We start from the raw sequence: 71235 nt of genomic DNA, 5'->3' as shown, positions 1-71235 counted from the left end.
CGGTTTTTTGGCCATTCTGTGACCAAAAATTGACGGATTGCCTCAAAATTTTGTATGAGCATAGTGAATACTGGTCTCCATAACATAGGGTAAGGTGCCTAATTAGCGACCCTTTCCTATTTGCGACCTACCTCCCTACAGACAAACTGGCAAGAGAAATTGGGGTAAAAACATTGTCAAAAGGTCTGCCATACTTTGGTTATCAAACTTAATTCTTTTCCGGTGGTCGGTGTTTCTGGTGGGACATTTTAGAAGAGTTTAAATAAAAAATGGCCAGTTTCTTATCCAAAACGTGTGTATTTGGGCCCCGTATGATGAAAAGTGATGCACATTATGATGATGCACCTTTTTTGTTCTGAATCGACAATCCTTTTTTCAAATGGTTGCCGCTTTCCCGGACGATAGGCGTTATCACAAGTGTATTCGCGGCCATTGGGGCGACGTAAGAAAAGAAGAAAACAACTGGCCCCAAGAACTTTAAATTATCAGTTAGCATGCACCTTTTCCTTGATGTGTAGATAATTTACCATTAATTGTTAGAGAAAATTGCATTTAAAATTTTCCAATTATGCTTTTTTCATCGTTTGCACAATATGTTCTTTTACTAAGCTAGAAACACTAATTAGAAATAGTTCCCGCATCATCGTCAAGAACAAAAGGGAATGCTTGAAGTTAATACAATAATCTAAACGGTTTTGTAATCTATGTGGAGACACTTCTAAAATTGCCAGTAGAAATATTGAAGGCAAAAGTTCAACTTTTTCACAAGACTGATGTCTATAAACCTATTCAACGTGTGACAACTCAGCCGGTATTTCGTCGCCTACAGCCCAGCTTTCCCTAGTGACCGATAGAGGCGCTGCTATCGATGTCCGCCCGTGCCGCCAAACGAGTGAATCGCTGAACTGTGCACTGCATGGTGATTAAAAACGTGTCGCAACCCATATTTCCTATTTGCGCCCGACATGGTCGCAAATAGCTCAAGAAGGGAAAGAAATGGGAAAAGAGGGAAATGAAAATGAGCTATTGAGTATTGCTGAAGCTTGCGATGTGTACTGGGGGATGCCAAATGTCGACTGTCGTCACCGACTGCAGGGGTGCTGAATCCAGCGCGGGCCTCGAATATCATTCGAGATAGCCCACAAAATTTGAGTTTTCGCCTTATTTTCGCCTTTGGTGCATCACGTGCTCGGTTGTCACCTACATAAATGTAGTGGATAAACGTTCCTGTTCCAGTGATTGAGTGCTTTACGTATAGGGTACCTTTTTGGGATCATATTTCATCTTTTCAGGCGTCGCATTTTATGCCATTTTTATTATGGGAAAACCCATAGACTTATTAGCGACCCTCTGTCGCTAATCGGGACGAGTTCCCTATTAGCGTTTTTTTTTGCAATGGTTTGCCAAAATGCTCACTACAAATAAACCAGTATAACGCCTTTTGGGGCGACTAACGGAGCGAGCGAGAGGGTGGGCCTTGCACGTGCGAAATTGCGAGGGGGTACCTCCAACTGACTTGTGCACGGCACCCTACTAATTGGTCTCTAGCGATGTGCCAAATTTGGGCACAATCGGCCCAGCCGTTCTCGAGATCTGGAAACGACCCCTGCACGTGCGCACGTGCAGCAGCGCCCCAACTCTGGCACATGTATATGCAGTGCCTAGTGGGTGCCTACCTACATGCCAACTTTCAGCGCAATCGGCCAAGTAGTTACCGAGATATTGCAACAATTACAAAAGTGACACCTCTTCGTTTTGCACGTGGCACGTGCATAAGGGGTCACCCACATGCATCGGGAATAGTCCAATACTTGGTAGAAGGAATGAAGCTACCCTACAAAAATTACCGCGTGTAAATCGGTCAAGTGGTTGCTGAGATATAAGCCTCGCAAAAGCGTGACCACGGCCGGCCGGCCGCTCATACTCAGAAATTTCCGTTAATCTAAGGAAAGACTACGCTCGCTTCGCTCGCTCCGTAATTAGTAGATATTGGGGCAGAAAATGAATAGATTTTAATAGAAAAATGAACGATCTCTTCGAAAATCAAGCCGGTAACACAGTGGCACCCATAGTGTGTGAGCAATGACGGTTCAAATCAGGGCTGCGGAGTCGGAGTCGGAGTCGGAGTCGGAGTCGGTCGGAGTCGACAGTTGTGACCGGAGTCGGAGTCGGAGTCGGAGTCGATTTTAGAAATCCGAGCCGGAGTCGGAGTCGGAGTCACCGAAAATCTGTCGACTCCGCAGCCCTGCTAGGTCTGCGGAGTCGGAGTCGGGAGTTGGAGTCGGTCGGAGTCGACAATTCTTCCCGGAGTCGGAGTCGGAGTCGGAGCTGGTTTTTGAAAGCCGGAGTCGGAGTCGGAGTCGGAGTCGCCGAAAATCCATCGACTCCGCAGCCCTGGTTCAAATTAAGAGGGTCACTAATTAGGCACCTTACCTATATTCCGGTTTTTTTTTAAATTCAAAAAACTTTTTGGTTTTTTATAGTTTTTTTCTAAAAAACAGTTTCTTTGAAAATTTTGGAGTCAAAAACTCAAAATTTTGAAAATCTAAGATAGCCATTTTGTAGCGCGCTTTATTTAACATACTTGTTTTTTCGGGCGGTTTGCTTTAAAAATGTAATTTTGGTGAATTTATAAACATTTAGACAATTTTGACCAAAAATGGCATGTAGTGACGTCACAAAAACACCATTTTTAGTCAAACATTTCTAAAGGGATTTCAATGAAACTTGCTCAGTCGATGTCAAATTGATGTAGGATAAGGTACCCCAAAATTTGTGGCGATATCTGCAACGGTTTTGGAGTTATCACGAAAATCCAGGGGGCAGAATCTACCCCCCCCCCCCCCAGTGGGGCGCGGGATAATTTTTTGGAGGTGGGAGCCGGAGGGTCCCTTTAAAAGGTGAAATATTTCAACTCTTCAGAGTTCAGCGCGTGATTTGGCGCCGAACAGCCGCTGAATAATCAGCTGACTGCACTTCATCGCGCATTAGGCGCTGAACCGCAGTCGGCGCGCAGCCCATAGACTAGATGTTAACCCGCGCCCCGTAGGGGGGGGGGGCGGCCCCTCCCTGTCCTTTTTCGTAGATATCTCCTAAACGACTGCAGATGTCGTCACCAAGCTTTCAGGACCCCTCCGGGCATCAATTTTACACATTGTCACCAAAAACTTTTACACAGGCTATGATAGGTTAGCCGCAAATGACGTCAGAATGACGTCATGTTCTGCCATTTTCGACCAAAAAAAAGGTTTCGCGGGAAGCGCTGTCAGGCCTACAGCTTTGAAAATAGAGAAAAATATTCAAGACATAAAAGGTGTAAAATTAACAGGATTATAAAACATTTATCTCGGATTTTTGAAATTTTTTGATTTTGACCCCCAAAAATCAAAAAAGTAATTTTTTGGATATAATAGCCAAAAAATCCAAAAAGTTGTTCGAATAAAAAAAACGGAATATATCTGATAAACCCTACCACCATCAATCCACATAGCAAATTTGGGATTCATAACTTTTTTTGGCTAGGTTATAGCGAAAACACCGTTCAAAATTGATGACGTCAAATTTTCAAACTCAATTTTTAGCAATTTTAGACCACGTAGCGCAAAACAAAAACAACCATTAGACTCCCCGTGACGAACTGCATCGAATCGATGCCCATTTTATGCAAAAGTATTAACTTTGAAATTTGTCCTAATTTGACCTGACCTTGACCTGACCTTCACCAGAACATAACCTTAACTGTTCCCAAAGATTGCCTGATCCACATAATCGCATTTGTCATGTAAAATGGACCATAAAACATGTATCACACGACACTTTCGTATTGTGACCCTCAGTGACCTTCACCTGATCTCTGTGACCTGACCTATCAATCAATGACCTGACCTATCGATAGGCGCTATCACAAGTGTATTCGCGGCCATTGGGGCGACGTAAGAAAAGAAGAAAACATCTGGCCCCAAGAGCTTTGAATTATCAGTTAGCATGCAACTTTTCCTTTATGTGTAAAGAAACTACCATTAATTGTTAGATGAAATTGCATTTAAAATCTTAGTTTTATGTTTTTCCATCGTTTGCACAATATATTATTTTACTAAGCTAGAAACACTAATTAAAAATAGTTCCAGCATCATCGTCAAGAACAATAAGGAAGGCTTGAAGTGAATACAATAATCTAAACGGTTTTGCAAGATGTGAAGATCACTCCTAAAATTGCCTGTAGAAATATTGAAGGCAAAAGTTCAACTTTTTCACAAGACAGATGTCTATAAACCTATTCAACGTGTGACAACTCAGCCGGTATTTCATCGCCTACAGCCCAGCTTTCGCTAGTGACCGCGCTATCGATGTCCACCCGTGCCGCCTAACGTCAAGCAATCAATGGTATCAATGACTTCAAATAGCAAAATATGTGTTTTTTTCGGATATTCCCCTATCGATGATTTTCAATAACGAGCCTTCTACTCGATTTTACAGCTCATTTCTTGAACTGCCTCTAAACGGTAAAAATTTGACCTTTGACCTGACCTGTGACAACATCGGTTGAACCGAGGTCAACGAAATTGGGTCACAAGGTAGTTCCGTTGTAGGCCTATTCAACGCTGTTTGAATTTTGAAAATCAGCCGGTAACTTTCCGAGATCTTAGGGGGGCGAAAGCCCCCCCCCCCCCCTACGGGTGGTAGGGTCCGCCGATAGTCCTACGTACGGGGCGCGGGTTAAAGGGACCCTCCCACCTTCAAAAAAGCTAATGAATTTGCATGAAAGCGATGTCGCTTGGTTCAGAAAGAGCAAAAACGAATATCTACCAAATTTCACCGAAAAATATTCACCGGTTTTCAAGATATTAGACTTTTACTTTTGTTTACTTTTTGGGGATCTCCGCTATTCCTAGCGACTTCATTTTGGAAGTGCGGCGTTTGCGGCAGATGTTGCGCGCAAATAGCATATACCACCACTGCTTCACAAAGATGTTAGTACAAGGTTTTAAAGTCGTTAGATCACCGCTGACGTCACAAATTCTAAGGGGGCATCTCAATGCATTAGCCCCTTAGAATCCGAAAACTGCAAGTTTGAAATTCCATATTTCCGAATTAAAGCATTTTTCGATGTTGTGAGTGCCCAAACCGGTATTTGCAGGCCATGGCCACCAATTTGGCTATCTCAACTCAAAACTAATGTTAAGGTGGGATGGTGGTCACTTTAAATTCAGCGCGTAAATGTGCGCGCTTATTTAGTGGACGGCGGCCCTTAGCGTAAAACAAAGACCACACTGGATTTCCTGGGACGAGCTGAATCGAATAGAACCTTTTATGCACAAATATCAATTTTATAATTTGACCTTTTTGACCTGACCTTGACCTGCCCTTCACCAGAAAGTAACCTAAACTGTCTCTGTCTCTTAAGATTTTAAGATTGAGGTCAACTTTCGGGTCAAGGCCAGGTCAGAGGTCAAATTCCTGGGTTTTGCATGATGAGGCTTACGGACAGCGGAATCGATAGCTCCTGCTCGAAACTCACCAAAAATGACCTCAAAGGCTATTGAAGGTACCATGTGCGTATAGGGGTCATACTAAGCACGGGTCAAGATCAGGTCAGGTCACGAAAATTCACGGCTTTCACTTTCTGCTACATGGGCATGCGACACATGTTTTATGGCTTATTTTTCACGCCGAACCCCATGGTCATGGTTATATGTGACCCAAAGTCACTGTCCTAGTCATCAGCAAGCAGAAAAAATCGTTTATACTATACATTAGCCGTTTTCACGACGGGCTATCCGGCGAGTGCACCTGATTTGATCAAATCTGCACCTAATCTCTTTTACAGCAAATATCTTCATTTTATGAATTCATTTCAGTATTTTAATCGATGATGCTCTCTGATAATACGACAAAGCAGGCATATAAGGCGCAATTAGTGTAACCCTAGCTGATAGCTACTAAGAGACACACTGAACCTGATTTGACCAAATCTGCACCTGATCTGCACCAGATGTGCACCAAATGTGTACCAGATGGCCGTCGTGAAAACGGCTATTACCAAGTGAGAACTAAGAAAAAAGTCAGTTTTTTAACTTTTTATTTTTTACATAAAAATGCATTTTTCTAGACGAGGTTTGCCCCAGGAATCTAATGCTGCCATTTGTTTTCACATGCGATGTTCAGAAGTGCCTAAACTCACGAAAATGCTTATGACGTCACCATGCCCTAGGTATACATGTTGGAGCTATTTTTTACAATTTAGGGGTCAAAAATCAATATAGAAAGTTGAAATTTGCGACATCTTATGTTTTAATAGAGCTTTATAACATATATTCCGTTTTTTTGAAAATTTTGAAATTTTTTGATTTTATGAGCTGTTTTCCAAAAATATAGATTTTTGAATTTTTGTGGGTCAAAAACGCATTTTGAATATCGTAGAAGAATAACCTTATGCTCACTATCTTTACACAATCCAAAAATTAGCCTAAAATCAATGAATATATTTCGGAAACGTTCCTTCTTCAGTTCAAAAAGTTAACTATACAAGCCACAGAAATGTACAAATAATTGAACGTCACAAAAGCGCCGAATTCACTGATCCCACCAACGAATATTAGTCACATTCTCGTGCCATATAAGTAGAACGGCCTCTTTTAATCAACGCAAGACTAAAATAACAGGTATACATAAGGTAGCGTAACCAAATACAACTGTATGAGATCACTTGTGACCCAACGAATAATTATGCTAGTCATCTTAGAAACACACAATATAATTACAACTAACATGCAAGGTGTACACAACCAACTACTCAATAGATCGATTGTCTAGCCAACAAACTAGCCATTCATCCAATTGTTCAATCAACTAGTTACACCCATTACATTCTGGTACTGTAAAGATGTACCAACAAACAGACCATCAAGAACCAGCTGGTGCGCTCCGCCCTGAAACCACCTCCGTGTCCTGGTGGCTCACGCTGCCACTCGTGTGCTGCAGGACTACAGGGCCGGTGCCACAGTTCCGGAGTGGTATACCAACTTACCTGCACGCTGTGCAACCGGAGCTACATCGGCGAAACCGGACGTCACATACGACTTCGCTACAATGAACATCTACGGGACGCGAAGAACCACCGTATGGACTCACCGTGGGGCGACCACTTCAGAGATGACCACCCTCGATGTCGCCCAGAGCCCCAACACATCGCGGCCAAGATCCTACAGACATGCAACACCAGCAGAGACAGAAAAATAGCAGAGTCGCTATGGATAAGGACATACCGACCAGCCCTAAACACCAACATCGCATCTTGGGCAGTTCTGTGATTAGTGTGAACTGTCAGACTGAGACGTGATAGATGTTGGGACAGCCTCATGACTGTTAGATCTTTTGGCTTTTGAGGTGCTTAGTTAGATGTTTTACCAAATGCCGATGTTTGAATGAATCATTGAATGGTTGATTATATGTATGATTAAATGGAATATTGAATGGTTGATTGATAGATGATTGAATGGACGACTGTGGGTCTGATTGATTTAATGGTTGAAGGGTTGCTTGATTGGATGATAAAATCGTTGTTTGTTTGATTGAATGACTGCTTGATTGTATGATGAAACGTTTGATTGAATGATTTGGAATGGATATTTGAATGGTTTGTCGACTCCATGACTGAATGTAATGGGTGTAACTAGTTGATTGAACAATTGGATGAATGGCTAGTTTGTTGGCTAGACAATCGATCTATTGAGTAGTTGGTTGTGTACACCTTGCATGTTAGTTGTAATTATATTGTGTGTTTCTAAGATGACTAGCATAATTATTCGTTGGGTCACAAGTGATCTCATACAGTTGTATTTGGTTACGCTACCTTATGTATACCTGTTATTTTAGTCTTGCGTTGATTAAAAGAGGCCGTTCTACTTATATGGCACGAGAATGTGACTAATATTCGTTGGTGGGATCAGTGAATTCGGCGCTTTTGTGACGTTCAATTATTTGTACATTTCTGTGGCTTGTATAGTTAACTTTTTGAACTGAAGAAGGAACGTTTCCGAAATATATTCATTGATTTTAGGCTAATTTTTGGATTGTGTAAAGATAGTGAGCATAAGGTTATTCTTCTACGATATTCAATAATGCTGCTCATTTTAGTACTTCGCCATCTTATTACACTTAAAAACGCATTTTATGGGAAAAGCGAGATATTTATTTTTTTAACCAATTGAGCTGCGTCTATTCATGTGTTTACTTTGCAATTTGCTTAAACCCTTGATTTTTGGCGATTTTAACATTTACCTTTTTGGACGAAAAAAGCCATGTAGCTACATCAATAAAATCGATATATCTCAAGGAGTTTTTGAAAAATGTGCATAAAAATTTGACAAAAGACTTCAAATTGATGAGGGAGAAGGTATACGCAGTTTCAAGTTGATAGCGTAAGCGGTTCGTGAGTTATTCATGAAAAACGGAGGGGTCGGATCCGACCCCTCCCCCCCCCTCAGGCGGTCGCGGGATAACGCATTCCTTAGAAGGCCCGTAAACGGTGAAAAATGCGACCTTTGACATGACCTTTGACGTCATCGGTTAGACCTTGGCCAATGAAATTTGGTCACAAGGTAGTTCCCTGGTGGGGCTATCAAATGCCATTAGAAATTTGAAAATCGGTCAATAACTTTTCGAGATCTTAGGATAGGGACCGACCCCCCCCCCCCCCCCTACGGATGGCAGGGCTCGCCGATAGCCCTACGGGACGCAGGTAAAGATGACTGGTAATTAGCTGGATGTGACACAGATCTCAGGCCAGGAATACGCTTGTTTCAGAGGATTTCGTGTAAGTATCAAAAAAATGATGCAAGTAGGTACATTTCCAACCGTCATTCTCAGCGCTCCCCGCTTAAGTGGCTTCAAGGTGAGATATTGGCGGTGAGATATTGAGTAAAATGGTTTTAATTTACATTATAGCTTGTGTTTTATAAAACGGTAACTCAGACTTTGTGGAAAGAAGTCATATCTATTCTACCTTTAACTTAGCAACTTTTCAGCAGATTCCAGCCAGCACGAGTGGTGCTGACTGGAATCTCTGCACGACAAACATATAATTAGTTAAGGACAGACAGGGGTTGATCGGCCTTTTCAATTTACCGGGACGGTAATTGGCGGCAATTTAAATCTCGGCGGCTCTGTGCTTTTCTGTAACAGAGTAATCGAGATATTAGCGTATTTTACTGAAATAAGATCATAACCTCCCGCGCGATGGCCGGTGGGGTGTACGACTACGAACGTTCATAAATGAGAGGACTGCACGGGCGCTCCATGGCGCCGCTTACCACGAACGAGTCTTTCTATTTGTCTCAGGTTCGTCAAACTGAACAACGTGTTCTACATCCAGCTGGAGCAGGCTAAGGCCGCTCCGGAGGGGGGCGTCTTCTCGTCCACCGTCCAGTGGCAGCCGATCGCGCGGCGCATCGACACCGACCGGTGAGCGCGTGACACTTACAAAAATAACCCACTCGACGGGAAGTCGACATGTTTTCCTGAGTGTCATAGTTCCACACGATTGACAGATTTTTACTGACGTCAGATTTCTGACGTCACTGAAGCCTATGCCGTATGCGGACGTATCTCAAAAAGTGGTTTCATATGCTGCGAGCTGCAAGGGGCATACTCCCCAAAAAGTTTCTCCAATTAGCGTTCTCTGGTATCGCTTTATTTTGCCTAGCTAAGCAATTGAAAGTAAACTTTTACGAATAAAAGTGGGTTAGTTTTCATCTTTATGCAAGGAAAAGCGACGTTGTAGAAGGATCAAGGGATCCAGCCTCCAAATGCGACGAAGATGCGGGCCATGCATTTCATTTCATTTTCCATATGTCATGCAATGTCATGGTCAAGGCCCTAAATTTACCCTAAAACCACTTAACCCTATTAGTGGCAGGCTCCTGGCTACCCCTATTAGTGGCAGGGGGGCTGTTTACGACCCCCCCTTGATATCTCGAGATCTAACGGGCCGATTTTCAAAATTCAAACGGCATTCGATTTTGCTCAACGTGATCTACATTTCTAAAAATTAAAAATTAAAAAATGTCAAGGGGGGGGGGTAGAGGGGGGTAAAAACGGGCAAATTGCAGATACATTTTAGACTGTTTATCACGGCCAGGTTTCTGAACCAATCTTAACGCAACTTTTGCCGATCGATAGAGAATGAACCAGGAATTCACATGGATCCTAAAAATATGCATTTTCAAAAATCATAGGCGGATACAGATCATTGAGATTGGGGGTACACAAAAAGTATAGTAAATAAGGTTTTTGTTGGTACTGTATCTAAAAAGGGTGGTAATGGTCTTGTTATGTTACAATTTTCTTAGGAGAGAACGACTACAATTGTATTGGTCATGCATAAGCGGTGTCAGGGCACCTATGTTGGGAGGTAAAACATAACCCCCCTTTTTGGACGCCTGGATCCGCCTATTATAGCAAAAACGTGTCAAAAGAGGATGCACAATAACTGTAATATATGGTATCACATGATACCTTTCATTCACTGTTCGTAAAACTGGTGCAGCATCGTGATCTTCGCCCAAATGACTCGCTTCACGAATAGGACCCCCCAATTCCCAGTGCTCTGGAGCCGCCCCTGGTAAAGTTATGAACTTGAAATTTTCAGGGAATGTGCCCAATTTAGTTTTAGGAAAAGTCAGAAAATTTCAGCATCGTAGCTTCAGCGGTTTCGAAGATATTCCCGAAAAACCTGAGGGGTGGATGAAAACAACCCCCCCCCCTGCCACTAATAGGGTTAACCCCCCTAAAACTAGACGTCATGGTTGTAATGCCTACTGCATGTGCGCAAGTGCAAAGGCTCCTTACACGTCGAAACAACGGCTGGGCTAATTGCACTAGAATTTGGTGCATCGTTGGGGACCTATTAAAAAGGGAGAGCTCGCATCGTACTTTCGCACGTGCAGGTTTCTATCGCGTTCGCTCGTCTGTCGCGTCAAAAGGCGTCTTACCGGTGACTTATGCTGTCCCACAGCGACGAGGAAGATCGCGACTACGTCCGACTCTCCTACTACCAGCGCAGCGTGCTGATGCAGGAGCTACGAGGACAGGAGAACCAGGTGCTGACCGGCGCGGCCTTCCACATGGTCAGCGGCCATCTGACCGTCCGCGCTCAGGTGGGATGTGTTGGTGTGTGCCAGAAACAATCGCCGGGTGATCAGACGAGCGAGATTTGTTACATTGATTTACTTACTTACTTCTGTCGCTGTGACCCCTGTCGCTGTGACCCCTGTCGCTGTGACCCTGTCGCTGTGACCCCTGTCGCTGTGACCCCTGTCGCTGTGACCCCTGTCGCTGTGACCCTGTCGCTGTGACCCCTGTCGCTGTGACCCCTGTCGCTGTGACCCTGTCGCTGTGACCCCTGTCGCTGTGACCCCTGTCGCTGTGACCCTGTCGCTGTGACCCCTGTCGCTGTGACCCCTGTCGCTGTGACCCTGTCGCTGTGACCCTGTCGCTGTGACCCTGTCGCTGTGACCCTGTCGCTGTGACCCTGTCGCTGTGACCCCTGTCGCTGTGACCCCTGTCGCTGTGACCCCTGTCGCTGTGACCCCTGTCGCTGTGACCCTGTCGCTGTGACCCCTGTCGCTGTGACCCCTGTCGCTGTGACCCCTGTCGCTGTGACCCTGTCGCTGTGACCCCTGTCGCTGTGACCCTGTCGCTGTGACCCCTGTCGCTGTGACCCTGTCGCTGTGACCCTGTCGCTGTGACCCCTGTCGCTGTGACCCCTGTCGCTGTGACCCCTGTCGCTGTGACCCTGTCGCTGTGACCCCTGTCGCTGTGACCCCTGTCGCTGTGACCCCTGTCGCTGTGACCCCTGTCGCTGTGACCCTGTCGCTGTGACCCCTGTCGCTGTGACCCCTGTCGCTGTGACCCTGTCGCTGTGACCCCTGTCGCTGTGACCCCTGTCGCTGTGACCCCTGTCGCTGTGACCCTGTCGCTGTGACCCTGTCGCTGTGACCCCTGTCGCTGTGACCCCTGTCGCTGTGACCCCTGTCGCTGTGACCCCTGTCGCTGTGACCCCTGTCGCTGTGACCCCTGTCGCTGTGACCCCTGTCGCTGTGACCCCTGTCGCTGTGACCCTGTCGCTGTGACCCCTGTCGCTGTGACCCCTGTCGCTGTGACCCCTGTCGCTGTGACCCCTGTCGCTGTGACCCCTGTCGCTGTGACCCCTGTCGCTGTGACCCTGTCGCTGTGACCCTGTCGCTGTGACCCCTGTCGCTGTGACCCTGTCGCTGTGACCCCTGTCGCTGTGACCCTGTCGCTGTGACCCTGTCGCTGTGACCCCTGTCGCTGTGACCCTGTCGCTGTGACCCTGTCGCTGTGACCCTGTCGCTGTGACCCTGTCGCTGTGACCCCTGTCGCTGTGACCCTGTCGCTGTGACCCCTGTCGCTGTGACCCCTGTCGCTGTGACCCTGTCGCTGTGACCCCTGTCGCTGTGACCCTGTCGCTGTGACCCTGTCGCTGTGACCCCTGTCGCTGTGACCCTGTCGCTGTGACCCTGTCGCTGTGACCCCTGTCGCTGTGACCCCTGTCGCTGTGACCCTGTCGCTGTGACCCTGTCGCTGTGACCCCTGTCGCTGTGACCCTGTCGCTGTGACCCTGTCGCTGTGACCCTGTCGCTGTGACCCTGTCGCTGTGACCCCTGTCGCTGTGACCCCTGTCGCTGTGACCCCTGTCGCTGTGACCCTGTCGCTGTGACCCCTGTCGCTGTGACCCTGTCGCTGTGACCCTGTCGCTGTGACCCTGTCGCTGTGACCCTGTCGCTGTGACCCCTGTCGCTGTGACCCTGTCGCTGTGACCCCTGTCGCTGTGACCCCTGTCGCTGTGACCCTGTCGCTGTGACCCCTGTCGCTGTGACCCCTGTCGCTGTGACCCTGTCGCTGTGACCCTGTCGCTGTGACCCCTGTCGCTGTGACCCTGTCGCTGTGACCCTGTCGCTGTGACCCTGTCGCTGTGACCCTGTCGCTGTGACCCTGTCGCTGTGACCCTGTCGCTGTGACCCCTGTCGCTGTGACCCCTGTCGCTGTGACCCTGTCGCTGTGACCCTGTCGCTGTGACCCCTGTCGCTGTGACCCCTGTCGCTGTGACCCTGTCGCTGTGACCCCTGTCGCTGTGACCCCTGTCGCTGTGACCCCTGTCGCTGTGACCCCTGTCGCTGTGACCCCTGTCGCTGTGACCCTGTCGCTGTGACCCCTGTCGCTGTGACCCTGTCGCTGTGACCCTGTCGCTGTGACCCCTGTCGCTGTGACCCCTGTCGCTGTGACCCTGTCGCTGTGACCCTGTCGCTGTGACCCTGTCGCTGTGACCCTGTCGCTGTGACCCCTGTCGCTGTGACCCTGTCGCTGTGACCCTGTCGCTGTGACCCTGTCGCTGTGACCCTGTCGCTGTGACCCTGTCGCTGTGACCCCTGTCGCTGTGACCCTGTCGCTGTGACCCCTGTCGCTGTGACCCCTGTCGCTGTGACCCTGTCGCTGTGACCCCTGTCGCTGTGACCCCTGTCGCTGTGACCCCTGTCGCTGTGACCCCTGTCGCTGTGACCCCTGTCGCTGTGACCCCTGTCGCTGTGACCCCTGTCGCTGTGACCCCTGTCGCTGTGACCCCTGTCGCTGTGACCCTGTCGCTGTGACCCCTGTCGCTGTGACCCCTGTCGCTGTGACCCCTGTCGCTGTGACCCTGTCGCTGTGACCCCTGTCGCTGTGACCCCTGTCGCTGTGACCCCTGTCGCTGTGACCCCTGTCGCTGTGACCCCTGTCGCTGTGACCCTGTCGCTGTGACCCCTGTCGCTGTGACCCCTGTCGCTGTGACCCTGTCGCTGTGACCCCTGTCGCTGTGACCCTGTCGCTGTGACCCCTGTCGCTGTGACCCTGTCGCTGTGACCCTGTCGCTGTGACCCTGTCGCTGTGACCCTGTCGCTGTGACCCCTGTCGCTGTGACCCTGTCGCTGTGACCCTGTCGCTGTGACCCTGTCGCTGTGACCCTGTCGCTGTGACCCTGTCGCTGTGACCCTGTCGCTGTGACCCCTGTCGCTGTGACCCTGTCGCTGTGACCCCTGTCGCTGTGACCCCTGTCGCTGTGACCCTGTCGCTGTGACCCCTGTCGCTGTGACCCCTGTCGCTGTGACCCCTGTCGCTGTGACCCCTGTCGCTGTGACCCTGTCGCTGTGACCCCTGTCGCTGTGACCCCTGTCGCTGTGACCCCTGTCGCTGTGACCCCTGTCGCTGTGACCCTGTCGCTGTGACCCCTGTCGCTGTGACCCCTGTCGCTGTGACCCCTGTCGCTGTGACCCTGTCGCTGTGACCCTGTCGCTGTGACCCCTGTCGCTGTGACCCTGTCGCTGTGACCCCTGTCGCTGTGACCCCTGTCGCTGTGACCCCTGTCGCTGTGACCCCGTCGCCGCTGACTCGCCGGTCGCGCCCCCAGGTGACCAGCATCTCTGAGACGGGCGCGCTCCAGACCTCCTCCAGCAGATGGCTGGAGGGCCGTCGTCCGGCCGCCGGCGTGCCCCCGCTCAACCTCTCAGAGCCCGTGCCATCCACCCACTCGTCGGCTCCCAGCCGGCGCGACAGCCTGCCCGGCCAGACTGTCCGATTCGAGGCCAGCTCCCTGGACGAGGACGCGGCGCAGTCGACGCTGCCGTTTTTGGACACGCAGCCGGTGGCGCCGCGGCCGGCCGGCTGGCTCTCGGGACTCGGACTGTACCACAAGGGCGACACGGCAGGCGGCTACGGCGGCTACCTGGGCCTCAGCGTCCGAGGGCCGATATTCGGGTGATCGGTCCGGGAAGCGAATGACTGGGACGGTATGAACGGTCGGCGGACTAGCATGGACGGCAGAATGTTTACATTGATGATTTTCTTCAAAGGCTGCAGCAGCTTCAGATCTGCTGTCATGTCTGAAATCGTCCCAATAATGTTTTGGCATATGCAGACGATATTGTGCTTTTGTCGCCTTCCAGGGCCGGACTAAAAAACTAATTCACGAGCTAAAGCTAATGTCACAAAAGCGAATGTCAACATTCGCCTTTGTGTGCATGGTTTTTAATCCTACGGAATGTGCTGCTTCTGCACATCTATCCGCTTCTCAGGCTCCTATCTATATATTATAAATCCTAAAAAGTCCGCCGCCCACGCCGCCGTCGGGGTTACTCCCTAAAAGGCTTATTACGGCGCCGTCGATTGACGCAGAAGGGTGAAATTTTCACGACTCGTGGGTCCCGTAATTCAACAGGTCGTATTAAATTTTGGGCACGATGCGGCCGGGGGTGCGCCCGTGGCGCGTGCTCATGTGCGCCATAGGGTTAGCATTAGGGCCGCGACCGGCGCCGAGCAGAGGGCACGTGCTTTAGGCTCAGTTGTTCGCTTAAAAAACTGAGTGGAAATAATCAGAGCCGGCAGGTCATTGACCTTTGACAACGAAGGCCGACATAAGGCACCTCTCGCCAAGGGGATTCGCCAGTAAATACAATTAATTTGTTTTTGCAATATTTCAGCCGTTTCTGGGCCGATTTAGATGAAACTTGGACTGTCGGTGGTAGTGTAGTGTAGGGTTGGGTGAGGTAGGGTAGGGTAGGGTAGTGTATGGGTAGGGTAAGGTAGGGTAGGGTAGGGTAGGGGTTGGGTAGGGTATGGTAGGGTAGGGTAGGGGTAGGATAGGGTAGGGTAGGGTAGGGGTAGGATAGGGTAGGGTAAGGTAGGGTAGGGTAGGGTTAGGGTAGGGTAGGGTAGGGTAGTGTAAGGGTAGGGTAGGGTATAGTAGGGTAAGGTAGGGTAGGGTAGGGTAGGGTAGGGTAGGGTAGGGTAAGGTAGGGTAGGGTAGGGTAGAGTAGGGTAGGGTAAGGTAGGGTAGGGTAGTGTAGGGGAGGGTAGGGTATGGTAGGGTAGGGTAGTGTAGGAGTAGGGTAGGGTAGGGTAGGGTAGGGTAGGGTAGTAGAGTAGGGTATGGTAAGGTAGGGTAGGGTAGGGTAGGGTAGGGTAAGGTAGGGTAAGGTAGGGTAGGGTAGGGTAGGGTATGGTAGTAGGGTAGGGTAGTTAGGTAGGGTAGAGTTAGGTAGGGTAGGGTAGGGTAGTAGGGTAGGGTAGTAGGGTAGGTTAGGGTAGTAGGGTAGGGTAGGGTAGGGTAGGGTAGGGTAGAGTAGGGTAGAGTAGTAGGGTAGGGTAGGGTAGGGTAGAGTAGGGTAGAGTAGTAGGGTAGGGTAGGGTAGGGTAGGGTAGGTTAGGGGTAGGGTAGGGTAGGGTAGGTTAGGGGTAGGGTAGGGTAGGGTAGGGTTGTGTAGGGTAGGGTGGGGTAGGGTAGGGTAGGGTAGGTTAGGGTAGTGTAAGGGTAGGGTAGGGCAGGGTAGGGTAGGGTAGGGGATTGTAGGGTATGGTAGGGTAGGGTAGGGGATTGTAGGGTAGGGTAGGGTAGAGAAGGGTAGGGTAGGGTAGGGTAGTGTAGGGGTAGGGTAGGGTAGGGTAGGGTAGTGTAGGGGTAGGGTAGGGTAGTGTAGGGTAGGGTAGGGTTGTGTAGGGTAGGTTAGGGTAGGATAGGTATGGTAGGTTAGGGTAGTGTAGGGGTAGGGGTAGGGTAGGGTAGGGTAGGGTAGGGTAGGGTAGGGTAGGGTAGGGTAGGGTAGGGTAGGGTAGGGTTGAATTGAGGAACATCCTAACTTACAAAGGGCTCGAACAACTCGCATGCATCACCATCATACTTTACAGTTCAATTAAAAACAGCTACCCAAATCTACCCCAATAATACTGCTAAAAATACAAGTCAATCACCCAAACTAATGCACCCGTAACATAACATAAATCAAAACATACAGTTATCGCGTAAACCTGTACCTCTAGTCACCAGTAAAACGCCTTTTGGGCGAAGAACGAGCGAGCGAGATAGTGAGCCCTGCACGTGCGCAAGGGCGAAAGGGTACTTCCAACGGGCTTGTGCAAAGCACCCTTCTAACCGGTCGCTAGCGGTGTGCCAAATTTGAACGCAATCGGCCCAGCCGTTCCTGAGATCTGGAAGCGGCATTCTGCACGTGCGCACGTGCAAGCGGGGTCCAAACTGACTTTTGCACGGCACCCTACTAACTGGTCCCCAACCGTGTACCAAATTTGAGTGCAATCGGCCCAGCCGTTCTCGAGATCTGGGAGCGCCCCCTGCACGTGCGCACGTGCTGTAGCACCCCATCCTTAACACATGCAGATGAATTATCTGATGGAGACCTAACTGTGTACCGAGTTTCAATTCAATCGGCCCAACCGTTGTGCCGTTATTGAGGTTGCAATTTTGGGGGTTCTTAAAAAATGTCCAACTTTACCACGCGCCACGTGCGGTGGTTGGCAAGAACGCATGGTGGCCACCACACCACAGAACTTTTACGTCCAAGTGACATTCAGTAAAGAAGACCGCTTGTCAATCGGATGTCCCGTTCCTAAGATATTAGCTTTTGAAGAGCGTCCCCACGGCCGGCCGGCCGGCCGGCCGCTCATACTCAGGATTTTTCCTTAATTCAGTACCAGTATAACGCCTTTTGTGGCGACTAACGGAGCGAGCGAGAGGGTGAGCCTTGCACGTGCGAAATTGCGAGGGGGTACCTCCAACTGACTTGTGCACGGCACCTTACTAACCGGTCTCTAGCGATGTGCCAAATTTGAGCACAATCGGCCCAGCCGTTCTCGAGATCTGGAAGCGGCACCCTGCACGTGCGCACGTGCAAAATGGGTCCCAACTGACTTGTGCACGGCACCCTACTAACTGCTCCGTAACCGTGTACCAAATTTGAGCGCAATCGGTCCAGCCGTTCTCAAGATCTGGAATCGACCCCTGCACGTGCGCACGTGCAGCAGCACCCCAACTCTGGCACATGGATATGCATTGCCTAGTGGGTGCCTACCTACATGCCAACTCTCAGCGCAATCGGCCCAGTAGTTACCGAGATATTGCAACAATTACAAAAGTGACACCTCTTGGTTTTGCACGTGGCACGTGCATAAGGGGTCACCCACATACATCGGGAATAGTCCAATACTTGGTAGAAGGAATGAAGCTACCCTACAAAAATTACCGCATGTAAATCGGTCAAGTGGTTGCTGAGATATAAGCTTCGCAAAAGCGTGACCACGGCCGGCCGGCCGGCCGGCCGCTCATACTCAGAAATTTCCGTTAATCTAAGGAAAGACTACGCTCGCTTCGCTCGCTCCGTAATGAACTCGCTCGCTCGCTGCGCTCGCTCGCTCGTAATTACCTTAAGGCTTAAACGGTACCAGATTGTCTTTAGTAACCCAGGTTAAATACCTTGGCCAATGCCATGTCCTGGAGCCTGACCTAAATGACAGTAGCCGTTTTCACGACGGCCATTTGGTACACATTTGGTGCTCGTTTTGGTGCAGATTAGGTGCAGATTTGGTCAAATTAGGTGCATTCGCCGGCTGGCCCGTCGTGAAAACGGCTAGCATTGATATAAGGAAAACAAAGCGGTTGCTGTACTAACTATAGTGTCAATATGTCTCGTGTTTTGGTGGGGTAGACCAGCTGTGAGATTCTCATCAAACTGTTGCAAACTGGCCTATTGCACTAACCCGTATGGCTGTGAACTTAGGGACTCATCACGTGCAAAAGTGGCTTATCGTGCATTGTGTGTGGCTTACCACTGTGTGAAAAACTGGTCGGTGTTCCTAAATCCCATAGAAATCATCCTCTCTGTTACTCGTTGAATATTCTTACATGTCCAATGCTTATAGCTAATAGGAAGAGTGTGTGCTCACATATGTTCCAACTATGGAATGAAATAAAGGACATTATTAATATTATTATACATATGGAAATTATCGGGAAGAAATCACCTGACACCTGTTAAAATTAGGCGACGTTCGATTTTGTCAGGTTCAGTTTTCGCCTAATTTTGCTAGCTAAAGGACGTGGTTAGTCGAAAAACGTACTTGAAGCCAAACACCTTTTGAATAAAGACATACTATAAGGCGCATGTTTTGATACGGTCACTTACGGCTTCGTCTCGCAACGCAGCTCGTTTACTGCTTCGTTTCACACACACGCACGCACGCACGCACGCACGCACGCCCGGGCCCGGGTCCCCGGATTGATGGGACCCGGGTCCCCTGGTGGACGGGACCCAGAGCCCCAGGTGAACGTGGCCCGGGCCCCCATGTGGATAGGGCCCGCGCCCCCGTGTGGATAGGGCCCGGGTCCCCGGTTGAATGGGGCCCGCTAGGGTGACCCGCTTGCTCCGCAACGCGAATAAGGGGTATTTTCGATCGGTGGGCGTTTGGTTGGTCTTGTGTCCGTGAGTTATGTATCTATTTCGGTCGATTGCTTTTTGACGGCTAAGCATTTTGGTTTGGGAAAAAATATCCATCGCACCGAGGTGCTGGTGTCTGATAAGCATGCGTTCTAGTCATAGGTGTAGGAATAGGGGGAACGGGGGGCGGTGCCCCCCCCACTTTTCATAGGTGGGGGGGGGGGCAGTAATGTTAACTACCCCCCTCCCCCACTTTTTGCCGAACATTAATGTATTTGTAGGTACCACCCCGAAGAACAAACTTGACGGTTCTCCGGCCTGCCCTTCCATGACGATTTCCATTGGTGCTTCATCGTTATTGAGTGCAATTTTCCTCCACCCAATGAAAGGAAATTTTGTGAGAAGCAATAAGTGGCAGCTTAGGGGCAGCGCGCGCTGCAAAGAGAGACAATACTGGCGCAGCAGAATGCGTAAAGGGCGTAAACTAACAATTTATGTTAGGCGGCCTTGCATTAGTTGATCGGTTACTGGCATAGGCGTAGGAACAGGGGGGCAGGGGGCCATGGTCCCCCACTTTCGAATGGGGGGCCAGCAATGTTAACTGCCCCCCCCCCCCCCCCACACACACACCTTTTGCTGACTTTTCACTTCTCACGTTTTACGCTGCTCGTAATAAAAAAGTTTTGGATGCTTCTGGAATTCGCATGGGTGCCAGCCAACCAGTGGCGGATCCAAGGTGGGGTCACATGGGTCATGCCCCCTTGGGGCCCGGGGACACCACAGGCCTACCAGGGGCACCACCGACCTATCAGGGGCACCACAGACCTGACAGGGGCACCACCGGCCTGTCAGGAGCACCATCGGCCTAGCAAGAGCACCACAGGTCTGCCAGGGGCACCACAGACCTGTCAGGGACACCACAGGTCTTCCAGGGGCACCAAAGGCCTTCCAGGGGCACCACCGGCCTCGCAGGGGCACCTTGGGCCTGTCAAGGGCATCACGGACCTGTCAGGGGCACCTCAGGCTTGTCGGGGCCCAGGGGCACCACAGTCCTTTCAGGAGCACCACAGGCCTGTCAGGGGCACCAGAAGCCTAGCAGGGGCACCACAGGTCTGCCAGGGGCACCACAGACCTGCCAGGGGCACCACAGGCTTGCCAGGGGCACCCACTGACCTCGCAGGGGCACCCTGGGACTGTCAGGGGCATCACGTGCCTGTCGGGGACACTTCAGGCTTGTCAGGAGCACCACAGTCCTGTCAGGGCCCAGGGGCACCAGCGGCCTAGCAGGGGCACCACCGGCCTCGCAGAGGCACCATGGGCCTGTCGCTGGCACTTCAGGCTCGTAAGAAGCACCACAGTCCTTCCAGAGGCTCCACAAACCTGCCAGGGGCACCTGCGGCCTAGCAGGGGCACCACAGGCCCGCCAGGGGCACCACAGGCCCGCCAGGGGCACCATAGGCCTGCCAGGGCAAAACAAATGAAAAATGAAAATAAGGCACCACCAAAATTAAGTGGCCGAAATCCGTTGAGGTTTTAATTTTGGGTATAGATAGGGGCACTACTTCGATTCATGACCCTCCCCTTGGAGTTGTCCTGGATCCGTTCCTGGTGCCAACGCGGCTGCGGAGGCCAGGGGACGCGTCCATGAGATTTAAATCTGGACGGGAGTCTCCCTGAGGTTTTGGTCGTTTTTTTCTTGTCACTTTTTTAACCGATTTGAGCATGCTTGCGAAAATAAAGTGGCCGAAATCCGAGGAGAAAATAGATTTTGGGGGTAGGTGAGGTTTTGTGCCTCTGGGAGCCTGCCCCCCCCCCCCCCCCCCCACTTTCGAAAACGTTCCTACACCTATGGTTCTAGTATAGAACATGTCATGTGTAGTTTATAACAAAGGTTGACGTAGGTTATTGAAAAATGAAAGCCATCGATGAGTTACTATGTAGAGGTTTGAAACATTTATATTCTGCTGCTCGTCATGCAAAAGCGATGGTTGGATTTTGGACAAAATTAAATGCTCTTTCCAACTATGCCATTTTCAACTGTCAAACGTACCAGGTCCTATGCAGTAAAACCCGTGTAATTAAGTAAGTCATTAACAAATACCATATTCTCCAGCGATTTGTTCCACCTTGTTTTTGATCAATTAGCTTTTCACAATTTTTCCATGCGAGGCTGTGCATTTCTTTTGCCAACAGGCGTTGTTAGAACCCGCTCCATCAGTCACCCGAAAATAGCATTAAGTCCCAAATCTGTCCGAAACGTCAATTTTCCAGCATAAGTGCCCTCACGGTTGCACGTGGCACGTGCCATCCCTGCACCGCACACCATTCGATAGCCCGTTCGATTCTCTACACGATACTGTGTTCCCCGTGCCGATCGGGCTCACGGTTACCGAGATACTGCACGGGGACCGGACCAGTGTCGGGCAAATTTAGCCATTTTCGCACGATTTTGCAAGCAGATTTATACATGTATTGTAAAGTCTATGACGCGAATTTGCACTTTTTAAGCACGCGCCATGTGCTCGCTATCGATCCGATCGAGCTGAGACCCTCAAAGGCACGCTGCCCATCCTTGATCTATAAATCGCGAACATTTCAGCGCACTAGGCGCAACGGTCTGGCCTGCACCCCGCGCTAAGTAACACCATGCCGGGACCTCGATAGCAGACAGAATCTACGTCACCACATCACCCCACCACAACAAACCCGGCCCAAGGCAATACATGTCCCATATGAGCGCGTTAACCCTCGCCGGCCGAGGGGGGGGGAGCGGGTGCCGCCCCCCCATAGGTTTTTTTTTCGCGATAGCTCCGAATACGCTGGCGATAGAGAGCTGAAACTTGGCATACCTGACCTTTGATCCAAGCTGGATCTTTTGACACCAACCGCATTTTTGGGTCAGGTCAGGTCACTGACCTATGACGTCATAAGTGAACCTCTGCACGGTCTTCAGATGTCGCAACTTCGCAACGCCCTCATTGCCAGAGGAGATGTCACAGGGAAATGAAACTTGCAGGATCTAGTATCCATTATAAGTCCCACAACTTGTATATCTCGGATTTTTCCTAAAGGTCATATGAGGTCAGGTCATTTTCGTGACCTCACCATTATAAGTCAATGGGGAAAAATGAAAACTGCTATCCTGGCGCCGGGAACGATCTCCAACTATCTCAAGCACACAGAATCGTGATTTGATGCACCCCTTGCAAGGTTAGATGCGTCACTTTTGCAATGTTGACCTTGCGTGATGTCATTTATGACGTCATCAAGGTCATATTAGTTTTTCGTCAATAACTCTTGATCAAATTGAGCTAGCGAGTCGGGAAAGCCACCAATGGACTCAGGAAGACCTGCCGAATCGAATGATATGCGACATGACCTCTTTCGATCAACTTCGTGACCTGGGGGTGCTGACCTGACCTTGACCTGAGGTCAACACCCCAAGTTGACCTGACCCGGACATAAAGTATATCATTCGACGCGCCTGAGCGAGACGAACACGACGCTGCCAAAATCGGCGCTCTGCGGCCGTTTTTTGCGAAGTTATTCACCAAAAACTGAACCGTACCTTGGGGCACTTGACCTGACCTCAGAGGTCACCGGTTGACCTAGGACCTTAAAATCGGGTACCAATCTCTGCGTCTGGTAACGGCGCACACGCTCGTTTTTTCCGCGACGCGCTAGCTTCACCAGGGGCGAAACGGCGAGGGGGGTCGTACCCGCCCCCCCCCCCCCTCGGCCGGCGCGTATGTAGAAAACCAATAGGTCCGGCGAGGGTTAACCCTCGTCGGCACAGGCCATTCCAGCCATTTTGCGTCCTTCGACGGCACAAGGGGGAGGGTGGTACGACCCCCCCCCCCGCGTTTGGCCCATGATCGAGCTAGACCTACGCGGAAAAAAACGAACGTGTTGCCCGTGACGACAGTAAGCCGATGATACTCAATTTTAAGGTTCCTGGTCATTGGTTGACCTTCCAGGTCAGGTCAATGACCCAAAAATCGGGGAAATCGGGACCTGTTAGAACGTCGTAAAGTGTGGCTGCTATAGGTTTTTTTTCGGGGTGCTGAATGCTGATCACGAATAGTTATCATGTTAGTTTAGATCACAGATGATGTCTTTATGCATTTAGGTCAGGTCGGGTCAGGTCATGTCAGGTCAACCAGTAGGGGTCCTGCCGAGTATTTGTAGTACCTACGTGTCAGCCGCCTCTAGCAGCTTCGTTACATGTTACGAAGGCACCAAAACTACTTCGTGAATGTTCAAATGGTTGCTAAATTCGAATTTAGCTCCAAAAACTAGCCTAGAAACATGTAATTGTATAATTCGAAAAAGTACCGAGGTCATCATAGGTCAATGACCTGACCTGACCTTCAGGTGACCTTGACACCCACTCTAATGCATGGGAGCAGCATCAACTCACATGTTTGAACGCTTAAAACCACGAAAAGCTTGCAAACGCGCGGCTGATGCGAGCCGACATACGCCGAATCGCGATTCTGGCCAAACATGGTCTCGGAAAGTTGGTCACAGGTCAAAGGTCATTTGAGTCAGGGTCGCAATTTCTAAGGTGTAAAACTGATCAACGCGAGGGTACTGAAAGTGTTGTCGCGCTCGGCCGCTTTTTACGCGAGTTATTCGCGAAAACCCTTAGGGGGGTTGCATCATCCCCTCCCCCTGTGCCGGCGAGGGTTAAAACTTCTAGTGATCGAATTTACGTAATGAAGAAGGATAAAGGCACAATCTTCTACAGCAGCCAATAGATGACTTAGGACAGGCACATGTAACTACTTAAATCTTGTCCGATAGAAGCAGGCAACAGCTCCGTTTGCATATATGCTATGCATATTGCGGAAGGGGCACATTTCGGCCTCGAAAGATACGAATTTGTACCTCATAGTAACATATTTCTGTCATGGTCAATTCGCGTAGAAATTGAACACCGGGTGATTACCGAGCTATTGTTCTATCAAAATTTTCCGATTCAAACTCGCTCAGGGTTATCATGCAGGTAAAGGGGGCCCGCTCAGCAGAATGCGTATGAAATATGGAAAGATTCTGAAAAATGGGTGGGGGCCCGCACACTAGGGGGCCCGCTTTGGAGGCGATGACCCCCCCGAAACGAAATCCTGGCTGCGCCACTGCTCGTCTGTCAGTGGGGAAGGTAGTTACCTTTGCTGCAACTCTTCTCTGCAACTGTCAACTTTCAGCAGATCTGATGGCGCCCCTAGCCGCCCGAGCCGGATGGACACGAAATGTGATACAACTTTGTTTATGGAAGCCCTTGCCCGATGGTCGTATGGCAGACCGCAGACGTTTATATTTTAGATCGGGACCAATGTTTGAGCTGTGCTACCGAAGGGACCAGCATCCATGTGTGCTTTTATTAGGGAAGAGCTTAGAGCTGTGTATTAAATGATGTCTGCTGGTAACAGAGTGTCCGTTTTGGTAGTTCTTGTTCCCGGATACCAATAATTAAGATGTAGGTGTTGCATTTTGGAGTGAATGTTGCTTGTTGCGAAGGTAACGGATAACCATCTATTATTGAACATGGCTGTAAACATCTACACTGTACCTACATATGTTACACATCAATCAAAATATGGTGATCTACCTGTTTTCACATACCTGGTTTTCATTCGTGAAGGCTCACCCGAAGTGATTGCGTTCATCGCTCGGAGCATGGTAGTGGGAGCAAAGGTGAAAAGCTAGCGTTCTTTGTCGGTTTTCTTTATCCATTTATTGTTGTATGTTAATTTCTCCTTTACATTCCTCGCCCCTTCTCTTTTTTCTCTCTTGTCATTCACATTGTTATCACATATCCCCCTTGCTATACGATCTTCACTCTCGCGCTAAATGCTCTCATCACTCGCAGTCACTCTACCTCCCTTTCCATTCTCTCTCTCTCTCTCTCTCTCTCTCTCTCTCTCTCTCTCTCTCTCTCTCTCTCTCTCTCTCTCTCTCTCTCTCTCTTTCTCTCTTTCTCTCTCTCCCTCTTTCTCTCTCTCTCTCCCCCCTCTCTCCCTCTCGCTTCCTCTCTCCCTCTCACTCTCTCTCCCCCTCTCCCTCTCTCCATCTCTCCTCCCTCCCTCCGCCACGTTTGCCGGTGCTGACTTTGGCCCGATTGTGACGCCCGAGCTCTGATCTCATTACCCGGAGCTGCTGCGGCTATCGACTCCCGCCGCCCCCGCCCCCGCCCCCGCCCCCGCCAGCGGGCGGACCGGCCCGCTGGCACCGTTTCCAGAGAGATTCGGCGCAGATTTCGTGCTGGTGAAAACTGAACACGCAACTGTTGTTTGTGTTTGCTCTGACACAATGCACGACATTGAGGTGAAATCGTACACTTATTTTGATCGTTGGAGAATTCAGAACATTCACAGACAGGGCAGCAAAATACAGTTTTAGCCCTTACAATGGTTTGAGTAATTCGATTTGTTTCGACGTGATTGTGAAATTTCAACGTGTGAGAAGACCTCATAAAAGGTGGAAGGGTTATGCATAGTTTATCGTTCTGTCGCCTAAACCCTATGAACTGGGCTCGAGTTTGTTGATGCTTACGTCTCTGTTCCTCTTGACATTTGATTGCTAGTAGAAACGGTACGTGAGATACGAGGTCACCCTCGAGACATTTGATTGAATGGTTCTGTAAACCATTGTGTATTGTGCAAACATTTGCTTAACCCCGGTTCCGAGGTCATTCGTTTATATGTAAGGTGAACTCATTCTTGATTCGAAGAGTTTGGTCATTTTGCTGGGCATGATACTGAATATTTTCCCGTGTTGCAGGGCCTCGGCTAACATGTTAACTGGTGGGCCAAATGGCCCACCAGTGACCCAAAATGGCCCACCAGCCTCAAAGATTTGGCCCACCAGTAATTTTCCGAAAAATCTAAGTTTTCACATTTCAAATTGAACTAGCAGATCTTATCGTACATTTTCAGGCTGTAAAGTACCCATCGGTGAAACATATTCTTGTGAAAAAGTTCAACCTATTGTTTGCAATATCCTCTTGGGGTAAAAAGTGGAAGAACAGACTAGTTCAGACGGTCGGGGATAAGCCTGCGAGCGATCTCAGACGGCTGGCCGATAGACACGATATAAGCCAGAATCAAACTAGAGGTAGTGTCGGCGACTTCCAGCCGATTGAAGTCTGCAAGCGATATTAAAGCCCTAAAGGCCGTGTTACACTGCCGAATTTTGGCCACGACCCTGTCGCCGAATCACGTCGTGTAGGAAATCGGCGAACAGTTTACCGACAGAGGCGAACAGTTCGCCGACAGAGCCCGATTTGCAGAAAACGGGTGGGGCCCCCCTAATCGTGCGCGGGTGGAAGCTGATCCATGTTTCGGCGAACATCGCGAATGAATGGCGAATCTGTTGCGAATAGTCGGCGATGCCTTGGCAACAAGTCGACGCACGCAGCGACATGTCGGCGGCGACTCGGCGACTGTTTGGCGATCATGTTCGTTTATTATAAATTCGGCTAACGGCCACGAAATTTTCATTTTCACGAAATATTCGTGGCGGTCGTGACGAACCGTAAAAGTCACGCGATGGACACCGACTGGTCTGCGAAATGCCAAGACCGTGGAAGAAAGATCCCGAATCGGTCCGCGACAAAGGATGACTTGCATATTCGTGCACATTCGTGTACCAAAATTCGGCAGTGTAACAAGGGCTTTATGCGTCTTCACGACCGGTATGATGCTTGCAGTCACACATCTGACCAGTCGGACGAATTTCGAACCGTTCACAGTCAGCGTTCCAAAAATTTCTCATTTGGGCTGAAGATGACACTCAAGAATAAGAATGGATAATTTTCCACTCTCACATTTTGGGTGGCTAGAATTTTCCACTCAGACACCCAAGACAAATCGGAAGTTTAGGACACTGTCCACCAGAAGTGTACATAACTTTTTTTAAAGAAAATATTAGGGTTGCGCACTCACGCGCAGTGCGCTTGGGCTTTTGAGTCAATTCTTTTCCATGCGACACCAATAGGCTTAATGATCATTTTCAGAGATGTTGGGGTTGCTGCTACAACCCTCTTTTGGGGTTCCTGCTACAACCCACTTTATGTATAAAGTTGCACTCGTGCTGTTCACAATTCCTCCCGATCCACCCGACAACGCCCGATCTCTTCCGACCGCTTCCGAATCTCCGACTAGTCGGCGAGCGATCCACTCAGGGCTCGCTGCTTTTTAACATCCGACCGGCCGTAAGTTGTCGTCCAAAGTTTCATAATCTGCGTCAATATTTTGTGCATACTTGTGCGATTTTATGTGCACTGCCGGAGTATCACCGCTGAGAGGGTTGTGGGTCCCTTCTCTCTCCTCTCTCTGAAGAGTCGGGGGGGGGGGGGGGGTCGAGCCCCGTTTTTTTACATTTTTTAATACCATCCTGACGTTTTTTTTTGCAGAATAAAGTGGCCGAAATCTGGGGAGAAATCGAAAATTGGGGGGGGGGGGGCTATGACTACGAAGGTCAGTCCATGTCGCTGCCCAAGTGGCCCACCAGTCAAAATTCCTTAGCCGAGGCCCTGCCGTGTTGTATGTTAAGACTTTGCGTTGAACTAATGTGGCCTCAACGTTACTACTCGACTGAACATCGTAATTTTTTCCAACGAATACCCTGTTTTGTATGTTTAGCCCAATATAGCCCCAGAGATCTTACAGAAGTACTGAGTCAGAGCGTGAGTCATGCTCGACCGCTCCGTGACTCAGCGACTGCCACTCACCCCGTCTCCTCCAGAAAAGGCCCGACATGTCCATATACATGTCCATATTGCATATATAAGCTGTGCTGAAAGTACTACTACAGTCAAAACTCACGACATGGACGGCAGAGCTGGGACATATATAGAGCCTTGCTGGGTATCGGGCCGTTTTCAGGAATGGTCGCATAATCAATAATGCAATATGCACTATGCAGGCTGCAGAGGAGCTGTGTGTAGGATAGCCCCTACAGATTCACTCAAGTCTCAACGCCTTTTGTTTGGAGAAAAACCACCAAAAGGAGCTGCTTTGAATGCTCCCATCGATTTAGAAAGCGGTGCCACCAGACATTCTCCTCGAACCGATAGTCACAGACATGTGAGAAGCGATCGTAGTGGTTACATTGTACAACGATGATCTCATCGCAGTTTCACCCGTTTCACCCGCCCCTCAATTGACATCACGCTGTTTTAGGCAGCTGTGTAGGGTAACTGTGGGGAAAACGCACCCCTGGGTTAAACGCCTCCCCTAAAAAAATCGTATTTCTTATCGACGGATAGGTGTTTTATCCTGTCTTTCAGAACAGTCAGCTGCTTGTTTACGTAGGTCTCTATTTTCGGTTCTGCGTCTTGAGGAGCAGCGTGGGTGGGTGCTGATGTTGGTTTTGGGTGTGGTTTTTGTTGTTTTTACAGAAGATTCCTAATATTTTGATGCCCTCTTTATATCACAAAACTTGCTATTGTGCACATCACTCAAAACTGCGTTTTATTGTCAATCTGGTGAATGTATTATGCTGCGGCGTTAGCGGCGCGTTTTTTGTCAATATTTTGTTGACCGGAAATGGAGTGGATGGGGCAAGACGCCTACTCGATGCATGGGGCAAGACGCCCCCAGTTTTCTGAAAGGGGGGCGTTTTGCACGGTGGTGAGAGTGCAGGGTAGCGCCCTGTAGGTCGGGGCCGAAAAGGCCTCTCCCTGTCCTTTTTTTGCTGATATATCCTAAACGACTGCAGATATCGTCACCAAACTTTCAGGACTCCTCCGGGCATCCATTTTACACATTGCAACAAAATTTTATTCCAAAGGCTATGATAGGTTGACCACAAATGACGTCAGAATGACGTCAAGTTCTGCCATGTTCATCATTTTCTGTTGATGGATGGGGTGGGGGCGCTTTGCACATGGGTGTGGGCGTATTACCCAGGGTATGGGGCAAAACGCCCTTTTGTAAGGGTATGCGGAAACCTTTTTGGGGGGTTAAATACCACACGCAGGTGTCTTTTCTTGGTCTCAAAGCGTAGTAAAAAGAATGAGCTACATGATGGTGCCCAAAGGTTTAAGTAATCTGTGTTGGGTTGAGTGTCAGAAGGTTTCGCGCTTAAGGGGGGCGTTTTTGACCTATTCACCCTATCCTCGACCTCCAAATAAGCCAACGCCGACCCGTGATGTCATCGTTCTGTGACGTAACGTGACGTCACAGGATGATGTGATCGGCGTGGTTTGGTTCGGCCTTGGTCGCGTGCTGGGAACAGTGCCCGTCAGACACTGCCGAACGGATCGCACCAGGGGGGGGGGGGGGGGGGTACGACGCCCCAAAAACGGCAGCTCTACCCGATGTAACCAGTCAGCTGATCGCCAGACAGACAGACTGACTGACGGGAACGCTTCAGAGCCGGTCTCGGGTGTTGTAGCCACGTGATGTATAGTGACTCATACCCGGGTTCACAGAAGACAGAACGGGTTCTTTATTTATGTCGTGCACGGCAGCTTTCTGTGCACGCCAGCGCAGCTTGGAACGGTCGGGAAAATGTATTTTTGTCTTGAACGGTCAGCGGGTTCGTCCGATCATTTGCAGTGAACTGTAAAATGGAATGTTCTAGCAAATGTGGTCTGTGCGTGGACGCCCGCCCCAATTCTTCTCCATACTCCGCAGAACGAAGGTGCTAGGGTCTATTTTAGAAAAGCTGTTGTAAACAGTTATACTTTTATGTTCAATCGGGTATGACTGATAACGCTATCGATTAACAAATGTCACAACTATCGATTCCCAGTGCAAAATCTCACCCATAAAACTATAAAGCTCTTGAGTAGCGAAGCATTTATTCGTATTATCAACATCACACGATATGATAGCGATAACATAGGAAAATCGAGGTGATTTCAAGACATGTATCACCGCCTGTGCTAGGCACAGCCCACAAACAGGACTCGAAACGGACAACACAACCATTTTCCAACACAACACAGGCATAATAGAGACAGCCTTTATCTCGCCCTATACTTCGTCCATCCATGAGACATTCCTACTGGCTATAAGTCGCATACCGCAACCAGCACATCATACAAAAGTACACCATTCCCAAGCCAATCCTTTTCACTCATTCCTTAGTCCTCAAAATCTCTAGTCATTCATCCCTTAGTCTTCACAGCATCCCTAGTCACACATTCCTTAGTCTTCTTCAATGCTAACAGCCTGTGAAGAGTTATGCGGGCACCAAAGTCGCCCCGCGACTAGAATTGCAGCATCTGCTCGCCTTGATAACAGTAAACTGTGCAGACACAGATAGCCGCTTTTGCGCAGACGAACGCCGTATGCCGGCTTCTGCGGCCCTTTCACGATGGTGACATCACTGGCAGGACCCACGCGGGGCCTACGTGGGCCCACTAGCTGGCTCGGTGGGCGGCTGGCAGCGCCTAGCTTGGGAATCCCTCCTTCGCCGCCGGTCTAACCAACCTCAGTGGGTCGGTCGGGCGGGCCGGGACGCTAAAAATACGCCGCCTGGCCGGCGTCCAACGAACCGGCGCCAGCCCGCGCCCGGTCATACAACAGAGCTTCCCTAGCGCGGTCCGGAGGCTAGCTCTGCGCGGCCGGAGAAGCCGGAGCCGCCGCGTCCGGGGCAGCCGGAGTTACAGGGGCGCTATCAGCGGCGGGAGCGTGCGCCTCAGGGGCCGCGGCTGGGGGAGCCTCAGTCGCAGTGGCCGGGGATTCCCCCTCGAGGGGCGCAGCGGGGGACGGGACGTTTTCCTGAGCGGGAGCGGCAGGCTGGGGCTGCTCGGCTGCCGCGGACTCGGGGGCCGCCTCCATCGCCTCGCCTTCCTGAGCTGCCGGCGGCGCGGACGGAGCCTCCTCGGCAGGTTTCATCTCCACTTCAGCGGCGCTCTCTCCGCCCTCTACTGGCTGCTCCTCTGCCTCCATCGGAGCCTCTCCCTCCCCCGGTCCCTCTCCCTCCTCTGCCGCCGCCGCCGCCTTGGCAGCAGCCTCCTCCGGAGTAGTCACCTTCGCTTCCAACTGCGCCAGACACTTCTGGATACTCATGATGGTCTGTTTTCGCGTCGTGCGAATCTCCTCATCCCCATTGGCTTCCACATTATCCAACTTCAGCAGCTCGCGGGTCAGCATCTCGTCGAGATAGAGATGCTGTTTCTCTCCGCGCTGGCCGTTGAAGGCCTCGACTTCAGCCCCGAGCTCTGCTACACGCTCCTGTACGGCACTGATCGCCTCCATAGCCCGCTCTTTAGGCGACTTTGGTTTGGGCGGAGGTGGCGGAGGCTGCTTGGGCTGCTCTGGCGGCTGAGGCTGCTGCTGCTGCTGCTGAGGATGCTGATGCTGCTGCTGCTGCTGGTGAGGATGCTGAGGGTGCTGCTGCTGCCCCCGTCCCCTCTCCACCCGCACAGGAATGGGAATCTGTCCCTGCGCCCCAAACGTCGGCGACTGGAACGGCTTCTGCTGAGCCGAGAACGGCTTTGGCGACGAGTTGAAGTAGTTTGGCTTGTGCGGCGTGGCAGCCGCCGCGGCAGCCTGTACGTTCAGCGGAGGCACGCGCGCGGCGGCGGCGGCCGGCTCGGCTTCTGGCGGAGCGCTGCGGGCGCGAGCGTCCCGCTGGAGTTCCTCCGTCTGCAGCGACGAGACGGGCGTGTCGAGGGTGCCCCGTCGGACGTAGGGCCGCTGCTGGCGGGGCGAGGCCTGCTGCTGAGGCTGAGCGGCCTGCTGAGGCTGCTGAGGGACCTGCTGCTGTTGGGCAGCCCTCGAGTCAGCCTCATCCCGCTCCACCTGGATAGGAATGATGCGCTCCCGGCCCATACCGCCGCTCTCCGCCGCGGCAGCTGCCTGGTCCGGGGTGCCCGCCGAGGCTCGTCGCTCCCTCCGGAACGGGCGAGGGCCCATCATAGTGGTGGCACTGCTGAACTTGGGCCGCTGTCGGGGACGCATCGACTCCATGCCCTCCATCGGATCATCCTGTGGACAGAGAAAAAAGAGAGGTCAGACTCATGGGTCGAAGTACTAACAGGAGTATGAATTGATCAGTCAGGGAAGTAGACGACTTGGAAACGGCCCATTGCTAGCAATCAACCCTAATACCAAACCTAGTGCCTAACAGATGAATTGCTTTTTGACAGGAATTTATATTATAGCCGCACCTTTGCCCCGGTCTGTGTTAGCTGGTGCATAGAGACTCGTCTCACTACCCGAACCAGTCGCTGTCACTGCACGGCCACACCGTTCACTCCTGCGCCGGCAAATAAGACAATCCTTTTGGGCTCTACCCCAGTGGATTTCTAACTCTGATCACTGATGATAGACCGCCCACACTGACCACACCTATCGGCCTCTGCCCTCTATCCCGTGGCACGCGGAGGCAGGGGCGGGAGACCGTTACTCGGCCCGGCGGGTCACAAAGCCGGACCATCTGGCTCTCCGGTCAGTGGTTGTGGGCGTGCCGAAAGAATCTTGGGCGTAAAGGAGAGTACAGACGACTGGCGTGCCCACGGCTGGGAGACAGTTGTTCAAATTAGGGCACAACAGGCTTCGTAGAGCGGGCAATGCCTGATAGAAATGGGCAAGTGTTTACCAGGAAAGCCAAGGAATTTCTGGACATTTTCACAGTCCCAGAATACGCTCCGTGGCTGAATTTTGGCCGAATGCTTTCATTTTTCAATTACACCGATTAAACCAAGATTGATTCCGGCTCGTAGTTTTGGCCGGCAAACAGTGAGCTCTGTCACCCCAGTGCACCGGCCGAACAGGTGCTGGCACGGTGCCAATCAACACCGGCGGCTGTGTGAACGTGACGTCACACTGTTACGTCACAGGCACGCCGGCCGGCGGCCACCGACCAACGCCCGCGGCCGGGCGAAAATTGGGGGAACTGCAAACGGGGTCAACCGGCGGCCAAACACCGCGTTCGATTGCCGACGGGTGCAAGGGAAAACGGGCGGGGTCCCTAAATATGCTGATCGCTTTTCGTGACCACATAAAATGCACGTGGCAAACGTACTCGTGTCCATGATGACACGAGTTACCTATGCTAGTTACCTATGAGGCCAGACAACCAAAATCGACGATATTCATTGAGTTACCCACTGCCACAAGACCGTGAAATTAAAGAAAGGTAAATTTCATGCCCAATTTTGACCAGGGTAAATTGCGTGAAATTTTGACACTCTGAAGTGTCGAAACAAATCAAAATACCGGTCGCAAAAGTCGCTTTCAGTAAAGCTCATCTGAATCAGACTGAAACGAGGTGGGGCATCAACCAGCGATGTAAGGGCAGTGAGACGAGCTCTAGCTAACTATTTAACATTTTCTGGCACCAGCAGAGGCCAGCAAATGACCCAAAACCCGTGCATCGACTACGGTTAACGATCGATAGAATTTATCGATTTTACAGGGGCATTTCAAGGACGTGTCACGTCATGACCGCCAACCCACCCAAACCTAGAAACCACATAAACCAAGTTAAACTGAAATTGAAGTAGGACAAAAGTAGCAGGACATGGAACTTACCATGGACCAAGAATCGCCGGTGTTGCCGTGTGCGAATCCTCCCCACGGCGAAAACATGTCTGCTCCTCTTCCCATGCTCCCAAAATGTCGCATCCGATCGAATGGATCGCCACTCTCTTGTCCACCTTCCTCTCTGAACGCACCAGATCGACTATGGCCGTCCATGCTCGCACACGTTGATAAACCTCACCGATCGCACCTCCACAGGCCGGTAGAAAACTCAGAGAGGCTCGCGTCGTGACCCTCCCTCTCACGAAGTCGCCAGTCAACTCTGGAGCGTTCGGCCCAATCAGCGCCGCGCTAGGTGCTACGTCATCGACTGTGACGTCATGAGATGTGCACGGCCATTGGGAGGGTTTGGAGGGAGGGCGACGGGCCGCCAAGCGCTGCAGCCGTCCGGCGAGATCTTGCTACGGAATAATCGCTTTACCAACCTTTTTAACTCTTTTATCTACCAAGGGCGCACACATTGAGCTGTGATTTATTCTGATTTTGCGTTGCAAGGTCACCTCAAGTTTGCTCAAAAGTCGAATCTGAGGTGGATTGCTTTATGGAGGCTGGAGCTCAAGCTGCTGGGCAGGTGGCGCTAGTGCAGCAATGTTTCGGAGATAGATGTCGCGCAACGTCAGAGGAAAGCTGCTATTTAGCTGTCCAGTGCATATAGGACTGATTTCCACTTGGATGCAAGGTCATGGGGATCAGAAGATGGATTTGCATGGATGTATTTGGATAATATGAAAAATTGTAAAATGTTTTATTTTTTGCTGCTGAAGTTGCTGCATTAAATTAACAATTTACGATTTCCTCCGTATGTGCGGCGGCGCCATGGCTTAGTTGGTTAAAGCGCCTGTCTAGTAAACAGGAGATCCCGAGTTCGAATCTCGGTGGTGCCTCTTTTCTGTAATACGCTAAAAAAGGCACATAATAACACGCGTCTTCGCACTGTTATCAGTTAGGTATTCGTTGTATGTATGTATGTATGTATGTATTGACGATCAAGAGCAATCCACAATCGGCGTGGCGATTACACTCCGTTTGGTACGATTTGTTCAATTTAGGTCCATAACTCATTCTCAGTAGTTTTCAGCTTGGGTCGCTGTATGACTGATATGTCCCTTCCCTTATTTATCTAGTTATCAAACATTATTTTTCAATACAACATTGAAATAAATTCATGTGAATTGTGAATATATCAATACAGGGTGTCCCAAAATTAATGTCAGACCCTCCCACAACCTTTATTTTGCCTTCTATGGCGCAATATCAATATAATTTCACCGCTACTGGCTTCCAGACCATATTTGCTACATTCTAGTCACGTGACTTCGAATTATTACGAGCCTGACCGGTCAAGGGGTGTACGGAGGTCATTTCCGGGGCAGTACCCAGCACGCGCGGACCAGGTGTCCAGGATGGCAAAACTGCAGAGCAACTCGTCCCGTAGCGGGGCAGTCGGCATGGTTGCCGGCGGCATGACCCACAGCCAGGTCACCGAGGCACTGGGCATGAGCTCCTGCACGATTTGGCGCTGATTGTCACGCGACAGAAGCGGATAGATGCCTGAGAACAAGCTAGGTCGCGGCAGGAAGACTTCCGCCAGCCGGGTAGCGCAAATCGTCATCGCGAAGCGCGGTGCTAAAGATGGGCCAATCCACAAGGAAACTGGCAAGGAGGCTGACTGCCAACAGTCATCCAGTCTCCAAGTCGAAAATCCATCGGTAACTGAGGTTGTCTATAAAGCTGAACCCCACCAAATCACGTCTCCAGTCGAAAACTTCTGTTAAACATGTCCAGGGCCATCTTTCAACAGGTCGGCGCCGCGGCTCATCGAGCTAGAACGACACAGGACTGGTCCAGGTCGCACTTCCCAGCATTCTGGGAGGACAAATGGGCGGGGAATAGCCATGACCTGTCGCCGATCGAAAATCTTAGGGCGATCGTCCTTCAAGAGGTGAACAAAATGGTGCCAGGACAACCTGAATGCACGCTGACCAGGAACGTTCGATTTGTCTGGTCCAGGATCAGTCCACAGAAGCTGGACATGTTGATGTCTGATGTCTCGGACAGCATGCTTATTGCTTACCCGTATCAGGGAGAAGGTGGGATGCATATGTAAGAAAAAGCGCACATCTCATGCTTGTTATTTTCATGCAATTGACGCTGGAAAGGTGTGACATTATTTTTGGGACACCCTGTATTTTCTGTCTCAGAGATCGGGTTAGTCAGTCAGTTTTTGTGCATTCGCCAGATAGCCCGTCGTGAAAATGGCTATTTTGACACCAGGTTTATTGCGAACATAACAGGCATAACAGAAACAGCTCTTCCCGCAAAACTTTTTTGGGTCTAAAATGACAGCATGGCGTCATTCTGATGTCATTTGTGGCCAACCTATCAAACCTCCTTAAAATCTTTTTGGCCTCAAGGTGTAAAATTGACGCCCGGATTGGTCCTCAATAGCTTGATGACGATATCTGCAATGCTTCAGAAAATATTGACATAAAAGGGTGGGGAGGGTGGCGTTCCAGCCCCCTCAACGGAGCGCTAATTCGCACCCCGCTGGGCAATTCAGTATTCAGTCATATGCGCCCTGCTCGGGTGGGCAAGTTTCGCCCACCGGTTGTCCAACTTCCGAACCAATGGTCGTAGAAAGACGAGGAAAACGGCAGTCGAACGCTTTCAACAAGACGAACGCTTTGGAGCAAAACAATCTTTAGAAGGTCACAGCCAAGTCAACGTCAAGTCAAGGGTAAAAAACTGCAAGTTTCTTGGTTTCTACATTATTGGCCTCGAAACGCAGTCGGCGAAGACTGTGTTGATAAAGTTGACTGCGATTATTCTGGTGACAGGACTTCCACGGCGTGATGGTGGCACTAAGGTCATCGGAGGTTTCCGTCGATACTTGAGCTAGCGAGTCAGTCGGGGAAGCCACCGACGGACTCGGGAAGACGGCGACCAAATCGAAAAGGTTGGAAGAAAAGACCTCCTTGGATCAGCTTCGTGACCTGAGTGGCTCCGACCTGACCTTGACCTGATGTCAGCACTCTAAATTAACCTCTTCCGAACAAATCGTACATTATTCGATCCGTCTGAGCGCATGACGAACACGATTTGGCCCAAATATAGGCTCTGCGATCATGTTTGGCAAGGGCATTCGCCAAAACACGAAACCCCACCTTTGGGGCGTTTGACCGGACCTCAGACGGCACCGGTTGAAGTGACATCTGATAATCAGATACCTACACTCGCTGCGTTTTTAACGTTGCATGCTTCTTCTGAAGAGGTTCGGGGTAAAACGGGTAGTGGTCCAACAACTCTCCCCCTCAGCCTCGGCATGAAGACAATCGATAAATTCGGTGAGGGTAGGGTCAAAAAGAGGCACATTTAGACTTATATTTTGTGAACACGACGCCGAGCTTCTTGCTTTTTTGTGCTAATAGTTTGGTATTGGACGATTCAAGAAGTCGCAGAAAATGAAAATTTGACCATCCATTGTCACCCAAAAATGGCACGTGTACCTACATGTTTAGGTGCGTGTTTCACCGGATCCCTTGTGTTTCATTCAATGACGTCGACCACCTTGGTAGCCACTGCAGCCTGATGCCTAAAATGATTTTATGACACAGCAATTTGTTCGAGAGTGACAGCCCAGCCCAATCACTCGACCCTGAGGCATTTATTTTCTCACGAAATGGAGGCATCTGCTTTAACCCGCGAGTTGCTGGGGGGGGGGGGGGGGGGTTAAACGCCCCCACTTTTTTCGCCGGGCCATAGCATAAAAACGGCGCGCCTCAAATTTTGGGTACCTGTAGGGAATTGATTGAAGTTTATTGTGACAAAGTTTCAAAAAAATCGGTCGGAAAATTTTTGAGATATCGAGGTTTTAGTGACGTCATGATTTCTGACTTTTCGACCAAAAACGGCATATGTTCAAAAAATCATATAAAATCACAAAATAGACATACAGACATGCCTTAAACGCCATTAGACTGCCAATACCATGAACAATCAAATGGATATCTTCGATTATTGATTATCGTTCCGCATTTTCCAAAATCTTGAACTGAATCTTGGCAATTTCTCGTGACTACTTCACGACCATGATACATGCATTTCTTAAATTGAACTTTTTTAGCCAAACACGTACACATATGATAATATGAATGTCACCATCGTGTTCTACGCCCCAAATTACCCATAAAACATGTGTCACAGGCTGCGAATATCAGTTTTGATTTTCGAGGATATGTGCCTACCGGGTTGACCTGACCTTGACCCTGACCTATGCTTGACTGACCCCTACATGGAGCTGACACTCTTGTAGGCCTTATATGATGGATTGTGCACCGTTTTGACAGAGTTTATGACGAGAGGCGCCCATTGCGAAGTCCTGAAGTCCATGCTACTGAAAGCCCGATTTCAGGTGTTTGACCTGACCTTGACCCGACCTGTGACCTCAAAATTTAACTTTAAAGTACTCATCTAAAGCGTCTCGTCGCGTTCTTTCGTTTGCCGCCTCGTGCGTTTCGCTGCGCCTATTGGTTCTCGAGTTATCGGCTGGGGGCGTTTAACGCCCCCCCCCCCCCCAGCAAACGGTGGGTGGCGAAATACCCCAGCAACTGCCGGGTTAAAAGCTAGGAAGACGATTGGTGTTCATGCCTTTCCTGGTGTTCTCTGATTGGCCGATCCATATCTACGTCACAGGTGGGTCCGTGGGCCATGACACCTTACTGGTCGGTCGCTCGGGCCATGGAGTGATCCTCTTCTCTGATTGGCTACGCTGCGACTGCCTCAGGGCAGAACGGATTTTATAGCTACCACGTGAAGTCGCAGGATCGCGACCCAATACTGAATAGATAGCGACAGGGACGGAGACTTAGAAGCAAGAGGGAGAATTTATATTCCATGCTGAAGAGACCCGAAGCAGTGCCTCGGCCTACCGAGCGGCACGGGAGCCTCCATATTGAAGAGACCGCGATGGTCGACGCTCGGCCTTAGGTGTCGTCAGTCTCCGAAATATACGATACCGTTAGGTGGCCCTGACATTGGGAAGTTGATATGGTCGAGCACGCCTGAATTTTTAGCGTCGAGAAGCGAGGGAAAGATCGTTTACTTCAGGTGGACTGGGAGATAAACACATCAACCGGCAACTCGGAGCACAGCTATTATAGGAGAGTTTTCAGGACTTCCACGAGCCTGCGGATTTTGCCCTCCCCCTGTGTCCGGTTTCATTCAGGTTGCAGTGAGAGCATGCAGCATATTTTGGTTTGGCATTTTGATTCAACGACATTTTCAAAACAAAATCAATGTTTGAAACATGTGACTTCAAGTTACAATGAAATTGAAATGATTTTACAAGCCAGTACAACCTCAAAGCTGTGTATACTTATCTTACACTCTCAGTCTTCAGAAATCTCGTTTTGTAGGAAACAAAAAAACCTGGAGTGGTAGCGAAAAAAGTTCACGATTTATTTGTGGTGAACCACCATAACGACTCTTTGCATACGAATTTTATCGGTAACTAAGTTCTTATTTCAGTAATATGCTGCTCGCCGACTTGCTACCGTTTTATTCAACCCCGTCGCTAATTCATGCTCTGATTTGGTCCCACCACAACATAGTCGCCAGTACATCAAACAGATTGCATTTCACAAACACACAGCAACACCCCCGCTAGCAGAGACCGGCTTCCACTCCGTCGAAACCAGAAATGCCGAGATAATCCCGCGTGTTGGCGCCACTACGCTGTATCCGTTTAAACGGAAGGGCTCTGAATTTAGCCTGGCGCACGAGGATCGTCTGAATTAATTACTGAACGGATGCGAGAAACAATCACAGCACGCGCCCGCCGAAATTCAAAGGACGCGGAACGTTTTGTTTGATAATGGGAAACGGTAACTATAAATACAGCGCGAAAGTGGAATGGGTGCGATGGGTGGACTCCGAATGGAAATGCCTCCCGTGGGCCCCATTTACGGATTGGCGAGAAAGAAAGAATCGGAAGAAAAAGATATAGGGTCGAAGCTTGACATAAACAACTGAAAGAATTGTCAGATCGGTAATACTTGTAACATACTCAGCTTATTAGTTTAAAAGGTATTGTTGTCGCCGGCTACCTTTCTGTTCTTCCAATTCTTAGACGGTCAGATCTCTAAACGCACCGACTCATCACTTGTGATTTATTTGAAATGAACTTGACGATATATTTGAACTGAACATGATCGAGTGAGAGTGTAAAAGTGGTTTCTGAAACAAAGCAAAACACAAAAGTAAACAAGCATTCGTCATAACAAATTCTGACACAAATACTGACAATTACTGAGGATATGGAACGTAACGCCGAGGATATGGAACGTAACAGTAGTAGATAGGCAAGTATATGAAATTACTCACCGAGGTTCTGCCCTGTCCACTATAATTATTTAATTTAGCCGTTGACAAAATCTTTCAAAATAACACATAACTAAACTAACTAAGCAAACAAAGACATTTTGCGGAATGACACGGTCAGCTGAGCCAAAGCTGAGCCGGCTGGTTCCACAATACACAAACAAACTCGTTCGTTGTAAACCGCTGGTTCTTCCACTTCCGAGGATCAGTCAGCCGAAGTATCGGCGCCGGATACGCTGCGCCAACACCCTCCCCCTTGAACCAACACAGGTTCAACAACAAGGGCAGGTAAGGACGTCCGGCGCTCACACAATCGCTTCCTGCACCAGTACCAGTTTGGAGATGGGCCGCTTGAATACAGATCTGGCGGTCTTAGCTGTCACAGTCCTGACTTGACCCTGTGCATCTGGGAACACTTCAGTCACCCGACCCAGAGGCCACTGTGGTCGGGGTAGATTCAGATCGACGATCAAGACCAGGTCGCCGACAGACAGATTCCTCTTGACCTTCATCCACTTTTGTCTTTTCTGCAGCTGAGGCAGATATTCTGCCATCCAGCGTCTCCAGAAAACGTCTGCCAGGTACTGCACCTGGCGCCACCGTCGTCTGGAGTACGTGTCCTGCTCATCAAACACGCCACAGGGTTCAGCACATCCTTGGAGCAGCAGCAGATGGTTCGGCGTCAGTGGTTCCGGATCTGCTGGATCGCTGGAAACTGGTGTCAAGGGTCGACTGTTCATCACAGCCTCGACTTCACACGTCAGCGTACGGAGTGACTCATCAGTCAGGGTCTGCTCTTTGAGAAGCGCGCCTAATATCTTTCTGAAAGTTCTGATAAGCCGCTCCCACACACCCCCATGATGCGAAGCGCCTGGCGCGTTGAATACCCATTTGATGCCTCTTTTCAACAAAAATTCGTGAACCTGGTCTCTGTTCAGGTTCTTTACCGCTTCTTGCAGTTCTCGATCGGAGCCGATGAAGTTAGTTCCGTTGTCAGAGCGGATATGCCTGACTTGACCTCGTCTTGCCTGGAAGCGACGCAGTGCACTGATGAAGGAGCTGATGTCCAGGCTGTCAGCAATCTCGATATGCACAGCGCGGGTTGTGAGACAAGTGAACAGCACGCCGTATCTCTTCATCTGCTTCCTGCCGCTTCTTGTGAAAAATGGCCCGAAGTAGTCAGTACCAACACGCGTAAAAGGAGGTTCGTTTGGGGTTACACGTTCCTCTGGTAGATCAGACATCACCTGGGTGACGACGCCAGCCTGTCGTTTCCGGCACCCAACACACTGGGACAGAACTCTGCGGACAGCTGTGTTCCCGCTCACAATCCAATACTCGCAGCGCAAGGCCGCCAGAACATGTTCCCGTCCCTGATGACCAGTTCTTTCGTGCATGTCACGGATGATCAGGTCTGTGACGTGGCCTTGCTTGGGAAGAATCTTTGGATGTTTCACCAGATCTGAAAGCCCACTGTTCTTCAGACGACCTCCGACGGTCAGAGTCCCATCGACTACGAGTGGACTAAGGCGATACAGAGGGCTGCCTTTCTTCACATGAGTTCTGGTCAACTCCTCAGGGAAGACCCGTCGCTGTACGAATCTGATGATTGCAGATTCTGCGTCCTGAAGGTCGCGCACAGTGAGGCGCGCAGAAACGTTTTTGCTCTGCACGTCTTCCGTGCCATCATTTAACTTCTTTCTCGTTTTCGCTCGGATGAGAAGCGTAGCTCTGATTCGAAGCAGCCATCCAACTGCCTTTTTTAGCCTGTGCCAATCTGAAAATCTGTTCAGAAGCTGTGAGGTAGGATCGTCTTCATCTACACGAGCAGCATTCACCGTCACTTTCTTGATCTCTTCGGGTTCTTCGCCTTCTACTGATTGCAGTGCGCTGGTTTGATCAGGCCAGACGTGTATCTGCCCGCTGAGGAACTCAGGGCCATCAGTCCAACGTTTGGAGTCGAGGAACTGTCGCGCCGTGAGACCACGTGACACGTCGTCAGCAGGATTGAGAGATGACGGCACGTACTTCCACTGATCGGGATTCGAGCCAGCATGTATGATCGAGAGGCGGTTCGCCACGAAGGTTTGAAACCTCGAGGTCTTATTCTGTATATATCTGAGGGTTGAGATGCTATCTGTCCAGAAGAAGACGGCGTCCATCGGTACTTCGAGTTCCGATAGCAACAGGGTGTTCATCTGAACGGCTAGGGCAGCTGCGGAGAGTTCGAGCCGAGGGATAGTGCATACTTTTAACGGTGCCACTCTTGCTTTGCTCATCAGCAAATACGTGCGAATCTTCCCCTCTTCGTCCACCAGTCTGATGTAACTGACAGTGCCGTATCCTCTCTCACTGGCGTCCGCAAAGTGGTGCAACTGACGACTCACCGCCTTGCAGTCAGCAGGTGACAGACTCCTGCTCACACTGAACTGTTTCAGCTCCTTCAGGTCGTTGCACCATTGCGTCCATCTCTCAGCATGCTCTTCAGGGATATTGTCATCCCATCCCAAGTTAAGACGACACAGGTCCTGGAGGATGAACTTCGCTGGCAAAATGAATGGAGCACCTAATCCCAAAGGATCATAGGCGGCGCTGACGGTAGACAAGATTCCTCTTCTCGTAGGTGGTCCTGGATCAACCTCGACACGAAAACTCATGGTGTCATTGATGATGTCCCATTGCACTCCGAGTGCCCTCTGTGAAGATGGCGTACCACAAGAGAGGCTCATTGTGCGAGTCAGTGCACAATCTGCCTGCGGGAGACGCGACATGACCTTCTCACTGTTGCTTACAAACCCAGTCAAATTGAAGCCTCCTCTGGCACAACAATCACGAACCTGTAGCGCGATGTCAGCTGCTTCGTCTTCAGTTGCGGCAGATTTCAGAAAATCATCTACATAGAAATTCCTCTCTATGCACCTTGCCACATCAGGTCGATACAGATCACCAAAGTCCTGGGCTGTTCTTCGTAGTGCGAAGTTTGCGCATGATGGTGATGAAGCTGCTCCAAACAGATGGACGTTCATCTGGTATTCCTCCAGCTGTTGAGACAAATCCCCTTCAGCCCACCAAAGGAATCGAAGCAGACTCCTGTCCTGGACAGGTACACGGACTTGGTAAAACATCTTCTCCACGTCTCCCATGAGGGCAAACGGTTCTTGGCGAAATCTTAAGAGTACTCCAACTAACGAACTTGTCAAATTGGGTCCTTGCAGAAGCCTGTCGTTCAGCGACACGCCCTTATAGCTCGCAGAACAGTCATATACAACTCTAATCTTCTGCGGCTTCATGGGATGATAGACGCCATGGTGCGGCATGTACCACGTTCTTCCCAAGTGCGCACCCCTATTTTCTTTAGACACCTTCTCTGCATAATCCCTTTCAACCAGCTCATTCACGAACTTCTTGTAGTCAGTCAGATATTTCTCGCTCTGGAGCATCCGCTTCCTCAGACCCTCTGCACGACGCTCCGCTTGTTGTTTATTGCTGGGAAAGGCACCTGCATTCCGAAGTGGAAGTGGAATTTCATAGCGTCCGTTCACGTGCCGCACTCCATTCTCCACCTCTTTCAGCCACAACTGGTCTTCCCTGGACAGACCCACCTCTACAGAGCTGCCATGATCTCTAAAGTCCTGATTGTAAAGATCGATGAAGCTACGATGCAGATCTGAATTTTCCCTAGCGGCTTGAATGCGGTTTACTTTCACTCCCTCGGCCTCCGCTTGGTAGCCTCGCCTTGGACCCTGGATGACCCATCCAAGCGCAGTACGAACAGCAAATGGTCCACCATTTTCACTACGCCTCACCTCCAGGGGCTGGAGCACTTCAGGACAGTTGCTACCAATCAACAGGCCAACCTCAGCGTCGATTCTTGTCAGCTGGATGTCCTGCAGGTAAGTCCACTGCTTCAGCTCGTCGTTCGATGCCATGTCTCCTGACTTCACGGGAATGGATTTGAGGGTGTATGTCGGAGGCAGCTGAATGCAGATATCGCCATTCATGTCCGAAATCGCAAGGCCCCTGACCACACGGCTGTTCAGCTGCTGATTATCGACGGACGCAGTAGTCATCGACAGCCTGATCTCTTTACTCTCGGCTTTCAGTTGCTTCAATAGAGACTCCGAACAGAAGGTTGCCGAACTTCCATTGTCAAAAAATGCGTAAGTCTCCACAGAACTGCTGTGATCCGAACAGAGCAGTTTTACCGGTAGTACTGCCATCATGGTGGATGTTGACTCAGCGCTAGCCCTTAAAGCGCTGTCTAGCTTTACCCTGCCGTTTGTTACCAACTGGCTGGCACTGGAGTTGTCCCGACTGATGTTTCCCTCGTGGTTGTCATTATCATTGCTTGCACCAGGCAATGACGGTGATCTGTTGTGCATCACTGTAGGATGCCGCATCTTGCAGATCGTGCATGTTCTTCTTTTTGCGCATTCCTTAACCAGGTGGCCCTTGCCCAAGCACCCATAACAAAGACCCTTCTCTCTGATGAATTTGTTCTTCTCATGAGGCGCCAAAGTTCTAAGGTCATCACACTGGTCTAGCCAATGGTCTCTGGAGCAGAACAAGCACACTCGCGAGGTCTGATGACGTCCAGAATCTGCTCCGACGACTGTCGCCGACACAGTTTGAACGTTCTTCCGTGAACCGTCAAGCTCACCGCTCTTGCTGTTGTGTTGACGTCCAAACATTGGATTGGTTTGTATTCTTACTTCCTTTTCCACGAAGTTGACGATGTCTTCAAACCTAGCCCTTCTCCTCTCTTCCTCTTGAATCCTGTCAGCCAAACGGCGCCACTGGTCTTGCAGCTGATACGGAAGTTTCCCAAGTATTCTCCGCATCGTCTTCGGGTGGTCGGTTTCCCTTCCTTCTGATGTGATTCCACCCATTGCGTTATGGCAGGACCTGAGCGTCAATGCGAATCTATCCAAGCTCTCTACGTCCCCAGGCTTCACCAGGGGCCACTCCATGAGCATGTCGACGAATGCATTCGTGATAGAGTCGTCGTCTCCATACCTCTGCTCTAGCAGCCGTCTAGCTTCCCGATATCCTGCACCAGGTGACATGTGCAAACAGCCTCTTATAACGTCTCGTGGTTTTCCTCGGGTGTACTGGTCAAGGAAAAACAGCTTCTCCTCGTCATCTTCGGTTTTCGACAAAATGCGACTTTCAAAGGCCCGGATGAAGGATCGGTATTTTGTTATCTCTCCGCTAAACACTGGAATTTCGACATTCGGTAACTGTCCTCTCTGGAGGTGGGTCAGGAGTGCCTGTGTGGTGTCGACATGTTGGTACGTCTCACTGCTCACCTGTCGTTGATCCATGCTTCTTTCTTCTCCAGCTTCCTTCAGCGTGTCTCCTTCCCTGTCATCATTCTTGGGAGAATTGTTTTCTCTGGCCTCTTCTTCTTCTTCTACATCCCACCTTCTAGCTTCTTCCTTGCATGCCACTATGGCTGTACTCTCTTCAAGTTCGTTGTCATATGCTGCATGGCTTATGAGTGATGCAGACCTTACCAGATGTGGTTGACTTGTTCTTGCATCGACCGACGTTTCTTCTTCGGCAAAGACCTGCTCCCTTGCTTCAGCCTCTGCGATTTCCATGCGTAGCTTAAATTCTTCCTTCTTCATTTTCATTGCCACTGCTTGCGCCACTGCTTGCTCCTCCAACTTCTGCTTCTCCTTCAGCATGTCGATCCTTGCCCGGAGACCTGCCTTCCTCGCCTGCTCCCTTGCCCTCAGTGACGACACAGAAGCGCGCGAACAAGAGGAGTGCCTCGATGAGGTAGACCCGATTGACACAATAGAGCTGGCTACCTCAGACGCAGCTCGTTTGTGGTTGTCATCTCTCGTGTCAAACCCCTGAGCCTCAGCAGCCTCCTGACTGTCATTGACATTTATACCAGCATCCTTGCAGGGCTTATCAGGAGCACAGTCTTTCTCTGGAGCTACAGTATTAAATCCTAAATTATCTCTAGATCTACTGGTGAGGCCACGGGTAAATTCAGCAAGATCAGCAGCCTTTGATGCATTGAACTCAGTGAGAAAATCAGCCACGGTAGTGCCTCCCGATTCCAAAACATCTTTCAAGCGACTCACTAAAACGTCTTTCTTAATACCCTTGCAGGCTCTGCCCCTTCTTGACAGCTCATTTTTTAGCTCATGAACAGTGAGTTTGTATAATGTCTCCATTTTGTCCATACCTCAATGTAGGTGAACCCTCGAAACTGTTGTCGCCGGCTACCTTTCTGTTCTTCCAATTCTTAGACGGTCAGATCTCTAAACGCACCGACTCATCACTTGTGATTTATTTGAAATGAACTTGACGATATATTTGAACTGAACATGATCGAGTGAGAGTGTAAAAGTGGTTTCTGAAACAAAGCAAAACACAAAAGTAAACAAGCATTCGTCATAACAAATTCTGACACAAATACTGACAATTACTGAGGATATGGAACGTAACGCCGAGGATATGGAACGTAACAGTAGTAGATAGGCAAGTATATGAAATTACTCACCGAGGTTCTGCCCTGTCCACTATAATTATTTAATTTAGCCGTTGACAAAATCTTTCAAAATAACACATAACTAAACTAACTAAGCAAACAAAGACATTTTGCGGAATGACACGGTCAGCTGAGCCAAAGCTGAGCCGGCTGGTTCCACAATACACAAACAAACTCGTTCGTTGTAAACCGCTGGTTCTTCCACTTCCGAGGATCAGTCAGCCGAAGTATCGGCGCCGGATACGCTGCGCCAACAGGTATGATAGAAATAAAAAAAGACATAGATACCTACTTTTACCTAAATGAGTCGTAGTCCGTAGGGGAAAAAGTATCTATGGGAAACAAGCCCAATTCGATAAAAGGCCATTTAACAGGAAATGGCATAGGATGAAGAAACTTACGATATCTGAATTTGAATAATTGGACCTTTTTACCTGCTTTTTATTTGACAACAAAGGACAGAAACGACAGTGAGATCAGAATGGTATACTGATGGCACTCTACTAAAAAAAAAACGCATGTTTGGCTCAGCTCTTAGTTTCTGTCATTGTTCTGTTTGGAACGAGTTCCGCCAGTGGCATTTTAAACAGGCTGTTAGTTTGACTACAATCGAACCAGCGCTGCTATACAGTGGCGAATGGAAGGCGTGGTAAACACATTGGTTAGAGACACGTAATTGGTTTAGCCCAAAAAGGAAGCGCTCGAGCAAAAGGAAACTTGCCACCCAAGTCCAAATGAATTGAAAGGAGGCAAAACAATCGAGGCCTTCCGATGATTTTATTACCACAAGATACGACACTTCAAACATCCATATATCATGGTTAGAGGCCAGAAGGTTGTATTAGAGCCTCGCTTACAGGAGAAAAGAGCAGTTAAGTTAAGTTGGCAGTTAAGAAACCTTCAACGCGCGGACGCGCGATTTAGCTGAATGCTAGTCTGCCAACACACAATTGCAGCTTTTAGCGATTCGACTTTTGTGACGCGTTGCAAGTGTATAAGTGCAGAACCTGTCCATCAACGCGAAGAAAATATTGATTAAATGCTTCCTGATGCATCAGAATTCGCCCGGAATCCATCAGGGCAACCTGCTTGTCAACTGCGTATTTGCTGGTGATCTACGATAACAGTTCCTCGATGCTTCCTTTTACAACAAAAACTTTCGGTTAGAAAAGAGTAGCTGTTGGTTTTCTGCAACTTAGCGGTGGTCCTCTGGAACTCTCGACGCCTGTTGACCCAAGTTGTTCGTCCGTCCGTCACGCGCCAACTCAGAGACACAGAGGCTCAGAGTTTGAGCCGCAGTTTGAGCCGCAGTTTGAGCTGCATTGTCTGAGGGCGGTTCTGGAACGGATGTGGGCAGGCGTATTCTGTCGGGACGGGTGGACCGTGACTACTGCGCCTCTAAGCGGAGACATTCTGACGAAATGTGTCATTATATTCAACTGACTCTGCAAGTCTTCAATGTTCATTGAGGAGAGTGGAGTTGACTTTCAAAACCTATGTTCGACCGTGGTGTGTAAGGGACTGCATTTTTGTAACGTTATCGAATCGCCATTGACCTTAACCCTCGCCCGTATAGGGGGGGGGGGGTCGAACGGACCCCCCCCATGGTTTTTCGCGAATAACTCGCGTAAAAAGCGGCCGATCGCGACGAAACTTTCAGTACCCTCGCGTTTATCAATTTCACACCTACCCTGAAAATTTCATGACCCTGACCCAAATGACCTTTGACCTGTGACCTACTTTTCGAGACCATGTTTGGCTGGAATCGCGATTCGGCGTATGTCGGCTCGCATTAGCCGCGCGTTTGCAGTCTTTTCGTGGTTTCAAGCGTTCAAACATGTGATATGATGTTGCCCCCATGCATTAGGGTGGGTGTCAAGGTCACCTGAAGGTCAGGTCAGGTCATTGACCTTTGATGACCTCGGTTCACTTTTTCGAGTTTTACATGTTTCTAGGCCAGTTTTTGGAGCTGAATTCGAATTTAGCAACCATATGAACATTTACAAAGTAGTTTGGGTGCCTTCGTAACATGTTACGAAGCTGTCAGAGGCGGTTGCCACCTACTACGAATACCCTTACTGGTTGACCTGACCTGACCTGACCCGACCTGGCCTAAATACATGAAGACATTCTGTGATCAAAACTAACATGATATTCGTGATCAGCACCCCGAAAAACCCCATAGCAGCCACACTTAACGACGTTCTAACAGGCCCCGATTTTCCCGCCTTTGGGCTCATTGACCTGACCTGCAAGGTCAACCAATGACCTAGGACCTTAAAATTGGGTATCATCGGCTTCCTCTCGTCACGGGCAACACGCTCGTTTTTTCCGCGAAGCTCTAGCTCGATCAGGGGCGAAACGGCAAGGGGGTCCAACGGACCCCCCCCCCCCTTATACGTTCGCAGCTGGAAAAACACAAATACGGGCGAGGGTTAACCCTCGCATGTGTAGGGGGGGGGGGTCGGATGGACCCCCCCATGTTTTTTCGCGAATAACTCGCGTAAAAAGCGGCCGATCGCGACGAAACTTTCAGTACCCTCGCATTGATCAATTTTACATCACCCTGAAAATTTCATGACCCTGACCCAAATGACCTTTGACCTGTGACCTCTTTTCCGAGACCATGTTTGGCCGGAATCGCGATTTCGCGTATGTCGGCTCGCATTAGCCGCGCGTTTGCAAGCTTCTCGTGGTTTCAAACGTTCAAACATGTGATTTGATGTTTCTCCCATACATTAGGGTGGGTGTCAAGGTCACCTGAAGGTCAGGTCAGGTCATTGACCTTTGGTGACCTCGGGTGACCTCGGTTCACTTTTTCGAGTTTTACATGTTTCTAGGCTAGTTTTTGGAGCTGAATTCGAATTTAGCAACCATTTGAACATTTACGAAGTAGTTTTGGTGACTTTGTGATTGTGCCCCCAGGGGGTCCGGAAGCGGTGGGGAGTATGTTTTCAAAAAAAATATTGTTTAATAAAATTTCTTTCATCGGGGGTGTTTTTCTTTCCGAGATTGTTGCCGACCTGCGCCGTGCTCTGGGACAACCTCAGGTGAGTGTTTTCGGCTGGTAGATCCTCAAATGGTTGATTAATGAGTTGATTTTCTTGCTGTTTGATTTCTCTCTTGTTCAAAAGTAATTACACAACCATTTCCAATTGCTGATCGGTCCGTTGGTTTCAAGCTGACCGATTCCTTTCCGCCACCGTTCCTTGCGCCTGGGGCTCGTCACAAACAATATTTATAATGAGGCTGGCTTGTCGCTTGTCAACATATAGTCTTCACTGCCTAGGATGGTATCTGTCTCATAAGGAATTTAGGACACGGATGTCTCCCCAAAGCATATAATTTTGATGCCTCCCTTGAGGACATAACCTGAAGCCACCATCTGATACCTGATAGCTACCCACCATTCTCTCCCTTTCTAATGCCTATCATCCCAAAGATAATCGAGTACATCCCCATTTAATGTCGCCCCAATGCTGAGATTAGATCTCCCGCTGGTCCTTACACTATATGACGCATACCTCAATCTCCCTCAGACTCACTCTCTTTGTCATGCCTCTCTCATCCCACTACAATAAAATTGATCCCGCGTTGACCTCTCAGTCCCTCCCAGTAATTGTTCTAACTCCCTCCAGCGGTACATATCAGGGACAATAAACGCAATTTGTTCAATAGACTCCGTGATTAGTGTAAATTTCATCTAAACTTACTCTTACCTCCCAACGACTTATCGCGCCCCATTCCAACATTGGAATTGTGTGTGCTCTTCCTAGCACCTCTTGGGCTCCCTGGCCCAATATCCTCGAAGACCTACATCACTTGACCCTGATTACTTGTCTTAAGGTGCAACGCAGGTAGCGATTGCATTATTAGCGTTCGTCGATGGGTGTGATTGGTTCAATCAATCTCTGCCGGCCCACTCTCTTCGAACACCTACATCATTTGACCCCGATTACTTGTCTAAAGATCGACGCGGGTAGCGTCAGTTATTAGCGTTCCTCGGTGGCTTATGATTGGTCCGTCAACCTCTGCCGCTCACGGCACATCTCTGTTTCCCTACTAAAACCCCGCGGCCGGACGTTGGTTACTGACCCTTGCAGCCCTTCTGTGAGAGACCGTCTTACGCGTTTTCACCTAACGAACCGGTGGACACAAGCCTGCTACCCCGGCGACCGCAGTCTCACTGGGCTCATAGACAGGTACCTACTCAGTACTCTCATGCAGTCATGGCACCCGCAAGTGGCGCCTTCGGATCATTGACCGGTGTGATTCGAAAGACTCCATGACTGAATCTATCCTGCAATTTTATCCGACGCCGTGGAATTCTGTCCTGCAGATGTGTGTTCAAGCGCGTTAGCGTCATGAGTGATGCATGCTGCGATTCTTCCGACGGTGGACTTAATTCACTTACCTCATCCCGGCGGTATTCTCCTCGCCTTATCCTCTATCATTTTCGTATTTGTCACTCACCTTCGGCAGTGTGCTCCCTCGTCCTGTCTCTCTCTCTCTGACTCACCTCTCAGCTTGGGCGTCTTATGGCGTTCTTTGTTCTGATATCTGCCTAACATATTTACTTACTTCCTCCGTAACGTGAGACAGTTCCAATCCTAGTAGACTTAGACGTATCAGCAGAGTAAAAAACACATGAAAGTGTTGCAACATACCTCCTCTTCGGCTAGCATCCCTCCTTAGATCTGTTCCTCCTTGTGTAATTCCGGTTTCAATACCTATCGACCACTTCAGAGTCACTCCTTCTGTATCTCCTTACCTGTCTGATCCGTAGAATCCCTTCAGTCCATGTGCGCACCGCTACGCGGTACGAGTCAGTTGTTACCCGCGACATGAACAAAAAAAAAATCATTGGATAGAGAAAACTGCGCAGCCAAATACTCAGACCATCTACTACTCATTTCATCTACACGATATTTACGCCTATCAGCTGAAACGTCTCCATCGTAGCTTACTATATTCACTCAGTGACGTCATATTTCCAGGGAACAGACTGTGTTTACACTTGTTGATCAGTAATGACGTCATAAGATCGTGTCGTCTGCGGGTTGGTACATCCTGACTTCTCATCGTTCAACCTTGGAGACGCTAACTTTGATCGGAATTTCAACTCGACTGTTCTGAGTGTTGCCTGTGATTTAATGAAGTAATTCTTGGTAGTGCCCAATCATTTGTGATCATGAATATTTTTTATGTGGATTGTTGTCTGGCGTCCCTCGCCACGTTGTCGCAAATTTCTCCGGGGTCGTAAGTACCTATTTGCATCAAGGGAACTCTAAGGTAGTGCGCCGGATTAGTCTCAATTTGGCATTTCTATTTAAAAACAATCCAACTCATGTGATTTCATGTTATCTTACTGAACCGATTTATGAGAGTCAATTTTATAATGCAGATTTTTATTGACATACTCGACCAGATGATTTATTTAACTTGCAATTGACAATCGACTGGTGGTGTTCTAATTTAACCCGCGAGTTGCTGGGGGGGGGCGTTAAACGCCCCCACTTTTTTCGCCGGGCCATAGCATAAAAACGGCGCGCCGCAGGCGCGCCAAATTTTGGGTACCTGTAGCGAATTGATTGAAGTTTATTGTGACAAAGTTTCAAAAAAATCGGTCGGACAATTTTTGAGATATCGAGGTTTTAGTGACGTCATGATTTCTGAGTTTTCGACCAAAAACGGCATATGTTCAAAAAATCATATAAAATCACAGAATAGACATACAGACATGCCGTAAACGCCATTAGACTGTCAATACCATGATCAATCAAATGGCTATCTTCGATTATTGATTATCGCTCCGCATTTTCCATAATCTTGAATTGAATCTTGGCAATTTTTCGTGACTACTTCACGACCATGATACATGCATTTCTTAAATTGAACTTTTTGAGCCAAACACGTACACATATGATAAAATGAATGTCACCATCGTGTTCTACGCCCCAAATTACCTATAAAACATGTGTCACAGGCTGCGAATATCAGTTTTGATTTTCGGGGATATGTGCCTACCCGGTTGACCTGACCTTGACCCTGACCTATGCTTGACTGACCCCTACATGGAGCTGACACTCTTGTAGGCCTTATATGATGGATTGTGCACCGTTTGGACAGAGTTTATGACGAGAGGCGCCCATTGCGAAGTCCTGAAGTCCATGCTACTGAAAGCCCGATTTCAGGTGTTTGACCTGACCTTGACCCGACCTGTGACCTCAAAATTCAACTTTAAAGTACTCATCTGAAGCGTCTCGTCGCGCTCTTTCGTTTGCCGCCTCGTGCGTTTCGCTGCGCCTATTGGTTCTCGAGTTATCGGCTGGGGGCGTTTAACGCCCCCCCCCCCCCAGCAAACGGTGGGTGGCGAAATACCCCAGCAACTGCCGGGTTAAGGAAGCTTGGTTTACCGATTGCTATGTTGTTGAAGGTATACAAATTTTGGCAAATGTGATATCCAATTATTCGAGTGGGAACATCAGCAATGGGAAATGATTATATCTAATCAGGGGGGGCTGTGTCCAGTCGTGAGGACATGTTGAACTTTAAGACAAAATTATGCTATACAACTGGAATTGCGCGGTTGGGTGGTAGGTCAGATTCAGCACAACAAACTACGCGTAGTGCGAGCTCTGATTTCACGAATCTGCCCATTCAACCATTCAGACTAAATTTATAAGAAATTTTAAGAAGCTAATGGGAACTGGCCATTGGAGAATGGTGCTAATTTCGAACTAAATTAATGGGTCAACAAAGACTCAGACTGGTGTAATCATCGTTGTATCTCTTCCGTCACCCGACAAAGATTGTTATAGTCACTGATGCCTTATAAATTTCAATTCCAAGGTACCCCTTCTTAAGTGAAACCACACTGGTCCGAAACTGTGGTGCTAGCATCCGAGGCCAGATATGAGATCAGTCGTGACTTGTGACTGAGAGGTCAATGGTCATTAGCATTGAAATTCCATGTTCAATAGATCATGTCAACAGAAACGGATGAAACAACCTTGGATGCGACTGGGAATAGTCTGACTTGAATTGTTGCATGTTACTGATTTATCATCTGAATTCATTAATTTCAGCGTGTCCCTCCAAAACTTTGTAAGTACAGTTGTCACTAGCTTTTCACACCACGCTCAATTTCTAAGTTTTAGTGATGCGCGCTCAATCATAACACAATTAATTCTCCATTCCTGCCTTTGGCCTATAATAGTCTGCTAATTTGAGTTGGTAGCATGCCTCGCGGTGTACAGTTTGCTTTCGACTGACAAAGGTAACCAGTTTCTCCCAGAATTAGACTGTAGAGTTGTTCACCAAGATTTACTAAATTTTGATCATATGTGACTGCTGTCTATTTCTCCCCTTTTTGACCACCCGCAAATTTGTCCGTCTTCCTACTGAGGTCAGCGTGGGTCAATCGTTGAAAGAAGGGTTCGTCCAGCTGTCTTAACAGATAATTTCTTTCTCTCAGCAGGTCCAAATTGGTGCATTGTTCGCGGTTCCGCTGAGCTGAGGGCTTGCTGGGCCAGCGCTCTCCAATCCGATGGGGACCGGATGGCGGATAGCATTCGTGAGATTCAACTGTCCTTGCCGTTTGCCTTAGCTGGGTTAAATTAGCATGACGGTCACTTTTGCCTGCTGGTTAAATGAGTTATCACGCCTTACTTGAAAGGTTTCGACAAATTGAACGTATTCCAATGCAATGATCACTAAATGTTATTTAGATCATTTGAGAATGTGCCCTGTGATCAAAAGCTATCTTATGAAGTTTAGATGTTGAAACGAAGTTGAAACTCAGACCTTTGGCTTGTTGTTGGTCTGAGTCCTTTAAACAAAAGATATTTCATTGAATCTACATATACAAGATTTGTAAATTAAGCCAACGTGGAGGGTTAGGTGATAAGCATCCTTAAACGCTTGTAATTATGAGCTTAGCGGTGACATGACCTTGTTCCACACCTGACCGGCGACCATTCTGACTCATCGACGCTTTTGGCGCCGCCTAGTGGATGTAATAGGTTATACTGGCTAGGTGGCAGTAGAGTGCCACGCATCTAATTCGTACCAAAAGCTTTCATTTATGGGGTCGATCTTTGTAAAGACTGAATTAAAACGTTTTGCTTCGACATCCTCCTCCCTCTCTCTCTCTCTCTCTCCCTCTCACTCTCTCTCTCTCTCTCTCTCTCTCTCTCTCTCTCTCTCTCTCTCTCTCTCTCTCTCTCTCTCTCTCTCTCTCTCTCCCTCTCAAGTACATACTCACTCACGCCCCCATTCACTCATCCACTCCCGCGCGTGCCCAGGCGCGCACACAGGATTTTTGAATGGGGGGGGCACGACCTTCGAACTGGGCCCCCCATGCCGAAGGGCCCCCCCCCAAAAAAAAAAATACGGCCCACGGGGTTATATTTCGGTTGGTTTGAAGCTTGAGCTTTTGTCAATGCATGGTTAAACAATTATTTCGGAACCAGCTTAATTTTCAAAACATTTATATTTTTACGCTAGCATGTTTTTTCTCAAATGCGACTCAGAGCCGGTACATATACCTAATCAGTAATCATCTAATTTATTACGTAAAACATTTCATTAATAAACATTTTTGCAAGTCCCTCAGAAATCAGCCCCGGGCAGCGACTAACTGCCGCCTGGCCGACCGGCCCCGGGTGGCTGGAAGCAGGGGCCGGTCACTGGTTGGCCCGGATGTGTAGGAGCGGGAGCAGCACTCCTTTTTCACGTATATTCGCATATCAACAGGACTATGTACGAATTACGATGCATGTCGAACACGTACCCAGAATTTCGCCCAAGAGGAGGTCACCTGCTGGTCACCTGACCCCGGGCCCGCGAGTCACCCGGGGGCCCGGGGTCAGCCCAGGCAAGGATGTATCCTGCAGGACCTTTCGATGGGAGGAGGGAGGCACGGTGGGTCCAGTCTCACTGGCAGACGAGTCTCTTTAAAACGGTCTTTGCATGAGAAAATGTGGAAAATTGGCAAGTAAAAGTATCATTCATGCCCGAGGGGTGTGCCTAATGTACACTAATGCCTAACGTACATGGTATTTTACGAGCGAGCGAAGCGAGCGAGCTCCTCAGAGTCACCGGTGTGTGGCGCGCTCAAAGGTGCAGTGAAAGGCCGTCAGATGCGCTGGTGTTGGGTCCTCACAGGCGCCGTTGCGAGGTCTTAGGGCTTAGAGACACTGGTGGGGCCATCATTGGCATGTGTGTGGCCCTGCAAAATAGCCTGCAAGTGGAAAGTGGCCCTTCATAGGCTGGCAAGGACACTCAGAGGCTAGTAAGAGGCCCTCAGAGTCACTGGTACGTGGCCCTCAGAGGTGTCGGTGTGGGGACTCTCAGAGCCGCCGATGTAGGCCCTTAAGATGCGCTGGTGGGGGGGGGGGGGTCCCTTGGAGGTGGCGCGAGGGGCCTCGCAGTTGCCGTTGTGGGTGCCTTTAGAAACACTGGTGTGGGCCGTGTGTATATCACAGACGGATGTGGAGCCATAGCAGCCAATCCATCGTTGGCCGTTACTAGGGCCCTGAGCGGCCGGCGAGGTCTCTCAGAAACCGGCATTGGGCCTTTATGAAGATAATTGTGGCTACATAGGAGCCAATAACGTGCCCCCACAAGCCCTGTGGTGTCCTTCCGAGTTGAAGTGCGGCCAGCGCGAACCCTCTGCTACCAATTGGCGCCGCAGGGCCCCTCGGTTTCGAAGAAACCCTAAACCCGAGAACGGGCACGTACCCCCTCGCTCATTTGCTATGTCACTGAATCCAAGTGATCAGGGACCCTTTAGGTAATCAGGGGCGTTTCAGATGACCAGGGGTTTTCAATTGATCAGGGGCCCACCAGTGACCAGGTGACCATGGGCCCCTCTGGTAACCAGGCCTTAAGGGGCCCTCAGATGACCTCAAAGGGCTCTCAGATGGCCTTAAAGGGCCCTCAGATGGCCTCAAGTAACCAGGGACTCCATCAATAACTAGGGCCCCTCAGTAAACGGGGGCCACTCAGGTAACTGTAGGAGTCCCGCAGATAACCAGGGGCGGCAAGGTTTCTCAGGTCCGTTTTTGACAAGGCTCTTATTGACTCAGGTGCGAGCCCTTTGCCATCAGCAGAGGGCCCTTTCAAGCCTTTTGAGGGCCGTTTAACGTCTCTAGAGTTCCCATTGAGGCCTTCTAAGGGCCCTTTGAGCAGTCGAGGGTCTTTGAGACCTTTTGAGGGCCTCTTGACGTCAGCTGAGGACCGTTGGACGCCAGCTGAGGACCGTTTTTGGGCCTTCTGATGGCCATTAGACGCCAATGGATGACCCTCTGACACCAACTGGGGCCCTCTGACACCAGCTAAGGGCCCTTTAAGTTTGACGCTAGCTCAGGGCCCTCTGATATCAGCTGGGGGCCCTCTGACGCTAGCTCAAGACCCTTTGACGCTCTTTAGGACCTTCTGAGGGACCCTTGAAACTTTCTAAGGGCCCCTTGAGGTTTTTTGAGGGCCGCTTGACGCCAACTGAGGACCGCTGGATTCCAGCTGAGGACCGTTTGTGCCTTCTGATGGCCATTTGGCGCCAGCTGAGGGCGATCTGACACCAGCTGGCGCTTGACGTTAGCTGAGGGCCCTTTGAGGCCATCCGAGGGCCCTTTGACACCATCTAAGGGCCCTTTGACACCAGATGAGGGCCCTATGACGCTAACTAGGGCCCTTTGAGGTCATCTGAGGGCCCTTCGAGGCCATCTGAGGGCCTTTTGAGACCATCTGAGGGCCCATTAAGGCCATTTGAGGGCCCTTTGTACACGGTCTTCGGTGGTCTAAGGATTAGTTAGAGGCCCATTTGAGGCGGCCGAAGGCCGCCTCAAATGGGCCCCTATTCTTTCGAGCTGGGCCCCCCAACTCGAATGGGGGGGGGCACGGGCCCGTGTGCCCCCCCCTTGTGTGCGCCTTTGCGCGTGCCCACTCATTCACTCATCCTCTATCCCCGTCTGTCCGTCTCCGACGCACATTCCACGCGTGAGATGGTCATGCCGCGTCCGCTCGCGGCAGAATGAATAAGCAGAGCTTGGCATGCCTCGGTCATAGGTGGCGCCACTGTATCATCTCGGCCTACGGAGCGATGGTAAAGTGGGTTTCGGTGGTAGCATTTAAGCCAGATATTTGCGTGACTTTGAGGAGCTGGTGATAGGCCACCCGTTTATGGGGATGGTTTCTCGGGTCTAAAGTACCCTATACACTTGTACATCTGTAATACTCTATTGCTGTTTCTTCTACCCGGTCGGTGTTTGATGGTCTGAATTCAGCTGCGTCGATTGATCTTTTGATGGTATTGGGATCATACGTCGCTCTGTCCTTCGAGTTACAATTACTTAGTTTTAAGAAAAAGCTCAAAGACCTACCGTCAGCTATTTAGGGTCTGCTTCTTGTTCAGTAAGGTGGCCTGGTGACAATCTGACCTGAACAAAACAAATTCTTCATCCTACATAAATGACGATGAGCTGCGGTGATTTTTCGCTTCCCTCCGTAACCAACTCTAGACGTGTACAAGCAGGGTGACATTTTGACATAGTCACATCACATTGAACGGTAACTCGCTTGATGTTTATGATCAATTGTCTCAAACGATGCATCAATTTAACAACCGTGACATTTCCACGTTATTCTTTGATATACCTCGAAGTGGGAGCTAGCATCAATATCAGTTAGGTACTGATAATGCTAGGAGAGAAAGGGGAATTGATTGACAGGTTACGGACAGCGAAAAATTTATAACGATTGAAATGACAATTCAGATTAACGAACCGGAAGGCAATTCAGACTCACAGCGTTCTTGTTCTGGCGCTGAGCTGCCGAAGGAGCAGAATAATGCTTAACGTTTACAATGTTTTACTCTCCCTATCCGAATGTAACTGAACACGTTACGACTTCTTGGGCCGCCTTCGTATCAAACCTTATCCAAATGATTAATCTATCCCACGGGTGTGACAATCCTACGCTGACCGTCGATTTATCTCGAAGAGCACTTTGTAAGAATTGAGAATCGATTGATGAGCCTTGGATTAACACTAGACTGATAGTGGATTGATACGCTGGCCTACCGAGTTCAAACTGGTTAGATTATGAAACAACTTATGCTGACCTACTAGCTTCGAAAAAAAATGTATCTGTGAGGGTCGCGTCGTGAGGGATGATCATTGCATTTCCGTTGATTGATGATCAGATCGCCGCGGTGCAGTCCCGGTGAGCCTGTGAGGTTATGCCGGCGTAAAGTCGTGTGGTCGACGTGACAACTTAAAGATATTACGTTAGCGGTCTCTGTGAATCCGAATCAGCAACATATCTGAAGTAACCCTCCCTTCTTTCCCAGACAGATTGTTAAATTTTCACGCTATATTTACAAACGGACGATACAATGCTGGTCATTTTCAACCGGTGTACCACGATCGGTTGTCAGCTCGCCAATGCCAACTTAGCCTTAAATCTAATCCTAACGCCCTAACTGCAGAGAACTTAATTACAAACCATCGCGAATTGAACCGTCATGACGTCATCTGACGTAGTTGACGCGTCAATAGTGACCAGCGCCCCCAAAATGACACCATCTGACCTGTTCCCCTCCCCTCGAATCCCACACCTCACTGCGGCCGGACCGCGCGCGTGATGGCCGACAGATAGCGCTCCCCCCCCCCCCAACACCAATGTAATGGTGAGCCATTAGCCTACACTGACCATTACTGACCCGCCCCGGCTGCCTCGCTAACCCTCTCCCTACCCCATTGGTAAGGCCGGACTAGTCGGACCCATTCACACCCCTCCCCGTCTTTACAAACAGACGCACCACTGCCGCGCTGCTCGGTCGGAAGCGGAATGTAGCGACCATCTGCCCTCCCTTACAAACAGGTCGTACCGCGGCCTGCCCGGCCGGGACGCAATATGGAGCGCGCGAGACCATCCTACCGCCCTCCCCTACACGGTGTTAACCCATTACCCTCCTAATGGTGGCTCAAGTTAGACCTCAGGGAGTGGCATTTGTAATCCAGATCAGAGACATCCGATGGGTAAATGGGAGGTGAATTGTCCATGACGGGGAGGCAGTCTTGATGAGGCGGACAGATGAGATGACTCACTTGACAGTTGATGATGGTTGACACGTCGAATCTCCGTCGCGGCAGCAGAGTCCCTCCGCTCCGGCAGGGGTGGGGTCGGCCAGCCTCAGACTGAGACGTGCCGGCCGACCCGCCGTCCAGATGAGCTCTCCTCTCCCGTGGTCTGTCACCCGTGGTCTGATACCGTGCTCTGTTCCCCCTCTGCTTCTGCCGCTGAGGTTTTGTTCTCCTGTGATTTCCGGGCCGGAGGTTCCGGGCGTCGGCCGGGCCTCCCCGACCGGGGCAGAAAATTGGCGACATCCCGTCTCGCATCCGGAGTCGAGACCGTCGCCCTCACCCCTCCATTCCGCCGGAACTTGACGTCATCCTCACTAGCACGGCTCATCCGTCTCAGCTGTCTCCTGCCGGATGACGTTTTCACACTCGATTTTCGCCGGATGTCGGTCCCTGCCTGTGCCGGACGGCTGACCGCAACGACATCCTCCCACCTTCCTGTCAGCTGCGTCGGCAGGATGTGCGTCGCGCCAGGCGTCGGGAGGCTGGTCTAGCACCGGGAGCAGGTGTTTCCGGCTGCGTTGCGTTTGTCGGCGGCCACTGCGCCGGCCCGGATGGGTGTGTTTGTACTCCACCCTTCGGCGAGCCTTTGATCTTCGCTTAATGGTGACCGGCCGACGAGTCGGGGATCGTTTGGTCGACCCCCTCCCCACGCCGGCTCAGCGCCGCGGCAGACAGTGCGATCATCCTTACGTATAGAGTGTGAGAGATGTCTTTTTTTGATGTACGGAAAAAATGTTACAGCTTCCAGCTGTTACAACTTCGTAACATGTTACGAAGCTGTCAGAGGCGGTTGGCACGTACTACGAATACCCGTCACGACGCCTACTGGTTGACCTGACCTGACCTGACCCGACCTAGTCTAAATGCTTAAAGACATCATCTGTGATCAAAACTAACACGATATTCGTCATCAGCACCCCGAAAAAAACCCTTAGCAGCCACACTTTACGACTTTCTAACAGGTCCCGATTTTCCCGACTTTGGGTCTTTGACCTGACCTGGAAGGTCACCCGATGACCTAGGACCTTAAAATTGGGTATCATCGGCTTCGTCTCGTCACGGGCAACACGCTCGTTTTTTCCGAAAAGCTCTAGCTCGATCAGGGGCCAAACGGCAAGGGGGGTCCAACCGACCCCCCCCCCCCTACACATTAGAAGCTGGCAAACGCCGCACACATGCGAGGGTTAACCATGCTAACCAGTGCAAGGATGACTCCAGACAGAGTCATCCATATGACTCCATATGACTTCCAAAGCCCACGTCTCGAGTCTAAGTCCCCGGCATATTCATCGGCCTTCTGTCTCTGACTTCATGACCCTTCTCTGACGTGGTGCCTGCGGTTCCAATGGCCCTATTCTTGACATGGTGTGTGAGCAGTGCGGCTTTTTCACGCTCGGTGGATCACTGATGCCGAGCTGGCCCACCGGAACAGAGAGATAATGGAACACTTTTGACCACCGAAATGGGGAGTCACTGGAGCTTCACTGACTGCCAGAACAAGAGAGCTAATGGAGCTCCCATGACTACGGTAATGGAGAGGAGAGCTAATGGGCCTACTCTGACCAGCCATTGAGCCAATGGAGCTCTTCTGACCACAAAAATGGAGCTAATCTAGCTCCTTCAACCAGAGGCATAAAGAGGGAATGGAGCTTTTCTGACCACAATTTTTTCCACATAGCCCCCTGAGGCTCTGACCTGAGATCAGCTCCCGAGCCACGGATGACACGCAGTACCGTCCAGTGTGCGCTTCCTTCGCCCCCTTCTGATACGTTAGTCAATGCCTCACTCAATGTGAATGTGAAACCATTTTTACTGTCCAGTAAATTTCGCGCGAATTCCCCTGGATACCGATGTCTTGGTAAAATAGCCTTTGCAGATGAAAGCACATTGCTATAACATGATTTATTCTTTCACGGTGAAAGTCGAGTAAATAGGTAATTTGCCTCTCCATATCGCTGTTCTTCATTTGTTCCTACATTTCCTCATAACTTTCTTACTATGTCACACTTTTTCAAGCGACACTAATCATTTACCTTGAACATCGCAATATTTCTGAGGCGACCATATTTTTCCAACACGCATCGACGTTCTTTGTCAAATGTGAATCACTGTTCCCTATCATATGTCACATAGGCGGTGGCAGCGCGCCAGCTCTTCCCGCCGTCGGCATTTGTGGCGCGCTCCGGATAGGTGGCGACATTTGGCGCGAAACAAAAGCGCGCCTCGTCGACCGCCTGTCAGGTCGCGTTGTTTTGTTAGCGCGAAAACCATGATTTACGGCGAGCGTGTCTCGAAGATCGGCTCAAACGGATACGGTGTCAGTCGGGATGGAACATAGGGGTCATCTAGCGGGCCTCTGTGTGTGGCCTTGAACGGAAGAGAGAGAGAGAGAGAGAGAGAGAGAGAGAGAGAGAGAGGGAGAGAGAGAGAGAGGGAGAGAGAGAGAGAGAGAGAGAGAGAGAGAGAGAGAGAGAGAGGCAGAGCAGCGAGAGAGACAACTGTATTAAAGTGACCATCCCACCTTTACATTAGTTTTGAGTTGAGATAGCCAAATTGGTGGCCATGGCCTGAAAATACCGGTTTGGGCACTCACAACATCGAAAAATGCTTTAATTCGGAGATATGGAATTTCAGACTTGCATTTTCGGATTCTAAGGGGCTAATGCATTGGAATGCCCCCTTAGAATTTGTGACGTCAGCGGAGATCTAACGATTTTTAAATCTTTTACTAAAACGTTGGGTAGCACGCGGTGGTATATGCTGCTTTGCGCGTAACAAATGCCGCACTTTCAAATAAAGTCGCTAGGAACAGCGGAGATCCCAAAAAGTAAACAAAGTTAAAATTCTAATTTCTTGAAAAACGGTGAAAATTTTTCGATGAAATTTGGTAGATATTCGTTCTTGCTCTTTCTGAACCGAGCGACAACACTTTCATGCCAATTCATTAACTTTTTGGAAGGTGGGAGGGTCCCTTTAACGCTGTTCGGGCTTGGTTAATTATATGTAGGCCTTATAACAAGTCTTATGTTAGACAATTTTTGTCACCATTATCACTAAGTTCTCCAACGTTAGTTGATGTTTAGGTACCACGCGCTTTAGGCATCCTGTCTGATGCCTATGCGACACCCTTTAAAAGTGTACGACTGATTTTGCAATTTGTATCCAACAGTGTTTTTTCCTTCATGGTTTTCTATGCTAATGACATGAGTTAGCAGATGTCTCTCTGCGCTGCCGCGAGCCAATGCCGTTCGTTTCTCCTGAGCAAACGCCAGTGATGCCTGAGGTCCATTTCCGCTCGACAGACGCCAGTCGTTGATGGCTCTGTATACCGCCATATTTGCTGACGTCACAGGGGCGTTTTGGAGCACGTTTTGGACAGGATACACGTGAGGTCCAGCTGTTTTCTTGGGGCGCCGGCAGTGGCAGTGGTGGATGAATAGCCATCAGCCATGTTGAGCTGATTTATAGACAACTATCGAGCCATGTTGAGCTCATCTGACTGTAAATAATAGTGCTGGCTGAAGTGCCGCGCTGTCAAGGCGCTTGTTTGTGGAGATATCTATCGTATGAGCGATAAGTGAGAAGTCGGGTCATACTTAGTGTGAGTAGAGTTTGCCCTAAATAACAAAAAATAGGCAAGCAGATATATTTCTGTTGGAGTTTTGTTTTCAATTAAAACTCTTCAAGGGCCAAACGACTTTTATGGATTTCATTGAATGCTTGCCGACTTCATATTTTAAGAACCAGTATCATTTTACGAAATATCCTTGATGAAATACTGCCCTCACAGCAACAACTTCATCTACTATCAAGAAGCGTGTCATTGGCTTAGAGCCTCGGGCCAGCCTCAGGCATCCTCTCGCTGTCTCCACGCCCCTCGTCCTATCTCCTCGTCCCTATAGAAGCGAACCACAGGGCCGCACCCGATGATTGGCCGCCCCGGCCGCCCCTGTTGGGAGCCACAGGCCAATTTGTGCCAACCATGCTGACGAAGCACCCTCCAGAGCATCGGAGATGCGGCCTCTGAAAAAGAGCAGTGCCTCGTTACGGCCGGAGACGTGGGATAGGTGCTCGGGCCACGCACGAGCTCAATGGAGAACTGCAGAGAAGAGGCCTGGAGTAGGAGAATTTTCCATTGAACCATAAGAAACTGAAATGATTTTGCGATGATTTTGTAAGCCGAGAAACAACACGCATTCTGAATATGCAGCGTTGAAATTATGTGAAGATAAACCTAAACTGAATCTGCATTTACGAGTTATCGCTAAAAAAACATACACGGAAATACATAGTGGCACCTCTCGGCTCTAGCGCAATTCGCAAAACAATCAGCACGGCTGTTTATGATTTATGGTATTAATTTTGGTGTTCCTTTTAGCTTTATTTTCCTTTGGGATTCCTGAAAATTATGTAGCTGATCAGATCAGTGATAGCAAAAAATTGGTCTTCTTGCCTGCAGAAGTAACGTTTGAAAAAGCCCGCATAGGCACAATATACCGTCGACATTGGTTGGTGTCTTAGTCTCTTGGTTGATATCATTCTAGTTGAGCGGGCATCAAAGTCACTGACAGGAAAACCAAATTAAAACGGCACCGCAGCTCGAATGTTAACATCGAAAGAAGACCACAGAAAATTAATGACGAATCACCGGATGGAGGTCCATCAAATCAGGTGGCTGCGTGCGTGTTCAATAGCGTGCGGACAGTGCTGACAGTGAACACGTGTCGACCAATCAGCGGCGCTGTCGGCTGTCGCACCGATATGCCGCCCAAAGTCAGCTGTCACATGCTGTCACTGACTGTCACAGGTAGCCACAGGCTGTCACAGACTGTCGCAGGCGCGACTGATGACACAGAGTGTCGTTGGAGGTCAGGTCATGACAGGACAGGCCAGATCTAGTTGGCAAGAGAGGAGCGAGGCAGCTTGAGCCTACAGCCTTGAATACCTGGACGATAAAAAGAGAGCTGTAGGCGGCTCTTTTGTGTCACGAGATCAAAGACGGACAACAAACAAAAATAAGGGCGCTGTTATGATGCCTTGACACGATTTTTCGCTCATATGTGGTCCAACGAGACGATTTGTCCCCGTTATAGACGCATTGTGATAGAAGTCATAGGAAGTTACTATTCTATAGATGCTTGCCTCTGCCCACCGTGTAATCATTTCAAGTTCGTGAGCGTTACGTCAGTGCAGGGCTCCGCCATTTCTCCCGGTGACGTCACTGGACGCCGCCCCTCCACTAGTGACATCACCAGTATGATAACAGTGACTGATGCGGCGGCTGTCGGGCGCTGAAGTCTCGAGTTCTTTTACACGCTCCCACACGTGCTGAGCGACTTAATTAACCCGTGTTGCGGGAATACTTAATAACTCGTTTGTACAAGGCTCGACAGCAGCTCGCTGAAAAGCTTTTATCGCAAACGGTGGCGTTAACAGGCATAAACCGACGATAAGAGATGAAAGATTTATTAGAAATCCTGATGTAGAAGACGTAAGCACGCTTGTTTGATAGAGGTCGTTGTTTTTTAACGCATTAGACATGGTATGTCTAGTGCCATCGCTACAATCAAGGCCCTATGCTGCAATTATATAAAGTAGATTGAGGTGTAAGAAGTCTTCCCGAGGTTAATAAAATTGAAATTCTATGGTGTTTGTGCGCGTAATGGTAAAAATAGGTATTTCATATGGGGTTGGACATTCTTCTTCAGCAAATATTTTTTCCCATAAATAGGTATGTAAACCTTCATTCAAGAATATTTTGGTATTCCATTTCCGGCAATATACCTATACATAAAAAACGCGTGTTTTTGTGTTCTTGTTTAATGTCGAATTCTTTTTTTGGGGAGGGGGGGGGGAAGAAGAGCTTAGGTCAAATGCAGTGGATTTCGAGTGGTGACCGTTTGTGGAACCAGTCTTGTTTATCAAACCTAATGAATATTTCAAGCGTGACCGAAATGAACCGGCAAATTCGTACGTGTATGATACCCACTCTCACAGTGGCAGACCTCTAAACAAGAACTTATTAACAACATTCCCCCAATGGGAAACCATCGCACAAACCCGGGGTGGGTTTCTAGCCATCCTGAGGTATGCTATTGTCCCGGTATTATATAATCTATTGGCCCACCGCTCTGCAAGCCATCTCTCGGCAATTCTGAAGCCGACCAGCCCTCAAACCTGCCACTCTGCAGCCCACCACCTCACAAACCCGCCACTCTACAGCCCATCACCTCACAAACCCGCCACTCTACCAATACCCGTCACACCGTTGCACCGTCTCTATTTGTCGGCGTGTACCCGACCTCCTTATCGTGACGGCCCGTCACCGTGACGGGTCACCGTGACGGGCCGTCAACTGCACGCCACCGGCGACTCTGTCACTCATGAATGCGGCATGCGCTATTAATTAGCGCCCGTTTCGCCGGCTGGTGATCCGTCTGTAAGTGTGAATTATTGAAGAGCACCGCGTGTCGGGTGTAAGCGGCTGAGGGGGAAGAGGGGGGAGGGGGGCAGCTCGACTCGGGGGCTGCACGGGTCAGGGGTGAATTACATGGTCAGGGTCGTCACTTAGGGCCAGAGGTGTTACCCAGAGTCAGGGTTGGTACGTACTCAGATTGGTAATTACCTACATATCAAAAACGTTAAAAAAACTTTTTTTTTCTGATTTGGGCAAGAGTTTTGGGGAGAGAGAATGCCCTATTCCAAATCGATGCATGGGAACAAGTTTGACATCTTTGATTTTGATCTTCCGAACTTTGTTGAGCTGCCGCCAGAAGTTTCCAAAAGCTTCAAACCCATTCCGCGGAACTAACGGGTCCTACGAAAAAGGCGTGGCTGTCAGCAGCATTGTTTTCTTTTGAAGTTTTGACGTCTTAGCAGAACGATGGGATCAAAACGATGACTTTTTAGTTGTGATGTCGCGCCAGCCGGCCGCGCGTTCAGTATCGAGAGTGAAGAGTAGAGGTGGTTTGACACAGCACTTTCGGGTGAATTCCCTTATGGTAAGAATCTGTGGAAAAGAAAACATGAATAAGAGAGAAGAAAGAGTGGAGAGAAAGAGAGAGAGAGAGAGGGAGAAAGAGAGAGAGAGAGAGAGAGAGAGAGAGAGAGAGAGAGAGAGAGAGAGAGAAAGAGAGAGAGAGAGAGAGAGAAAGAGAGAGAGAGAGAGAGACAAATACACAAACATTTTATCAAGTCTGACAGCCACTTGACATTGACACATGACACTGTCACAGACAAAGAACACTGGTATATATGACACTGACAGCCATCAGACCCTGACACAGCAGCCACCTCAGCCCCCCCAACCCCCCCACTATCAGTAAGTCGTTAGGCCGTGGATCGTTGCCCCTGAGGCGACGGTCGTTTGAAGCTATTTAGATTAACGACTGTGACCTACCGTCCTTCTTCTGACCTGGGCCGCAATTAGGGAGGGGGGGGGGGCAGGGCAGAGACATTCGAGGAGGAGGGGGAGTTACAGTGATGCCCCGTGTCGTATCCCGTCACGGGCCGCCCACCTAGGAGAGGAGGGGAGGGGAGGGGAGAGGAGAGAGAGGTCGTTGAGAGGGTGGCTTTCATGAAGAGGAGCATATACAGGGGTCACGGTTCGGTATTCGGTCATCTCGTCTGTCTGGGATGGCTCTGCAGTCAGAAATATGCGACATTTATGGTCACCGCGTAAAGACTGTTCAATTCGAAAGGTTCCCCGAAGCTTGAAGTCACTTTGTGTTAGTGGTATTCTACTCGACAGAATTATGCACTACTTTTATGTTCCCTGTTCTAGCTACACGCCTAAAAATAAAATTATCCTGAAGAAGTTGTGTCGCAATCTCTCCAATTTACGCTTGCATCGCTGCTTCTCATGTCTGCTTAAATTGTACAGGACTTAATTGTTCACACCGGGAGGATAGTAAGTCAGGAGAGATGAATTTTGGACCAAAAGTCACGACACTGGCGAAACTGTTGAAGATAACATAGCGGGTTTTCGGGGTCCCCATAGGTCAATCGTAAATGTTTCTATGTAATATTTACCAGTAAAACGCCTTTTGGGCGAAGAACGAGCGAGCGAGATAGTGAGCCCTGCACGTGCGGAAGGGCGAGAGGGTACTTCCAACGGGCTTGTGCAAAGCACCCTTCTATCCGGTCGCTAGCGGTGTACCAAATTTGAACGCAATCGGCCCAGCCGTTCCTGAGATCTGGAAGTGGCATTCTGCACGTGCGCACGTGCAAACGGGGTCCAAAATGACTTTTGCACGACACCCTACTAACCGGTCCCCAACCGTGTACCAAATTTGAGCGCAATCGGCCCAGCCGTTCTCGAGATCTGGAAACGCCCCCTGCACGTGCGCACGTGCAGTAGCACCCTAACCGCAACACATGTGAATGCATTGCCTGGTGGGTGCCTACCTGTATGCCAAGTTTCAGCGAAATCGCCCCAGTAATTACCGAGTTACTGAAATGGGAACAAATTTGGCACCTCTTGTTTTTGTATTTTGCACGTGCAGTGGGGGTCACTCACATAGATCAAGAGTATCCGACCTTTGGTAGAAGGGATGCAGCTACCCTATGAAAATTACCGCAAGACAATCGCTCAAGCCGCTGCTGAGATATGGGCCTCTCAAAATGATTACTTTTGCAAAATTGCTTGAACACCCTTGACTTTTCACGTGGCACGTGCCACGACGGTCACTGAGATGTATCAAAAGTAGTCAATTACGGGGTAGAAGGGATGGGGCTACCCAGCAAAAAAGACCGCAGGCCAATCGGTCCAGCGGTTGCTGAGATATAAGCCTCTCAAAAGCGTTACAGGCCGGGCCGGGCCGGGCCGGGCCGCTCATACTGAGATTTTTCCGTTATATTGAAAAGACTTCGCTTCGCTCGCTGCGCTCGCTCGCTCGTAATGAGCTACCTTCAAGTTAAAAAAAAATCGTTTCACAGTTAAAAACAGTTTTATGGGGAAAATGCTGAACGGGAAACTTATGTTGTCGTTCATTATCCCCTTTGGAGTACGCATGGTTTTAATCAAAGTTCCATTATGACAATATTATACAAAGAATGTTATGCAAGAACAACAGAGAGAAGAAGCATTAACCCTAGAACGCCTAGGGGGGGGGTTGTATCAACCCCCCCCCTGAGGTTTTTCGGAAATAGTGCAAAAACGGCGGCGCACAGCGCCGCCAAATTTTGGGTACCTTATGGGGCAACCTTTGCGCATCTTTTGCCGAAAAAAAATTGATCGGGTCATGTCAGGTCACGGAGTTATGACGTCATAAGAGGTACAGCCTCCGGCCGGATTTTCACAAACTGAGTGCCAACGCCCGAGGTTTCCTGCCGGTGGTACGGACATCGGTTGATGGATCGTGATGAAACTTCCCATGCATGTTGGGGCAAGTATTGGCTATCATATGGTATAAGAAATTTGACCGGGTCAGGTCAGGTCACGGAGCTATGACGTCACAAGAGGAACAGCGTCCGGTACTATTTTTGAAAAGCGCCCGAACCACTATTTTGCTAATTCTTGTCACCTCAATGGAAATATGCAGCAATATTAGCTTCTACAGGGAGCAAATGGACCTCCCAAATCCAAAAATACAATCAGATTTCAAAAATTTAAATTTTGATTTTTCGAATTTCTGCCGCCGACTGTGACCTTGCCGACTTCCGGCGCTCCCAACGCGCCATTTTTAGAGCTAGGGAAACGAAATACATACCAAACGATAGAGAATTGATCAAGGAACACGATAGTGAAGGTTTCAAGTCGATATCTCCCACCGTTTTGCCGCAATCGCCGCCGAAAGTTGAAAAAAGTCTATTTTTCCGAAAATTTGACCTTTGACCGGTCAAAAGTAGGTCAAATGTTGACCTAGGACCAAAAAATATACCACCAATCGCGAGATCTCGTTGAGAGCAATCCGTTGGTCTTTTCCGCTAAGCTCTACGACCTTCCGTTTCGAAACGCCAGGGGGGGGGTCGTAACAACCCCCCCCCTGGTCGTTCGTGTTATGAGAAATGGCCTGGTCGTGCGAGGGTTAAATGAGCTGTCTGCCGGACAAATTACGCCCGATTTGTAGCTCGGCCTACCGCCCCGACGGTTTTAACTTCCGCGGGCGGGACGCCAGCGTCGGCCGTCGTCGTCCCGGCACCTCCGGTCGAGCCGCCGCTCGTCGCTTTCGACGCTCAGTGTGCCGACGGCAGCGACGAGGGTAGTGTCGGGTCCGACGGTAGCGCGGCAGGTACGGGCGCAGGGCGAAAGGGGGCCGTCGAGGGGAGGGGAGAGCTTGGAGACAGAGGATCGCAGCACGACATGTGAAGGTGAGGCACTAGCCGTTTTCACGACGGCCATCTGGTACGGTGCACATCTGGTGCAGATCAGGTGCAGATTTGGTCAAATCAGGTTCAGTGTGTCTCTTAGTAGCTATCAGCTAGGGTTGCACTAATTGCTTATATGCCTGCTTTGTCATATTATCAGAGAGCATCATCGATTAAAACACTGAAATAAATTCATAAAATAAAGATATTCGCTGTAAAAGAGAATAGGTGCAGATTTGGTCAAATTAGGTGCACTCGCCGGATAGCCCGTTGTGAAAACGGCTAGTATGTGTTTCGTGGGTAGTTGGTGTTGAGGCCATGTGTATTCCCTGCGCCCTGGGAACCTAGGCAAGTAATGTTTTTTGTTGTGAGCTGGAACGGCCTGAATATGTGACTACTAGCAGTGAAGAAAGTTAGCTTGGTTACTTACCGTGAACTTTCATCGCCCGTTTGGAGTCAGGAGTTCATGAAGCACAACAAAATAAGTAGCTGTACCAGTTCGAGCAGAGTTGTTCTTTCTTTTAGTTCTAAGAAATTATTAGTTCTTCCGGATTCCGTGTAAACTCAGCGTCTTTGTAATTGATGAATATTATTTTAAATTGATATGTGACAGCGATAATATTAGCTTTTATACCTCTCGCTCAAGCAAAAAGTGCCAAGAAGGCTTCTCTAATTTTCTAAAAAAAGATTTTGTCGTCTTATGTGTTGCTATGCAATTCAAAACAGCTTGTCCAAGCAGAGGCTTTTTAGTTTTCTTGTGAGAAACGGCGAGCTTTTATTTCTTTTGGAAATTGTTGGCATGATGGAGGGATGATACGAGTATATGCCTCACGTGACAGCGCTCTTGGATCTGTTTGGGTGGGCATGGCCAGTGGTCTGCATCTTGCTGCCGTAACACCGTCGTGATGCATCGTTGTGAATGAAGTCATCCTCAGAAGGCCACAAACGGTACATGCCTTATGACATAGATAACATGATTCATGTTATCTATGCTTATGATTATATATGCTGTTGTTGAGCTGGGACGGCACATGCCTTACCTGTGCACGTGCTCACTAAGCCATGCGTTTGTGGTATTTGATGCATTTCTACAATGAAACGTCTCAAAGATCTTG

The 71235-nt window shown here is 49.5% G+C and overlaps 3 protein-coding genes and 1 non-coding gene across 6 annotated transcripts in view; 2 read left to right on the top strand and 2 right to left on the bottom strand.

The window, feature by feature from the left end:
* The window catches only part of LOC122370994, a 19871-nt gene extending 4739 nt beyond the window's left edge, over positions 1-15132 (top strand). Inside the window, exons 3-5 of the mRNA XM_043347023.1 lie at positions 9340-9462; positions 11015-11156; positions 14462-15132. Of these exons, the coding sequence (XP_043202958.1) occupies positions 9340-9462; positions 11015-11156; positions 14462-14812 (616 nt within the window). The 3' untranslated portion in view covers positions 14813-15132. The remainder of the gene's footprint in view (positions 1-9339; positions 9463-11014; positions 11157-14461) is intronic.
* Positions 15133-30067: 14935 nt separating this feature from the next.
* Positions 30068-34060, bottom strand: LOC122371000 (BAG domain-containing protein Samui-like). Its single transcript, XM_043347032.1, has 2 exons — positions 33770-34060; positions 30068-32221 (listed from the first exon to the last, which is right to left on the bottom strand). Exons 1-2 carry the CDS (start codon positions 33932-33934, stop codon positions 30839-30841), a joined length of 1548 nt encoding a protein of 515 aa, XP_043202967.1. The 5' UTR covers positions 33935-34060; the 3' UTR covers positions 30068-30838.
* Positions 34061-34588: 528 nt separating this feature from the next.
* Trnat-agu lies at positions 34589-34662 on the top strand. The gene has a single exon. It is a non-coding gene; the product is annotated as a tRNA-Thr (tRNA).
* Positions 34663-39931: 5269 nt separating this feature from the next.
* Positions 39932-46913, bottom strand: LOC122370999. 3 transcript variants are annotated; one of them, XR_006254651.1, is made up of 3 exons: positions 46677-46913; positions 46359-46529; positions 39932-40012 (listed from the first exon to the last, which is right to left on the bottom strand). XR_006254651.1 is itself a non-coding variant. In XM_043347031.1 (2 exons), exon 1 carries the CDS (start codon positions 43471-43473, stop codon positions 40462-40464), a length of 3012 nt encoding a protein of 1003 aa, XP_043202966.1. In that variant the 5' UTR covers positions 43474-43568; the 3' UTR covers positions 39932-40012; positions 40160-40461. The 3 variants fall into 3 exon arrangements, 1 of the variants encoding a protein (XP_043202966.1); XR_006254652.1 differs by having other exon boundaries at positions 46359-46913; XM_043347031.1 differs by lacking the exons at positions 46359-46529; positions 46677-46913 and adding an exon at positions 40160-43568.
* Between the last annotated feature and the right edge of the window lie 24322 nt (positions 46914-71235).

The sequence above is a fragment of the Amphibalanus amphitrite genome, unplaced genomic scaffold, assembly GCF_019059575.1.
Source record: "Amphibalanus amphitrite isolate SeventyFive unplaced genomic scaffold, NRLGWU_Aamphi_draft 001193F_arrow, whole genome shotgun sequence".
NCBI lineage: Eukaryota > Metazoa > Arthropoda > Thecostraca > Balanomorpha > Balanidae > Amphibalanus > Amphibalanus amphitrite.
This window is presented reverse-complemented; position numbering and strand designations above follow the sequence as displayed.

What these genes read in the sequence shown, in the direction of transcription:
- LOC122371000 (XM_043347032.1), bottom strand. Translation starts at nt 33,934, where the DNA reads ATGGACGGCCATAGTCGATCTGGTGCGTTCAGAGAGGAAGGTGGACAA. An exon ending in CCGGCGATTCTTGGTCCATG is followed by an intron (nt 32,222 to 33,769) that starts GTAAGTTCCATG and finishes CTCTGTCCACAG; the next exon opens with GATGATCCGATGGAGGGCAT.
- LOC122370999 (XM_043347031.1), bottom strand. Translation starts at nt 43,473, where the DNA reads ATGCCGCACCATGGCGTCTATCATCCCATGAAGCCGCAGAAGATTAGA.